Source organism: Physeter macrocephalus, chromosome 13 (assembly GCF_002837175.3).
Source record: "Physeter macrocephalus isolate SW-GA chromosome 13, ASM283717v5, whole genome shotgun sequence".
NCBI classification, from domain to species: Eukaryota; Metazoa; Chordata; class Mammalia; order Artiodactyla; family Physeteridae; genus Physeter; species Physeter macrocephalus.
In genome coordinates this window covers 14,774,025-14,846,113 of record NC_041226.1, presented here as the reverse complement: position 1 = coordinate 14,846,113, position 72,089 = coordinate 14,774,025, and the positions used below count along the sequence as shown (strand labels likewise).

At 39.6% G+C, this 72,089-nt stretch overlaps 2 protein-coding genes across 7 annotated transcripts; one reads left to right on the top strand and one right to left on the bottom strand.

The window, feature by feature from the left end:
- Positions 1–27,610: 27,610 nt before the first annotated feature.
- Positions 27,611–42,069, bottom strand: NHLRC3 (NHL repeat containing 3). 6 transcript variants are annotated; one of them, XM_007117017.3, is made up of 9 exons: positions 41,782–42,069; positions 41,410–41,568; positions 40,958–41,105; positions 38,403–38,603; positions 37,545–37,636; positions 34,955–35,067; positions 34,152–34,361; positions 28,398–28,438; positions 27,611–28,122 (listed from the first exon to the last, which is right to left on the bottom strand). In XM_007117017.3, exons 1-9 carry the CDS (start codon positions 41,863–41,865, stop codon positions 28,040–28,042), a joined length of 1,131 nt encoding a protein of 376 aa, XP_007117079.2. In that variant the 5' UTR covers positions 41,866–42,069; the 3' UTR covers positions 27,611–28,039. The 6 variants fall into 6 exon arrangements, with proteins under 6 accessions (XP_007117079.2, XP_028353366.1, XP_028353368.1 ...); XM_028497565.1 differs by lacking the exon at positions 40,958–41,105 and adding an exon at positions 40,228–40,399; XM_028497567.1 differs by lacking the exons at positions 28,398–28,438; positions 40,958–41,105 and adding an exon at positions 40,228–40,399.
- Positions 42,070–42,462: 393 nt separating this feature from the next.
- Positions 42,463–70,558, top strand: PROSER1 (proline and serine rich 1). Its single transcript, XM_028497687.2, has 14 exons — positions 42,463–42,703; positions 43,099–43,230; positions 46,274–46,339; positions 48,668–48,736; positions 50,754–50,848; positions 51,824–51,917; positions 53,755–53,865; positions 55,755–55,838; positions 57,219–57,297; positions 57,902–57,997; positions 62,127–62,171; positions 66,037–67,672; positions 68,448–68,598; positions 69,204–70,558. Exons 2-14 carry the CDS (start codon positions 43,186–43,188, stop codon positions 69,324–69,326), a joined length of 2,694 nt encoding a protein of 897 aa, XP_028353488.1. The 5' UTR covers positions 42,463–42,703; positions 43,099–43,185; the 3' UTR covers positions 69,327–70,558.
- Positions 70,559–72,089: the final 1,531 nt, after the last annotated feature.

Genomic DNA, 72,089 nt, shown 5'->3' with positions numbered 1-72,089 from the left:
GATATATCACTGTCTTTTTACTTGGTTAGGCAAACGTTTAATTAAACCTGCAGCTGCTGTGTCTGCTGTACCCACCAACACAGCTAAATCTCATTTACCTGAGAAAATCATTTCATATTAGTGTCTTTCAAGAGGTGAAACAATTTAAAACAGACTTTGCTGAAACATTTAATGCCTTTGTACATGATTCAATTAAATGCATCAGTAATTACATCAGGCAACTTGAACCTGACTTTCCTTGGGCTTCCTGTTGTGTCTCGTGATAGCTAATCAGATGTCTCCTCAATGGTACCCTTCTTTGGAGGAATATAATTACAGAGAGTCTAAGGAGAGCTATGGATGCTCAGCCTGTCTCTATTACATTTGATTTGGGTGTATGAGTTTTCATGCATTTAAAAGGCCTCCTTTGGAAGAAAATTAGAGAAATCCAAGAGGAGATGGCAACGAAATGCAGTGCCAGGGTTTTCTTGCTCTGGAACTCTTGCTAATGACTAACAGAGTCATCAGTCAGCACTGTGGACCTGTCCTGACTACTCTCTTCAAGGAAATTTACAGCCACTTTCTTTCACCAACAAAATAAAATTTTGTTTGAATTTTGGACTTATGCCTATTCTTCTCCTTTTTAATTGAGCATGATATTTTGATCATCAGTGGATTTTAGCTGGAAATCGTGCTACATGTCACAAAATTCAAAACAAATCTTAACCTTTAACGGACGCTAACTTCGGGTCAAGATAAAGACCATTGTCTGAACTGAGGATCCTGAAGACTGGATATAGTCTCTCTTGTTGATGGGTTTTTAGATTAATGTCGTAAGGATCGCATGCAGTGCAAAGTGGGAAGAAGAGGGTTTGAAGAGGTCTGCTGACAGCCAAACGTCCGCAGCAGTCGGCTTTGCCTCCTTGCTTGGTTGGTCCTACAGTGCTGGAACAGCAAAGTTGGTGAGATGATTTGCCTGAAAGAAGAAGTGGCAGGATATGAGAGCCAAAGAGAACCATCATCTGCCTGCCTTTGTGCTGCAAATTTAAGCCCACGAGTTTTGGAATCTATTGGCTCTCTCTTGGCAGTGTGCTTGGCCTCCTAGCAAGTACTTGCCAAAGCACAACCAAACCATCAGTTTCTTTCAGACTTTCCAACAGAGAGGCTGTTTTCCTCCCAGAAGAGCTGGGGCGAAATGCCCCAGTTACTATTTTGATGGGTCACATTCATGATGTACTACTGCTGGCGTGGCACATTGAACTTTGTGGTTTTCTTTCTTGCTGAGGAGCCTGAAGGGAACTTGCTTAGAGAAAACTTGTGACGTTGTCAGTTTGATGCAGTAAATATTTTATCACTCTGGTAATGAGACAGCTGATGCCTCACCAACTAACCCTAGACTAATACTCCCCATCCCCCAAATAAAAAATAGCTTCTAAAGGCAAGAGCTGAGAAGGTCCAGAAAAGCAGCAGAGGAAGCACAGAGGGGAGGTGTGAAACAGTGAGAGCTTAAAGGTAGAACACTGTTTTGTGAGCCTGCACCCTGGTATGAGTTTTGCTCTGTTTCATTGTAATAGTGTCAGATGGCATAACTCTGAAATCAGTGGAATTAACCTTTTCTATTTAGAGTTTGTTGTTGTTCGCTTTTTTTTTTTTTTTTTGGCCGCAGGAGTTCCCTGATCAGGGATCAAACCTGCACTCCCACCCCGCAATAGAAGCATAGTCTTAACCACTGGACCACCAGGGAAGTCCCTGCTTTTGTTTTTAAGAACAGTCACCATCCTATAACCATGCCACAGCTATGTTTTGACAGCATGGGCCACGACCATTAACATAGTGTTCTCTTCCTTATTCTTTATTTAGGAATAAACTAGTGCAGAAACTAAGAAGGCAAGACACACAGAATTGGTGTGCACTTCCCTTTAAGCAACTCAATGGGCAAGTGTTAGACAATCATTCCCTCCCTGGTCTAAGTCAGTCTTCAGTCTTCTCCTTTCTGAATATTAAATCGAGTCTCCAAATTAAAAGAATCAGACAATCAATTAGGGGGTTAGCACTTGACTTGGGCGTTTCTGGTTTCACATTTACAGTTTATCGCAACCTCTGCATTAGCAACAGTCCAAGAAAACTGGCGCTGTGAACGCAGCTGCCCGGTGTCTGTGCCACGGACGTATGCTGGACTTAACGATATTAACCCGAAGCTCTAAATACACCCGTTGTTCTTCCATGGGGATCAACTGATGCAGGTGAGTTCTCTCTGGAGAGAAATTGAAAAGTGGAGGAAGGAAATAGTCCTTCTAAAAACCCACAAAGTAAACAGATTCTTGAAAACCTAATTCAATATAAAAATTAAGTAACTGTGGTGACATAAATGAAGAGCTATTCGTTAACCTGTGAGTCAAGCAAAGAGGAAAAAAATTAGTGACCAATGGTAACAGTCAATTACAGGAAAGCAATTGAAAGTATATCGTAACAATATTCTGTTCTTAGTTTCTAAACATGGCATTTATAAACACCTGCTTAGGAGGAAATGGGCTTTGGATTGATTTCCTAGCCGTGGGGTTATTCAGTTTCACTTTTCCTCAGATGACAGGTTGTGGCTAAGAATGGAATTTGTGACTTTGATAGGCTTATTGATCTTGGCCTTATTTGTGCCATAGACTAACCAGTTGAAACGTACGGTCAAGACAAGGCAGTAATTTGTAGAGAAAGTGTTACGTGTATTTTCAGGGAGGTTCTCAGTCATTGTCGCCAACCATAGCCAGAAGTAGCTAATTTAGATGGAATGTGTATTCATCTGCTCAGGCTGCCGTAACAAAATACCATAGACTGGTTGACTCCAACAATAGAAATTTATTTTCTCATGTTTCTAGAGGCTGGGAAGTCCAAGATCAGGGTCCCAGGATGATCAAGTTCTGATGAGATCAGTCTTCCTGGTATTCAGACAGCTGATTCTAGCTGTGTTCTCACATAGGAAAGAGAGAGAGAGAGAGAATCTGGTGCCTCTTTGTATAAGGACAGTAATCCCATCATGACCGTCCCCCACCCCATGACCTCATCTAAACCTGATTAACTCCCAAAGGCCTCATCTCCTAATAGCATCAAATTGAAGGTTAGGGCTTCAACATATGAAGATTAGTGGAACACAATTCAGTTCATAGCAGTTAGCACAAGAGACTTATAAATACACTCCCAACTCATCTGTGTTCTTATCCTTTTAGCAATGATTCTTGAACACTACTAGGAGCATACAGAGAATGCGAAAATGATTAAGACACACGTTTCCTGACCTTGAATAGCTCATAACCTGGTGAGGAAGTTAGACAGGAAAATCAAAACTCGCAATGGGATGTGATAATTATTATGATAAACGTTTGCAAGAGACGATATGGCAGGGCTCTATTACAGTGTGGTAGGTTAGTTCATCATCAGCGTCTCGGAATTTATTGAGAACAAACTACATGCCAGGCAATGTCCTCAGCAGTCAGAATATAAAGATAAATAAAAACGTAGAGTGTTAGCTCAGCCTGAGAGTCCAGGGAAGATTTCCTAGAGAGACAGTGGTATATGTGCATCTTAGATGATGAGAAAGAATTTCCAGATTGTTAAGTGAGGGCTGGGCACCCCTAGCATGAGAAGATAGTGTGCATTCACGGTGGTGTAGTGTACTGGGGCACAGCTCACTGGACAGTGTGAGTGGAGCACGAGATACAGGTACGAGAGTGGCTTGTGCTGAATCAAGGTGGTAAGGATGGTTGAGAGGTGAGATAACAAATGACCAGTTTCTGGATATATTCTGAAGATAGAGTTACCCAATTGGATGTGTATGAGATGAGTCAAGGAAAACCAACCCAAAGATTTTTGTTCTGAGCAACTAGTAGAATAGACTTATTATCTCCACAAGCTTTTTTGAGTGGACTTGGGACTAAAAAAAGAATAAAGATTGAGGAGCCCTTTAGGGAGTAGAAGTGACAGAACCTGTGGACTAATTAGATGTGGGAGTGTGGAAGAAGGAAGAGAGTAGAGTCTAGGATGATGGTCAGACTGTGAATTGGACAGTGGGGTCTTTCACCAGGACGGGGAGTACGGGGGGGAAGGAGCCTTGGGTGGGGAGATACCAAGCTCCATTTGGCACATGTGACATTTAAAGGGCCTGTGAGACATCCAGGTGAAGATGCCATTAAAGTCTCCAGAGCTAAGGAGGAAAAGTGAGTCTTACTCATCAGTGGTGGAAACTGAAGCCATGGGGTGAATGAGAGAGCATGTAGAGATGGGAGAGAATGCAAAGAGAAGCGATAGAAGGACAGAACTGTGTAGAACAATATTAAGGAGAAGAAGAACCTAAAGAACATCAGTTCTGACTTAGCCCAAACTTTCATGTTGAAGAAAAATACATATTATCTGTACAAAAGAGTCATTAGAGATTTAGAGATCAAATCGGATTTTTATAATAATAATAAGACAAAGAACTAGGTTCCAAAGATCAAAAGCAAGGTCAATTAAGTTGATTATTCTAAGCTTCATATTTGAGAAATCTAGGCTATCTTAATTTGAGAAAATATTTTAAGACTTTTAATCAAAATATATTACAGAAAAGTGTACATATTATAAAAATAAAATTTGGTAATTTTTAATAAACTGAACATACTCACTTAACCAGAACCCAGAAAAAGAAATTGTAAATTTACCGACACCTCAGAAACCCCTCCTTGTGGTCCCATCCACTAACTACCCCTCAAGGTAACAATTACTCTGACTTCTAACAGCTCAGATTACTTTAGCCAGTTTATGTATTTTATATATCATAATCATACATTATCTACTCTCTTGTATCTGTCTTCTATGCTCAACTTTATGTCTAAGAGATTCATCCATATGTGCATAGATATGTATATTTCATTCATTTATCTCTGTATGGTATTCCGTTAAGTGAATATTCCATAATACAGTCATCAATTTTTAAAGTCAATGGACATTTGGTTAGCTTCCCGTTTGGGGCTACATAATGCTGCTGTTAATATTCTAGACGGTGCCTTTTGGTGACTAAATATAGGAGCGGACTTATTGGATCATAAGATATGCCTGTATTTAGTTTTACTTTTCCCAAATGGTAGTACCAGTTTACACTCAAGCAGCAATGTATGAGTTCCAGTTGGATTGAAAGTTTTCAAGCAGAGGAGAAAATGTTGCAAAGGAATTTCTTCATTGAGAAGAAACTCACTCAAATACACTCATATCCCCAAACTAGTTAATGTAATACTTTTTTCTCATTTTAATTTTCCGTGGGCTAAATGACTAGGGATAAAAATAGAAATTATTCTACTGCTACGTATATAATTTTTATTAATTCATTAGTAAACTACAACCCCCTTGTCTTATAACTGAACACCGACTTTCTTAAAGTCCAATTCAAATGCCACTGTTTCCATAAGGTTTATCCTCTCAATCAGCAATGATGTCTTTCATTTAAACTCTTTTTCACTTTATGCTGTTTATACTCCAGTTCATATTTTGATTACATTGTGTATCTTATCACCTCTGATTTATTACAGGCTTGAGGGCAGGGATTGTACTTTTTAAAAAAATATATTATTGTCTATTCCACATAGGCTTTTGCTCATAAAGGGAGATTTTCATATATTTGTTCAGTGAATAAATAATTTTCACATTTATTATGATGAGTCCCACTCATTTATTTCTAGCATCACCATGTGTCAGTGTCTCTTTGCCTTAGGGAACAAATGACTAAAGTCTCGATTTCATAAAATTTTAGTTTGAAGCTCATCTCCACCTAGCCCCAGGGAGCAGGGTGTGGGAGAGAATATAGAGGGAAGGCAGAAAGTCAAGCAATTTTTACTGTTCACAGGAATGCAGTGCAATATGCTCTCTTGGAGCTCTGAGGATTTCAGTATCAGAGGGATTGCTGGCAGCTTGGGTTTGCATATGCAGCACTGTTTTGGAATGCTCATATGGTGTGTGATTGTGCTGTGCCTGGAACTGACAGTGCCATCTGTTCCTTGCTTTACTGAGCAATGAGACTAAGCTTCACTCTCCAAATGAGCACACTTGCATGTACACACACACACACACACACACACACACACACACACACAGCCAACCTCCACCCCAGCCTAAACAGAAAACACTTGATGGACTTTCCATTTCAGGTTTTCATCTCAGCAGGAAATTCAGATGAGTTAGGTATCTGAATACAGCCAGACTGAGGTCCTCCTCTTTCATGGAGAACTGTGAGGTCCAAGTGGCTAGGAAACCAGTAATCACCACGTGAAAATCCACTCAGCACGGAAGATGAGTTATAATGACAGATGGTACCAGTCAAAAAAAAAAAGCTACATAGAAGGAAGCAGGCTGGAAGGGTATCAGTGGTATCAATATAGAAGTCAGACATGGACGACATAGTAAAATAGCAATGAGAGATGATCGAAACAATTTTTAAGAATTGTTAAGTATACTGTATATTTATCTGCTATTTAGAAACAATAGTCATTTGCTCGTATCATCATCTTCATCAAACACAGAAAAATAACGGAGCTCAGTGTTCCATAGATGCAGCTGTGTTGTAGGAGATCACGTGCCCAGAACAGAAACAGAGAAGTTGAGCAACATGGTTAGTGAGCTATAGGTGCAGAGAACATATGTCCAGTATTTTCTGCGATTTTCTACATTTTAGGTAATCTTATTTTTTCAAAAAAAGACTGAAAGATTGACTAAATGTATAAGATAATTTAATGTTTACACAATTGTAAGTCTTTTCACATAAAAAATTTCACAGATCAAGAAAAGTCCTTTTTTCAGAAGAGGAATCTTGATTTTGGACTGAGAAAATACAGCCATCGTAATGATGGCCTTGAGAATATCGGTGTCAATGCATGTGTGTGGGTGGAGCAATGATCAATTTCAGCAACATGTTGACATCATCTGAAAAACAAGTCTTTCATTACAAAACACAGAGAAATGTTGGATAAAATACAAGTATTCTTTCAAGTGTATAAACTGAGCTTGTTAGACAGTAAGAAGCAATTCCTTTGGGGCCAAAATGAAAAGGAAACTGCAAATCTGCAAGGTAAGCTTGTAAGCTGACCTGGTGAAAGACTCCTGTTTGAAGGAAGGAGGAAGTTTCAATAGCCTATGGGCTTCTATCTCATGCCCACAGAGGATTAGACCTTGGGTAGCCTGGCGCAAACAGTTCAAGTCCTAATAGGGTATTTGCATAGTCTCAAAGTGTCTCCCCCGCAATATGTAGTAATTTACAAAAGGAAAATAATAAATTTACAGAGGAGCTTCCTGGCAGTGATTACCTTAGCCAAGTGATCACGGTTAACATGGTGATACCTCTATACTGATGTCAGGTACCCACTGATAGGGTGCATTGAGGAAGGCACATTGCTTCTGTCGTGTCCTTCCCAATGATGCAGGACTTCAGCGTAATCATGAGAAAACATGGACCAAACCCAAAGTGAGGGATATTCCACAAAATAACCGAGCATAGAAAGTATCAAGCTCATGAAAGACAAGGGAAGAAAGAGGCACTGTCACAGATCGGAGGAGATGGAGGAGATGCAACCACTAAATGTAATGTGAGGGGCTTCCCTGGTGGTGCAGTGGTTGAGAATCTGCCTGCCAATGCAGGGGATAAGGGTTCGAGCCCTGGTCCGGGAAGATCCCACATGCCGCGGAGCAACTTAGCCCATGTGCCACAACTACTGAAGCCCGTGCGCCTAGAGTCTGTGCTCCGCAACAAGAGAAGCCACCGCAATAAGAAGCCTGCGCACCACAAAGAAGAGTAGCCCCCGCTCGCCGTAACTAGAGAAAGCCCGAGCGCAGCAACGAAGACCCAATGTAGCCAAAAATAAATAAATTAAATAAATAAATATGTTTAAAAAAAATGTAATGTGAGATCCTGCATCGGATCCTAGAACAGAAAAAAGACATTAATTGAAAACCTGGTGAAATCTGTGTTTATCTTATTTATTTTATTAATTTCAGTTAATAGTACTGTAACAAGCTTAATTTCTCTCTTTTGATAAATGTACTGTGTTCATGGAAGATGTTCATATAGGACAAAAGTGTATATGGTTATGGAAGATGTTCCCATAAGGATGAAGGGTGTGTAAGAACTCCATATTGTTTTTGCAATTCTTTAAAGCTAAAATTATCTCCAAAAAATTTACTGTTAAAAAAGAAAAAAAACAGATACCAGTGACCCAATGTCTTCCTTGTGGTTATAAAGGGGATCAAGAGAAAAAAACGAAACAAGGAAGATAAAATGGGAAAAGAAGGCCATTAAATCATGACTAGGAGAATTTATTAAATTCGACTCATATGATGGACTGGCAGGGCCTCTTTTTCTCCTTCTTCGATTATGACAGATTGTGTAAGAAGGTGTGCAGACATAGCACCCATTCACTCCACATAGCACCCATTCACTCCTTCCCACTTGCTGGAGTCACCAGCAAGTGACAAACCCCTACTAATGGAAATGCAAGCCTCCAAAGGAAGCCATGAGACAAGCAGGCGCCATCAGGTTGCAGGTGGCTTGAAATCTCCTGGAAGCAGCTCCTATCTCTTTTAACAAATCTCTGCCCTGCCCACGGTGACTGTAATGGAACCATGAAAGTAACAAGGCATTAAACGAGCCTCAGGCTAAAAAGCCTGGAAAAGTGAAAATGGGGGGAATATTCAAATTAATCAAATCCAACTAATGATGCATTTAATCAGTGGAAATCTATTACTCCAGGTTGTACGTCCTTTAATACTCCTGAGGGTTTTTTCTCTTATATTCCAGAAAGAATATAAGAAAATATAAAGCAAAATTTGATAAAAATCCAAAGAAAATGAGAGAATCCATATTTCTCCCACTAATTAATAGCTCAAGGAGATGAAAAATTTTTTAAGAAAATTCATATAGTACAATTAGCAAGCTTTATCTAATGACAACAGTTAGAGAATTCTCATTCTTTAGAAGCATAAATGGAGCTTAACAACATTGACCATATACGAAGTTAAAAATCATGTCTAAATATACCAGATAGTCTGTATCAAACATATTACTTTCTCTATCCATTATGCAATTAAGTTAGAAATCAGAAACACCAAGATAAATAAAGTTCCTCATAACTGTAAGCTTAAAAACAGACTTCAAAGAAGAATCATTATGGGAATAAAGTATTTGGAAATGAATTATAGATACTACCTATGAAAATTTGGATGGAAGTTCATGGCATTATGCAATAAAAGAAGAATTTTAAAAGAATGAGCTAAATGTACACTTAAGAAGTTAGAAAAAGAACAGAATAAACCCAAAGAGAACAGAAAGAAAGAATAAGGGCCAAAATAGGAAAACCAAGGTATTATAGAAAGAATGAACAGAGACTAACATTGGTTCTTTGGAGAGAAAAATATAGCTCTAGCCATATTGATTTTTTTAAGAAGGAAATTGCAAATAAGCAAGATTAGGAATGAAAAGAGAACATGAATATAGTGTAACAGATGTTACAGAAAGAATAATGGAACACATGTTGGAGGTTGCAAGGATATTAGGAAGCCCCTATTTAGCCTCTCTGGGCTTTGGCTTTTCTTCACTGGCTGCTTCTTTTTTGTTTTACTTTATTTGATATTTTGCTCTTCAAAGCTGAATATTCCATTTTTTCGGTATAAGCTCACCTTCTAGTCTATAGAGGCTCTTGCTTGTGGGATCTGTACACCTCTTTAGCCAACAGGGTTGCAGAAAAAGAAAGACAAGTATTCAACCACAGAAGCTCAGAGGAAAGAAAACTCACCCAAGCACAGTGCTCATGTATAACTAGGTAGGTGGTATTCCTTCCCCCTTTTCCACTCCTAAGCCTCCTCATACTTTTATAGTCAGTTAGAAGTTACTTTTTTCCAAGTCTATCTCTGTACTCATTTCTAGGGTACAAATAACAGATGACTTAATTTGGGCAGTTTGGGAGAAACTGGGGAAAATAGATTTTTCTTTCACTCCGTAGTTCTGATGAGAGCACAGGAGCTGTAGCTATAAAACTATAAAACGAAATAGTGGGAATTCCCTGGTGGCGCAGGGGTTAAGAATCTGCCTGCCAATGCAGGGGACACGAGTTCGAGCCCTGGTCTGGGAAAATCCCACATGCCGTGGAGCAAATAAGCCCGTGTGCCACAACTACTGAGCCCGTGTGCCACAACTACTGAAGCCCACGCACCTAGAGCCCGTGCTCTGCAACAAGAGAAGCCACCGCAATGAGAAGCCCGCACACCGCAACGAAGACCGAACGGAACCAAAAATTTTTTTAAAAAAGCAAACCGAAATAGTTTCTGCAGAAATTCCTATCCAAATGAAGGGGCCTACCATATTTTACAGGGGGGTTTACAGAGATAAGGGACACAGTTAGTAGACATCACAGTTGCAATCTCAGTCTAGGTCTGTTGGGTTCAAATACTGTCTCTTTTTCTGTTACTTCCTTTGAGATTAAAATATTGATTTCCTGTGATGCATCGTTTCTATTTTTATGCTCTATTTCTGTTTTCCATGCTTTGTATGACTGCCATTACAACTTCCAAAATGATACCAACAGAGGTGTCTCTGAATAATTTTACACTAAGGGAGGGGGTTTATTTTTCTTATGAAACCCTAAATGCACAGTGCCTTCATCAGGCTCTGCAGAAACAGAGAGTAAACTGCACAGTGAGAGCACATTTTCTCCATAGTGATCTGTCTCTTCAACTTGAAAAATGAGATGGAGAATTGGACCAAGTATTAACCCTTTCAGCCTGAAATCGTACAGAGACAGACTTTACCCCCTTCGGAAGTACCTCAATTAATATTCTCCAGGATAACATGAAAAAGTATGTTTGGGAACAATGACTGGCAATTTCTGTAATGCAGCAAAAAGTATAAAGGTGCACTTTAAGTTCATTGAATTAACAGTAACTGCAATTCTACCCTGTTTTTCAAGTCAAGTCAATGCAGTTTAGTGTGGTTTGAATGAGAAATTTATACTAAGCATCACCATATTTTTATTTATGATATTTTCATCAAACTACCGCATAAAATACCACAAAATCTCTGTGCCCAAAAATGTATTTGGCTTCAAAGTCTTAAGGTAGTGCAAGTGGGATGAAGTTGTTGTAGAGAATACAGTGGGAAGGTACAGGTGGGGAGACAGGAAGAAAAAAATATTTCCCTTTCCTCTATGGTACGTTCTCTTACTTTCCCAAATCAGTGGAAGGAGCTTAAAGCATAAGGAAAACTAGGGCAAGCCCCACTCCCCATTCTGTAGACTCCCATCTCTTCCTGTATCAACTATCCTTTCACTGAAAATTTTAAACTCTATCTTCCTCTCAGCAAATATTTACAGTTCTCACCAGTCTTAAACAGACACAGACATGCATTCAACACTGTATCCTTTCTAGCTAGCTACCAATTTATTCCTCTTCTCTTCTTAAGCAAGCTTCTTAAAAAATTAAGCACTCTTTCCTTATCTATCCTTCCTTTCCTCCAGTGGATTTCTCAACCCACAGCAAATTGGCTCCAGTTTTTCCTAATTGTTTAACTGAAATCGTTGTTACCGAAGTTGCCAAGAACCTTCTCTTGTCTCAACCAAATGGTCATTTCATTTGACTTGTCTTAAACACGTTTAAGTGCTGAGCACATCCTCTTCTTGAAATTATTCTTCTGGCTGCTGTAACTTCGGTCATGTTATTCTCTCCTGGATTTCCTCCAATCTGTCTGTCTGATCTTTTTCAGTGTCCTTTGCTAACTCTTCTCTTACTTTCCTCTTGAAACTTGTTGTTCTTAGACTTTTGTTCTCAGTCTTCTGTTACTCTTTCCACTCTGAGTGATTTCACCTACTGGATCTGCTTCCACTTCTACCTAAGCAAAGATATCCCCCAAATCCCCTTTCTCAGCCCAGACCTCTCTCTGGAACTCCAGCCTGGGATATCCAACTGCCTGTAAGACATCTGGTGTTAAATATACCACAAGCATCTCAAGTTGGAACAATGTCCCAAATTAAGTACATTGCCTTCTTCTCCAAACCTGTTAAGAATCTTCCATTTCCTTTTCCATAAAACTCAAGCTGGAAATCTGGAGTCATTCTTAACCCCTTACTGTCTCTCTCTTTCCTCATCCAGGTCTACGGAATCCAAGTGCCATAGATTCTAAAGTTATAAGATTACTTATTTCTACTTTCCCTTATACCTGACTGCCTTAGTTCAGATCCTCTTTGTATCTGGCCTAAACTCCAATGATTTGGAGAATTCCTGCCATTGGTCATTTGTGCCCTTTATCTTCCTTCCCAAATATCCTCCCTACAGTGACAATGTGACCTTCCCCAAATAGTAAATATTACCTTGATATTACACCTCTGTTTCACTCTTGTCAATGTCTCCCCACTATGGTAGCCCCCAAACACGAGTTCAGGAATTGCTATTGGGCTGTGTTCAGTAAGTTGATTTGAGGGATGGCATGGAAGAGAAAGAGAAATATGTATTTTTTAAAAGCTACTACTAGAGGATTTTAATGCACAGCCAAGTTTGAAATTCTTAGAGGGAGGAGCCAAACCAAAATCTGTGGGTGAAAGGAGATTAATCACTCTGTAGGAGCCACTCATACTAATGGGAACGTGACCCCAGTGGTACCCTGTATCTCTCAGGACTGTGAGGAGTGTCTGATTAAGAGGATCCAGTCAACACTCAGCAGATACAGAGTTCCCTATAACCTGGCCCCTGACAATTCCTGTGCAATCCTCCACCCTCTCCAAAAATCCTTCGTTCCAGCCATACTAAGCTATTTATAACTCCCTAAGTTTGTTATGCTATGTTGTACCTATATATTTTTGCAGATTCTTTTCCCTGGTTCTGGAATGTCTTTCTCTTCTTTTTCTACCTGGAAAACTCCTACTCATTCTTTAGACTACTTTCAAGCTCCTTCTTTGCTAAATATTCCTAGACTCGGGAAATCAGAGCCAAACATTTCCAATTTATGCCCATATTCTGCCTTGGATATGCTCCTACTATTGCATTTAACTGCATTTAACTCTTTCCTTGCATGTCTCTATTACCCATTAGCCTGTGATATCCTTAAAGAGAGAGAGAATATCTTCAACACTTTTGAGTCCCTGGTATATGGGAAACAATATATTTGTTGAATGAACCAATTCCTCCAAAGAAGACCTTCCCAAAAGATTAAATGCTTAAATATTAGAAAATGGAGCTAAATGGTAAGGATTGGTCTTTGATCTAAATTTGTTCCAATAAGGCAAAACTTGATTAGGATCAACCACCAGTTTTTCTAGTTCCTAATCTTTCCTCTTCAATCTGATGCTCTATTTCAAGCATCATTTGCCAAAAGGTATAGATATTCATCTGGGTGAGACTCTTGTGATCCTAATGTTTACAGTGTTTATTTTTCCAAGGATAAAACAAAACAAACAAAAACAACTACATAAGCGATATCCATCAAGGGTCAACTCTTGTCTACAGAGGAACTTACTATCGTCCAGGCATAGTTCCTGGCTTTGGCATACAAAGGTGAAAGAAATTCAATGGAATTGTGCCCCATCTCTTAAGGCACAAAAAGTTATTTGATTAATTCTGCCTGAAAGACTATGTCCAGTCTGATTCATTAGAATGTTAGTTTTTGGAAACAAAAAGGTAATTTCTTAAATAATAAATGGTTATCGTTCGCAAGAGAACTTGTACAAACAAGATGACAACAATGCATTTATTCATAGCTGTCCTCTATTTATGGACAGGAGCCCAAGCCGTGATAGATCCCACAGTGGCTACCGCAGAAAGCAATGACGAAGTAATCACTGGAGTCAGACCTATACATAGTCATTTATCTATAGGTTTAGTCATTTTTTAGATCAAGAAGGGCCATATGCCTTATTTACATTTGGGAATTGGTAGAAGTATTGACTGAGCCTGGATTCCTGATGTGAAAGTTGAAATCACAATGTACTTTCTTCATCAGTGGGTCATGTGGACTTAAAAGAAGGCAGGATTTCATACAATCATATTTTCATGAAAAAAAGAAAAATTATTTTATACAAAAGGAAACTGAAACCCTAGAGAAATTAACAAATGATTCAAAGTCATATATTGGCAGTCAACTTAATTTCTGACTCCAAACCCACCATCTTTTCACTACACCCAATATGGAATTACCATAAGTAATTGACTGGATTTATAACACAAGTGTAAATTGTCACTGAATTCACTTAACTGACTGATTTTTTCTGTTCCAAATATGCTGTGGCCCAGCAAATGGTGCACCGATATAAAAATGGTGCATTCCATCAACACTCATTGTTGGAAGCTTCTGACTTGACATAACATATGAGTAACTCAGGAAGAATAGTAATTTTTTCAAGAGTGTCAGGAAAGGAAAGTTAGGGTTTAAAACTGCAGGCAACTTCAAGTGAAATTTCTCACTGTGATTTCTGTCTTCATGTGGTAGAGCTTCTGACCTGAAAGATGGAGAAAATGTCAAGAATTCTGCTTATTAACTATTAGGCACGTACCAGCCAGTAGTGGGAATAGCCAGGCTCTAGAGGCAGATAGACCTTGGCAGAAACCAGGCTCGGTTGCTTTCTACTCTTTTACACTGGCACTCATTTCCTCCTCTCCTTAGATAAACGATTGTGTTGATAGCTGCCTTGAGGAGTAGCTGTCAAGAGCAGCGGAAATAATGTATGAAAAGGAGCCTGGTCTGGGATGTTCTTAGTGAGGCTTCCTGCCCCTCTCTGTTCTTTTGTGAGGCCCCAGGACTATTCCTCAGGCTCCGATTGGCCTCCTGGTCTCTTTCTTCCCAAAATCCAGATTAGGGTGAGGTGAGTGAAGCCCTCTGCTTGGGCACAAAACTTAAGGGGGTGCCCAAGACACAGTAATCAAGGTAAATAGTATTTTAATACACTATTTATAAAATTTAAAATTAATGCAAAAAATGATGAAGACAATATCAACATTTTCAATTAAAGTAGGATCTAGAGATTTCCCTGGAGGTCCAGTGGTCGGGACTCTGTGCTTTCACTGCTGAGGGCGCGGGTTTGATCCCTGGTTGGAGAACTGGGATCCCGCAGCCAGCATGGAGCAGCCAAAAATAAAAAATAAAAATAAAGTAGGATCTAACCTTCCACTTGTACCACGTGGCCTCCATTGCCTCAACCTCATACAGACCTTGTCAGAGCCTGTCTTTATTTAAAAGTTTGATATTTTCTTCATCAGAGATTTTTTGGCATTAATTTTGATTTTTAAAACTATTGCATTAAAGTATCATTTATCTCGATTGCTGAGTATTTTGGTGAACGTTAAATTTTACACCCAAGCCAAGCAGCTCATTCACCTCCTCCTAACCCTGACCCTCTTCTTCTTTCTTCCTGGCCCCAGGTCTGAGCAGCCTTTCAGGTCCTCCTGGAAGCAGAGTTTCTAGCCTTAGGGTTCCTCACCCGTAGACGGGTGGTGCCATGAGGGGCAGGCGCTCAAGGGCTCCCCTTCCCTGATGCTCCCAAAGGCAAAAGTAAAGGCTCTTCTTGTCTAATGAACCGCTTGGAAGAAATGAGCAATAACACGAACGAAGAAGGCCACGTAATCTGTTGGGAGCTCCTGCACAGACCCCAGCAGGTACTAGAGGAGAGAGTAAGAGCTGGTGCTGGACCACCTACCAGCTCCAGCCTGCACGGGCTGAGTGACCTAGGGAAGGTACTTAAGCCCTGCCCGCCTTATTGCTTGTGCCATCCTGGGCCAGTTACATCTGCTCGCCCTTTACTAGCTTTGTCATTTTAGGCAACTTATTTAAACTCTACCCCTTACTAGCTGTGGCATCTTGGGAAGTGGCTTGAGATCTGCCACTTACCAGTTATGCCATATTAAACCTGTGCCCTTTGTGCTGCTCCTTACTGGTTTGTCATCTCTGTCAAGTAATTTGAGCTTTGCCCCGACTAGCTGTGCCATCTTGGGAAGTTACCTAAACTCTCTGTGCTTTCTCACCTGTAAAATGGGGACTATAAAAGTTATTGTGAGGATTAAATAAGTTCATGCATATGGTGCACCTAGGATGGTGTCTGATGGATATTAAGTACTCAATGCACAGTAGCAATTATATCATTTGAAAAATATTTCAGACCTAAAAAAAAATTTCAAAATGAGAAAAGATGTTAGAAATAAAATTATACATATTTTCAAAAATGTTATAACAACAATACTATTTGTTTGAGGATAGGACTGTATTTTATTTTGTTTGAAATGATGTGTGGCAGGTCTTCCACATAAGAGACCCATGTTCCATGAAGGTCTTAAAATGGCCCTGAATTCGAGAAGTTAGGAAGTTTGTGAGTCCTACAAAGTTCCCGCTGTCCTGATTGCTGTACCTGCTTAACTCTTTTCAATAACAATAATAATAGCTAATGTTTATGGAGCTGTCTCTATGTGCCTCACGCTGTTCCAAGCTCTTTAAGAGCAGTATTTCTCTGAATCTGCACAGCAATCTGATGGACTAGGCACCTGTGTCATGATCACATTTTACAGAGGAGAAAGCAAGTCCGGCGAACTTAGGTGACTTGCCCGAGATCACACTGCCAGTAGAGGTGGAGAGAGGGCCACCACTCACTGCTGCTCCAAATTCTTTCCTTTTCAAGTGAAGGACTCCCTGAGGCCATGTGGCTAATCCCTACACAGAGATCTTTTGACTATTCTGTGGATGGACACAGTTGAAATGAAAGTGCCTTTGGGCCATTTCCTGCTCTCTACCTGCCTGTAGGCTGGCAATTTATTTCACAGGTATTGACATTATGAGGTCAAAATGTACAGAGGAAGTGCAACTCTGAGGGAGGCAGATGACAGACCCAGTGGGATACTCCACCTGGGGAGACTTTCCACCAGTTCTTCACCTGATGCCTGCATCCCCTGTCTGGTCATGCTACTCGACGGTGGCCTTCCAGGTTCTGGAAGTCCACTGATGGGGGAGGAGAGAAGACAGGTGGCCTGGGTAGCTCATGCTATTATCAGACCTCTGTGTCCCCTTGTAATCTTCTGATGAGAGAGGTTAAGTCTATTTATCCTTGTATGTTAACTTGGGGAAAAATGAACCTGTTAAGGCTTTGTCTCTGACTTAGCAACAGAGGGCTCCCTTGGGTCTGAACAAGTGGCTACTTGGGTTCCTTCTTCCTGTGCTTGCACCAGCCACTTGTGAGAGGCTCCCCCTTGATACATCATTGCTGCTCGTGACTCAGCTCTGAAAAGATGAGAAATCCTGCCCTATGGCTCTCCTATTCTCCACCATTGAAGGATCTTGGAATCCAGGTGTGATTGTACTTATTGAGCACTTATTATGTGCCTCATGCTGGGTGAGGCATTTGGAAGATATCGACATTTTAGCCTCTATTATTTTGCAAGCTGATAGAGAATAAGACCTATAATTATGTGCATATCTGAGAAATAAACAATAAATAAGAATTGAGAAAAGGGAGATGTCAGTACAAGAGGGGAGTCTTCAAGAAAGATTTCAAAAGCTATTAAAAAATAAGTCATGGTCTTGATAGTTGATGTCATATCAAATGTCCCAGTAACACTTTTGTTTAAAACTTGCCCTTCACATGCTCCTAAACAGGAAAAGTAGTGATCTTTTTCTTTTATATTAATTATAAACTTGTTTCTACATAGATGGTTGTTGGTCTAACATATCCAATTAGTGCAGGTAATAACCTTTATGTGTATTTAAAAGATTAATTTGAGATTGACTTTAAATTTAATCTCCGGCCATTTCTTGAGGAGTCAGACACTTTATGGATGAGGTGAAATCTCTGTCCTCTTTTTCTCAGGTAGAATCATCCATCATCAGCCCTAGTGAGGGCTGAGAGGCTGAAGATATTTTAGTCCATTTTTTGTCTGCATTGAACTTGTCTTCTCCCTCTAGGGTTGTGCCCTAGAGTATTCCCTGCATTACAGACTGTAAGGCCCAAATGAATTGGGAGACTGGGCACAAAGTGACTCTTGAAAAAGTTATGTCATTGAGAGCCATAAATTAAGGAGGATGTGACATACTTTACTGTCAGAGCTACAAGTTGATAAGGTTGATGTCTATTGGGAGCATCCCCTACAGCAGGGGTGCCCAACTCCTGGGCCACAGACTGGTACCAGTCCGTGGCCTGTTCGGAACGGGGCCGCACAGCAGGAAGTGAGCGGCGGGTGAGCAAGCGAAGCTTCATCGGTATTTACAGCCGCTCCACATCGCTCGCATTACTGCCTGAACTCCGCCTCCTGTCAGCACTATGGTGAGTTGTATAACTATTTCATTATATATTACAATGTAATAATAATAGAAATAGGACTTCCCTGGTGGCGCAGCGGTTAAGAATCCGCCTGCCAATGCAGGGGACACGGGTTCGAGCCCTGGTCCGGGAGGATCCCACATGCCACGGAGCAACTAAGCCCCTGTGCCACAGCTACTGAGCCTGCGCTCTAGAGCCCACGAGCCACAACTACTGAAGCCCGCGCGCCAGAACTGCTGAAGCCCGTGCGCCTAGGCCCGTGCTCTGCAACAAGAGAAGCCACCGCAATGAGAAGCCCGCGCACCACAGCGAAGAGTAGCCCCCGCTCGCCGCAACTAGAGAAAGCCCGCCCGCAGCAACGAAGACCCAACGCAGCAAAAAATAAATAAATAAATAAATAAATTTTTACAAAATAGAAATAAAGTGCACAATAAACGTAATGTGCCTCAATCATCCCCAAACCACACCCCCCCACATCCGTGGAAAAAAATTGTCTTCCACGAAACTGGTCCCTGGTGCCAAAAACGCTGGGAACCGCTGCCCTACAGAAAGGAGAGGGACTTTTTCTAAGTCTGTGCCTGATAGAAGTGTTTTATATTTTCGGCCTTATCTACCTGCCATTACTATACTAATTTGGTAAATTCATGCTGTGTAACATGTCAACTGATCATAGAAAGTAATTTTTCTTAGTCCAAATCATTCTTCCTCGTCACCTTTCCTCTTTCATACATGCTCAAATCTTCTTCACTCTAACCAAGGTTTACCACTTCTACCCCTTCCCACCCACTAACTTTTCTGTTCAAACTGTTCAGCCATATCTGCATTGCTTTTCACAACACTATGCATTTCTCACCAGCCATATGTGCTCTCTAGTCCCTAATCCTTAGTCATGCTTACTCACTGCTTTCTCTGGGCTACAAATCATGGCTAAGGAAGGTAAAGGAAATGCGAACACTTGACACGTTCAATATTCTTGCTCCCTGATTTCAGTTGGCAAGGAATTCATTCATTTTGTGTTTCCTAGCATCTGCACTACAACAGCTGTCCAAACTGTCTTGACTTCCTTTTCACACTCAACCACCTTCTCTCACTCACCAGATGTATGTGCAGGTCGAGATGATCAAGAAAGTGTTCTCCACCTGAAAATCTTTTTTGTTGTTGTTTTCATTCTCCATTTTCCAATCTTCTGTTTTGTCCGTTCTCCAATCTTCTGTGTCATTTTAAAATAAAATCTATCGAGGTTAATTTGCATACAACAAAACACACCCCAATTTATGTGTACAGTTTGATGAGCTTTGACAGATGTATATACGCAGGAAACTACCACGCAAAAGAAGATATAGAGTTTTTCCATAACGTGAAAAAAGTTGCCCTATTAGTATTCACAGTTAGTCACCCCCACCCCTCATGGCTCGGAACAGTGATGTGCTTTCTGTCACTATAGATTTCTTTTGCCTTTTCTGGGATTTCATGTACATGAAGCCATACAGCCTGTATTCTTTTATTTCTGGCTTCTTGAGCTCAGCATCATATGTTTGAGATTCATCCACATCCATGGATGTGTCAGTAATATTTCTAAGTAAACTTTTGTTTGATCACACCCACACCCCTTCATTTACACATTGTGTATGGTTGCTTTCACGCTCCGGCGGCAGAGCTGAGTGATAGGGACAGATCACATGGCCCAAAAAGCCTAAGATATTTACTATCTGGCCCTTCACAGAAAAAGTTTGCCAACTTCTGACCTAAGAGGTCAAATTTTATGGTATAAAGTTTTTGTATTTCTTTATTCTTTTGATGTCTGTAGTAACTGTAGTCATAAAACTACTTTCATTCCCGATATTGGTAATTTTGCTTTTTTCTTGATTGGTTCAGCTAAGAGGTTTATAAATTTCATTGATCTTTTCTAACACCTAGCTTTTTTTTCATTCATTTGTCTGTTTTCTACTTGATCCCCATTTGTTTCTTATTTTCTTCATAATCTTTGGTTGAATTTGCTCCTCTGTGTCTTTTTAAGGTGAAATCACAGACCGTTGATTTTAGATTTTCTTCTTTCCTACATATTTACAGCTATAAATATCCTTCTAAGCACTGCTTTAAATGCATTTCCCATATTTTGACTTGTATTTTCATTTACTTCACAATATTTTCCTAATCCTGCTGTGATTTTTTTCTGTGACTCATGTTATTTACAAATGTAATATTTAATTTCTAAATATTTGGGGATTTTTCAGATATTATATGGCTTTTTATTTCTAATTTAATTCTAATGTGGTCAGAAAGAAGATATTCTGTACAAGTTCAAACCTTCAAAATTTACTGACTGATCTATGGCATAACATATGGTTTAACTTAGTGACTGTTCCTTGTGCACTTGGAAAGAATGTGTATCCAACAGCTGTACATAGTGTTCTATTGGGTTGGCCAAAATTTCATTTGGGTTTTTCCATAACATCTTATCCATGTGGTCAAAGTTGAGAGCGTTATTCAGATAACCTACAACTTTACTGATTTTTTTTGTGTGTGTGCTATTAATTGCTGAGAGATGTGTTAAAATTTCCAACTCTGTGGATTTATTTTTCTTTTATTGTCAATTTTTCCTTTGATATATTTCTAAGCTGTTATTAATCATATATTCATTTTGATTTTTAGCTCTTTCTGATGTATTGATCCTTTTATCATTATAAGCTTTCTCTCTTTATCCCTTGTAATATTTCTTGCTCTGAAGTATACTTTGATTGACAGTATAGCTACTTCAGCTTTCTTATAATTACTGTTTGTAATGGAATATCTTTTTTCATCCCTTCACTTTAAACTGTCCTGTCTTTATATACAAAGTTCATCTCTTGTATATCTTTTTTATCCAGTCTGATGCTCACTGAATTTTAACTGGGCTATTTGAATCATTTACATATAATGTAATATTTAATATGACTGGGTTTAAGTGTACGGTCATGCCATTTTCTATTTGTCCTTTTCTTTGTTCTTTTTCCCTCTTTTCCAGGATTCTTTTGGAACTATTTGTACAGCATTTTACCTTCTTCTATTGGTTTATTACCTATACATTTTGTTTCATTTTTGGTTACACTAGAATTTACAATATTCCTTTTTAAGTTATCAGAGTCTACTTTCAAATGATATTATATCACTTCTATGTTCTTACAACAGTATATTTTCATTTCTCCTATATCAGCCTTGGTGATATTTCTGTCATACTTACTTCTGCATGTTATATAAACACATCAATATATTATTACTAGTTTTGCTTTAAACAGTCACGTATTTTTTATTTTTATTTAAAAAAATTTTTAACATCTGTATTGGAGTATAATTGCTTTACAATGGTGTGTTAGTTTCTGCTTTATAACAAAGTGAATCAGCTATACGTATACATATATCCCCATATATCCTCCCTCTTGCGTCTCCGTCCCATCCTCCCTAACCCACCCCTCTAGGTGGTCACAAAGCACGGAGCTGATCTCCCTGTGCTATGCGGCTGCTTCCCACTAGCTATCTATTTTACATTTGGTAGTGAACATATGTCCATGTCACTCTCTCTCTTCGTCCCAGCTTACCCTTCTCCCTCCCCATGTCCTAAAGTGCATTCTCTACATCTGAGTCTTTATTCCTGTCCTGCCCCTAGGTTCTTCAGAACCTTTTTTTTCTTTGTAGATTCCATACATATATGTGTTAGCATACAGTATTTGTTTTTCTCTTTCTGACTTACTTCACTCTGTATGACAGACTCGAGGTCCATCCACCTCACTACAAATAACTCAATTTCATTTCTTTCTATGGCTGAGTAATATTCCATTGTATATATGTGTTGCTGGGTCATATGGTAGTTCTATTTTTAGTTTTTTAAGGAACCTCCATACTGTTCTCCATAGTGGCTGTATCAATTTACATTCCCACCAACAGTGCAAGAGGGTTCCCTTTTCTCCACACCCTCTCCAGCATTTATTGTTTCTAGATTTTTGATGATGGCCATTCTGACTGGTGTGAGGTGATACCTCATTGTAATTGATTTGCATTTCTTTAATGATTAATGATGTTGAGCATCCTTTCATGTGTTTGTTGGCAATCTGTATATCTTCTTTGGAGAAATGTCTGTTTATGTCTTCTGCCCATTTTTGGATTGGGTTGTTTGTTTTTTTGATATTGAGCTGCATGATATGCTTGTATGTTTTGGAGATTAATCCTTTGTCATTTGCTTATTTGCAAATATTTTCTCCCATTCTGAGGGTTGTCTTTTTGTCTTGTTTATGGTTTCCTTTGCTGTGCAAAAGCTTTTAAGTTTTATTAGGTCCCATTTGTTTTTATTTTCATTCTTTTACATGTAGCTGTCCGGTTTTCCCAGCACCACTTATTGAAGGGGCTGTCTTTTCTCCATTGTATATTCTTGCCTCCTTTATCAAAGATAAGGTGACCATATGTGTGTGGGTTTATCTCTGGGCTTTCTATCCTGTTCCATTGATCTATATTTCTAAACAGTCCTTTATCTTTTAATAGAAAATTCTTTTAAATGTCTTTTATGTTTAGCCACAGATTTGCCATTTCAGGCCCCTTTTATTTGTTTGTGTAGATCCAAGTTTCCAGCTGGTATTCTTTTCTTTCAGACTATAGATCTTCATTTAACATTTCTTATAGTACAGATTTGATGGCAATGAGCATTTTCACCTCTTACTAGCTTGATATGTCTTTATTTTTCCTCACTTTTCAAAGAAACATTCGTTGGATATAGAATTCTAAAGTGACCTTTTTTTTCAGCAATTTAAAGACATTCCATTGTCTGATGATTTGTAATCCTTCTTATATTTGTTCCCACTATATAATAACTATCCCATTTCCTCCAGTTTTCAAAAACACTTTCCTCTTTTCCTTCTGAGCTCTTACTAGCGTCACCTTTAAAATTCAAATTTTTACTAACAATCTGTTTCTAATGATACATATATTCTCTAAGATGATATAGGCGTTCGCACTGTGCTCACTTACTTCTGGGCCCTCACCATTTGTGCCTGTAATGTCATACTTCTACCAACAGTCTGTTTAAGACAATCTAAGGGTTTTAAAAAATTATTATTATCATGCTCTTCAAAAATTTTCCAGTCTCTGCCTATCATCCAATTCCAAAGATCCTTACACATTTTTAGGTATATGTTACAGCAGTATTGCACTTCCAGGTAGCAAATCTGTCTTAGTTTCCTGCAGCAACTGTAACAAATTATCACAAACTTAGAGGCTTATACAACAGAAATTTATTCTTTCACAATACTCAGGGCCAAAAAATCCAAAATCGGTAGCACTGGGCCACAGTTGAGGCCCAGACAGGGCCACATCCCCTCTGGATGTGCTAGAAAAGAATCCATTTGCCTCTCCCAGCTTCTGGTGGCTGTTGGCATTCCTTGGCTCGTGGTTGCATCACTCCAAGCTCTGCCTTTATGGTCACACTGACATACTTTCTTCTGTGCATCAAATCTCCTCCTGCCTCCCTCTTACAAGGACACGTGAAATTGTATTAGGGTCCACCCAGATAATGCAGGATAATCTCCCCTCAAAATCCTTACTGTAATCACATCTGCAACATCTTTTTTCATATAAGGTAACATTCACGGGTTTTGGAAACCAGAACCCAAATATATTTGGACAAAGACATTATTCAAACTACCACAACCACCTACTTATTTTCTTCAAATGAAATGGTTGCTGTCATCCTGGCCTCACTGAATGTCAGCTGGACACACAAAATTCAGCCTTTGTGAAAAAATTGTATTTATGGAGAGAAACAATAGGAAAGCAAGTCGGAGATATCTGTGTAAAATGTGATGTAGGTTACAGAATATTTTTTAAGTTTCTTTGACAATTCAAACAAACAAAAGTACATACCACCACCTAGAGTAATTTTGCCAAAAATAAAAAAATAAAATCTTCATCTGATGAAGCCTCAGCAATACCTACCGATTTACAGGAACTATAGGAGACAATGTAACATGTTAAACAAGTCCAGATAAAATCTACAAAATCCAGACTCTAGAAAACTATGGAACAGAGGCTCACTTTTTTCAAACAAATACATCTAAGGTAAAACAAAGTGAGATTCAGAGCTGGAACTGGACAGAGCAAGAAAAAGAGGAGGAAGAGGAAGAACCTACAAATTAAATTTAAGAAACAAATCAATATATAGAATTTATTTCAACCCTGGCAAACAGTTTTAAAAATCTATAAGATGAGGCAAAATTAGAACACTGACAATATTTACTAATATTAAGGAACTAAATTTTGAAGTCAGTAGTGTTGTTTCAAAAAAAATTACTGTTACACTTTAGAAAACATGCTCAAATTTATTTATTTATTTATTTTTTTTGTGGTACGCTGGCCTCTAACTGTTGTGGCCTCTCCCGTTGCGGAGCACAGACTCCGGATGCGCAGGCTCACTGGCCATTGCTCACGGGCCCAGCAGCTCTGCGGCATGTGGGATCTTCCCGGACCGGGGCACGAACCCGTGTCCCCTGCATCGGCAGGCGGACTCTCAACCACTGCACCACCAGGGAAGCCCCATGCTCAAATATTTAAAGATGAAATAATATGATGTTGGAGACAATGCAAAGTAGCCAATGGGCAGGGGTAAATATGCAGGGGTATCAATAGAATGACACTGTTTATTGGTTGACAATTGTTGAAATATTTCACAGCATAGAAGAAAATTGGAAGTAGTATTATTTGGAATAAGTTTTATGATCTAGGCTTTAAAATACGAATAAAGATGAAAACCAATGTAATCATCAGCAAAGATGTAATAATTAAACATTAACAGTATGAAGCTTGGATTGCATTTTATTGCCTTCCACCTTGATTTCTAGGATGTTTGAAACAATTACTGTAAGTACCTCTGTGGGCTGCATAAGCTATGAGAAATAAGTTTGCATTGAAACCTGAGTTGTTTCATGTGAAAAATGATTTCTTCTCCCAGGAAAGAAAATGATAGAACAGGTATGTCCCCAGAGGTGAGCTGATAAAATAAATACACATAGAAATAAATACTTAAAAGCTTCTTGGGGGGGCTTCCCTGGTGGCAGGCAAGTGGTTAAGAATCCGCCTGCCAATGCAGGGGACACGGGTTCAAGCCCTGGTCTGGGAAGATCCCACATGCCGCGGAGCAACTAAGCCCGTGCGCCACAACTACTGACCTTGCGCTCTAGAACCTGCGTGCCACAACTACTGAGCCTGCGTGCCACAACCACTGAGCCCGCGTGCCTAGAGCCCGTGCTCCGCAACAGGAGAAGCCACTGCAATGAGAAGTCCGCGCACCCCAGCGAAGAGTAGCTCCCGCTCGCCGTAACTAGAGAAAGCCTGCACGCAGCAATGAAGACCCAGCGCAGCCAAAAATAAACAAATTTTAGAAAGAAAAAACAAAAACAAAAACAAAGCTTCTTGGGAACTATTTTCCTTAGTTTTTCACAGACTGGCTTCATGTTCATTTGGAAAATATTTAACAGAAGTTTCAACAATGAAATAGTTCAATGTGAATGTTAATTTTTCATTTTTGAGGTTGGTTTGAAACATTACCAACATTGCCAAAATGTCATGCTGGATAACCCATGAATTTAAGGGGTTAGCAGAAAATGCAAATTATACAAATGAACAAGGAAACTGAGCGAAAGCAAATTATTTGTCATTATTATGAGAATCCAGAATCACCTGATGTGCTGATCAATACAGTAGCCAATAGCCATTTGTGACAATTGAAATTTAACTTACTTAAAAATAAAGTTGAAAATTCAGTTCCTCAGACACACAAGCTACAAGTGCTCAACGGCCATAGTGCCAAAGGCTACCACGTTGGACAGCAGAAATACAGAACACTTTCACCATCATTTCTATTGGACAGCGCCATACTGCATCCAATCAGTAGTGTGTACACCAAGTACCAGTGCTTATTATTTACTGAGTTACTGGCTTAAAGACCCTGTCCCCTTCTCACACCTTCCCTGATTTTTCATCAAATAAAAAAGTATGAAGTTTTATGTTACATTAAATTTTTGTTGAAGTATGTTGTTTTTTCCACCTATAAAAATCCATGCATGTACTTCCCTGGTGGTGCAGTGGTTAAGAATCCGCCTGCCATTGCAGGGGACATGGGTTCGAGCCCTGGTCCAGGAAGATCCCACATGCCACGGAGCAACTAAGCCCGTGCGCCACAACTACTGAGTCCGTGCACCTAGAGCCCATGCTCCACAACAAGAGAAGCCACAGCAGTGAGAAGTCCGTGCACTGCAACGAAGAGTGGCCCCCACTCACCGCAACTAGAGAAAGCCTGGGCAGCAACGAAGACCCAGTGAAGCCAAAAATAAATAAATAAATTTATTAGAAAAAAATCCATGCAATAAAAAATGGGAAAAAAGTTTTTGTTTCCTAAAAACAAATCTATTTCCTTTTATCAGATGAAAATTACATATCCATATTTCCTTCTCTGCTATGGCTAAAAGAAAACTCAGAATTAACTTAATGCTTAATTGCTGTACCTGTTATTAATCCAGGTTTTGAATAAATGTACTTTTCTCCCCTCGTACAATTTTTTGACATTATTTTAATGTATTTAAAATATTTTATTATGAAGAAACTCAAAATTCCTTTTGGAGATGGGCAGAACATAATGAAGTGTAGATAAATGGAACTCTTCTGCCCTCTTTGTTTCAAGAATAAAATTCCCAAGCAAGAAATTATGAACAAGTAAGGTTTTTTCCTAATAATAAACATTAAAAAACTATAATTTTCATTAATCAACATATTGTATACATCAATGCCAAAAGCCATTTTATATAACTAAGTAATTATTTTAAATAAAATTCCAAGATGGAAATTCCTTGGTGGTCTAGTGGCTGAGACTTAGCACTTTCACTGCAGTGGCCCGGGATCAGTCCCTGATTGGGGAGTTAAGATACTGCAAGCCATGTGGCGTGGCCCAAAAAAAAGAAGAAAAAAAAAAAATCCCAGAGATTGAAAAAACTACTTAAATATTAAAATTGCCAAAACTAATAGCAAACATCATATTAATTAGTGAAGTACTAACATTTCCATTAAAATCAGAAATAAGGATATTCCATATCATGACTAGCATTCAACATTGTTTTGCACAGTGTATCTAATGCAATAAAATTTTAAAAATCAAACAAGCAATAAAAATATTGAAGATGTATACTTATCTTTATTTTCAGAGTGGTATACCTAGCATATGTGAGTATCTATAATAGCTAATTAAAATTAGTAAGAGTTTATAAAGGTGAGTAGATATATGTAAAAAGAGTTGATACTTTTTCTCTATACCATCAAAAACTAATTAGAAATGGGGGAATAAAATCCTACTATAGTAGCTACAATTAACAAATACATAGGATAAATCTGACATAGGAATCAAAATGTGTGTCAAAATGTACAGGATGTATATTTTTTTTAAAAAACGCCAATACAATCTTATTAAAGGACATAAGACATAAAAGCAGAGTGAATTATTTTCTTGGATACAGACTCTTAAAACCATAAAAAATATCCATCCATCCCAAATTAATACAGGTTAATTCAATATTGAATTTCTTAGGAATAATTTAATCTGCAAGAAAATATCCAACTAACAGTGGCTTAAGTAACTCAAACATTTAATTATCTCACATAAAAAGAAGTGTGCAGAAAGGAACTACAAGGCCAGTTCAGTGATTCTTGAATCATAAAAACCCAGGCTCCTTCTAGCTTTCTGTCTTCCTTAAGAATGTTGGTTTGTTGCTTCATAGTTCCAAGAAGGCTGCTGCAACTCCGGGCATCACATTCAAGTTCAATTCAAGGGAGAAGATGGTGGTGCCAAATATACCTTTTTTAAAAATCAAAAAACCAAATGATTTTCCACAAGTGCCAGGACCGCATTGGCCAGACCGTATCACATCACATGGCTAACTCTAGATGCTGTTTAGCTGAGAAAGCAAGCACCAGTCTCTAAGGTGGTGGAAGGTAAGGGAGGAGGTTGGGAATGGGTGTTTATTTAGCCAATCAAGTGTTCATATGTACTGCATATTCTAATCAGAATCTCTTTTTTCCATTCAAACTGTTCTGTCTCCCCATGTAGAATGTAAATTCCAGAAAATTTACCTTGCTCATCACTGTATTCCTGGTACCTGGAATGTAGGTACCTGTTGGATGGATAAATAGCTTCAATGCAAAGCGAAAAACCTGTCTTTAAAAAATGACCATTTCTAAATGACAGATAACTTAGGTTTTTACAACTATACCTTCAGTTTTCAATACCGCGACTAAATACAGAATCATACGATAGGGAAGGTCATCTGGCCTCACCATGTTCCCAGTGTAAGAATCTGCCCAAAGGTGGCACGGCTGCCCATCTGTGGCTTAAATACTGCAAGTGAATCTCTTAAGGTTTGGTGAGTGCTTCCTGTGTGTCAGAGAATGGGTGTAATGCTCTACATGCATGATCTTATTTGTATTCACAAGAATCCTATGAGGAAAATACTATTATTTCCATTTCACGAACGAGAAAAATGAAGCAGAGAATCTCAAAACAATACAGAAAGTTAAGTGGCAGGGCCTGGATCAGAACCCAGGTCGACCTAACTCCAGGTTTCAAGTTCTGAACCACTGAGCTTTACCACTCCCAGCATTAACACAATCCATTCCACTGGAAGGTTTTTTTACTGGGCTGGGCCAACTGGCCACTCTGTTATTTCTGCTCATTGTCTTAATTCTAGAGGAAAGCTCACTCTACTACTACATGATCACCCTGTCAGGGTCTCAGAATTATTTCCAAACACCGTGTTATTTTGGTCACCTGCTTTGGGATTAGTCTATTTGTGGCATTCTCCCTTAAAATGCTGCATCCCAAAGGAAACTTCAAGATCTCAGCTCTGCTTACCAGGATCACAGACCATCCTACCTATAAACTTGCCATTATATTTACATCGATGTTACCTGAGATTGCAACAAGTTTTTCTTAACATGGCTGTAATATTTTTGGTCAACAAACTTTCTAAATCTTTTTCAGACAATTTGTTGCCAAATCAGCTTTTTTCCATGACTCTTTCAATGTATATAATTTACATTTAGCCATGGTTAAGTTGCAGTTAATTCTTTTGATACAGTTGTTCTGAACTATTTGGGCATAATGCCCTTTACACACATACTTAAACACACACACACACACACACACACACACACACACACACACACACACCCCCCACAAAGAAAATAACTGGATAAATTTTTTAAATTAGTGTTGATTAAAAACAAATGTATACATAATTAGTTCCTAAATCCCTTTAGTTAAGTAAAAATTAGTATTTAAACACAGTAAACATGAAAACATTAAAATATTCCTGTACATATACTATGAAGAAAAATGTTATAAAAATTTGGTGATTGTGACCATTGTAATACATAAAAGTCCTATGGGAAAAAAGTTTGCATAACACATTATAGTAATCAATTCTGGTAAAGAATAAATCTGAGATATGCACCATGCTACTAACATTTTCTTTCTTGAGAATGAAGTGGCTGAAAACTGAGGCAAGTTTAGGATATGAACCTGTTGTGACACAGACAATTTGATCTACCTTTTAAAAGATTTTATTCAAAAGACTCAACCTACCTAAAACATGCTCGTTTCAAAGCATGCTTGTTTCATGAATGACATGGTGTCTTTTCTTTACAAATTGCATTGAAGCAGAATTAAATCATGACAATGTCATTTCATTGTTTACAATGGAAGAAACAAAAGTTTCAAAGAGTGCTGTTTTTCATTGTTCAAATTCCACTCAGTTCTTATATACAAAGAGTATCTACATGTCATTAAATGTTCAGAGGATTAATTTACTTAATAAACTCAGGGATTCTATGGGTAAGTGTGTGGTAGAGAAATGACTTGGTCTCTTTGTAAATAATCCATTTTGCTCATCTGTAAAAGAGTCAGCAGCCACAGAGCAAAATTGTTAAAACAACAACAAAAAGCTAGTAGGGAGAAAAGGAATAATTCCCTGCTAACACAAATACATTCTCTATTGCACTAAATACACCTTTCAGGTTACAGTTTTAAATGTTTAAAAAGGGTTATTCACTTCTGGCTGTCAGTTTGAACTACTGAAAAGAGTCCACCTTTTTTCTTAAACATGGCAATGTCCAATGAAAACAGTAGAAAGTTCCAACAACCCTTGGAAAATATGTCACCTATAAACCAATTTCCTCAAGATGTAAGCAAACTGAAGAAAAAGAGGAAAAATTAAGTGTGGTTAACACTATAGCCTCAGATTTTAAGCGAAGTATAAAGAAAGTCAACAGATGTCCACATTTGAGTCCAAGAAACACTTATCATAAGCTGGACTCTGCTGCCCTCTTTTGTATCATGAATGTAACACAAGTACCAAAGGGCACTTCCAGAAAGAGCCTGAAAAGTAAGGGGGGTTTGTGTGGCTTGTTTTCCCAACTAGATAGTGAACTGCTAGGGCAGGAGATGCTTGCCTAATTGTCTTCATACATTTGTTGTTTTGTACATTTTTGTTGTATAAATACATGTGATTTATTCCGACTTTTTAAAAGACTTCATTGATTCTGATTTACTTTGGTGCGTCTGAGGAGCAAAAATCTGAGTTTCCAGTTTTATTTACTTATTTTTACATCTTTACGGAGTATAATCGCTTTACAGTGGTGTGTTAGTTTCTGCTGTAAAACAGTGAGTCAGTTATACATATACATATAACCCCATATCTCTTCCCCCTTGCGTCTCCCTTCCTCCCAACCCTCTAGGTGGTCACAAAGCACCAAGCTGATCTCCCTGTGCTATGCGGCTGCTTCCCACTAGCTAGCTATTTTACTTTTCGTAGTGTATGTATGTCCATGCCACTCTCTTTGTCCCACCTTACCCTTCCCCCTCCCCGTGTCCTCAAGGCCATTCTCTACGTCTGCATCTTTATTCTGTCCTTGGATGGTCCTTGAGTCTGTCATAGAGTGAACTAAGTCACAAAGAGTTCTGTTCCAATGTTGGCTATCCAATCTATCCTGCTTTAAAATCCAATGTTTTAAAACCAACGAAGGCAAAACAAAAGTTAGGCCTTGATTGCTTTTAGCTTAACAACAGCCACATTGCTTGAAGTTGTCTTTTAATCTGTTACATGACCTGAGCACAAAGTATAGAGGTCTCCTACGCTTATCGTCACACTGCATACATGGTTTCTTTGATGGGCAAATATTCCATTTTAAAAACCCAATGTTGTAGTGGAGGTTAAGAAAGATACCTATAGCCTTTGGTTTTCTAACTTAGAACACCCTACCCCTTTCCCCCCAGAATAAATCTAGAAAGTAGAGGTGTAAAGAGATTCCATTTCGAATGCAAAAATATAGAGTTAGCTAGTTATCACTATCATTTGTACCCACCCACCATCTTAAACACCTTAAGGGGGCTTCCCTGGTGGCACAGTGGTAGGGAATCCGCCTACCAAAACAGGGGACACGGGTTCGAGCCCTGGTCCGGGAAGATCCCACAAGCCGCGGAGCAACTAAGCACGTGCGCCACAACTGCTGAGCCTGCGCTCTAGAGCCCGCGTGCCACAGCTGCTGAGGCCTGTGCGCCTACAGCCCATGCTCCGCAACGAGAGGCCACCGCAGAAAGGGGTCCGAGTAGCCCCCGCTTGCCGCAACTAGAGAAAGTCCACGCACAGCAACGAAGACCCAATGGAGCGCCCCCCCGCAAAAAAGCCACATTAAGTCTTCTAAGCAACCTCTGGGAATATTTACACACTTCAGCCCTCACTTCAACTGTGAATGAAGAGAATATACTCTCAACCTGTGATTGATTTCATGATTGTTGAAATCCTTCAGTGGAATAAGAAATTATAGACTGCTTTTATAACAATAAAATCAAACTTTAATTGGAAAATCAGACAATATTGCATTCTTTCCAAAACTTTTATTTTTTAATAGAAAATACAACACACTTCTCATTCAATTAATTCAACCAATTAATCCAAAGGAAAAAAGTGAGATACCATGATTACAAGTATGCTAATAAAATAAACACTTTTAGCAGGACACATGGAAACAATACTTTCAGCAAGTTGTATAAAAATCTGGTATAAAATAAAGTAAAATACAACATTTTTGAAATGACAAAATCTAACCTATATTCTTTCAAAGAGACATTTGCACTTCTTGTCCTGGCTTGGAAACAAAACCAATAAAAACTCAAATTACTTCCTTTCATCCAAGTCGATTTGGCTAAACTGCATAACGTTTGTGAGGATACGTTGTGGAAAAAAAGCAATAAATGCAAAATTAAGGCAAAACTGATAGCTGGTATCAGGTAAATAGCACATTTAGTAGGACCCTTGCTAATAAGATGACTTTAATGCACTTGGAGCTACAGATTTCAAAGGGCACATTTGTACCTATTGCACATCTGATCCTCACAGCCTTCCTGAGGGAGGAAAGGCAATGATGTTCCCATTTCACTGAAGAGAAAACTAAGGCAACTCACTTAGATCACACAGCTTGACCAGTGGCCCAAACACACATCAATGGCCTTGGAACACAGGAGAGAGTTTCCTGTTGGTAGATTTACCTTCCTAACTGCATCAAGATATGACAAAAGTGTAAGTTCCTCGAGGTCTGGAAAACAGACGCCAGTCCTAACAGGTAATGAGGACAGTCAGCTCAAGATTTCTCACTTGCCGTACAATTTACAGTAAAACACTGAGATAAAGACGGAGGCTGATACGAGAAAAGGCAAAGAATGATCTGAAAGGTTGTAATATGGCAAGGTTCCTTCCAAACCTAGAATGAACTAGAACAAACTGAACAAATGGTCTTAATTGGGAGGCCAATATTCAAAGGGGTAAAAAAGAGACATAGAAATAGAAAGGTAGGAAATTCTTCATCTTAATAGCTCCAAGTGTTTGGCTCCCATAAATAATTCTAAAACTTCCTTGAGGTAGACAAATGTTAGAAATGGACAGAGTTCATGTAAAAAAAAAGACGGAAGGAAGGAAGGAAGGAAGGAAGGAAGGAAGGAAGGAAGGAAGGAAGGAAGGTGCCGGCACTGAGAGGAACTATTTTTAAAGCTACCTTGAAAAACCAATCCAGTTATTTGTAAAAACCCCTTTCAATAAAGTGCTTAGACGCTAGCCAGTTTATTCCTACACTTAAAGGATGAAACTACGTATCCTACAGCTAAAGGACCAAAGCCAGTTGGGCCTGTAAAATAAAGTCTACCAAAGTTCACAGCAAGCTTGCACTTTTCTTAACATCTGTACCTGGACGTCGTTCTCTCCTCCTCAGTTTTTCAAGTCAGAGCTCAAACGGACTCCCCTGCAAAGTCTCCATGATTCAGACATAACACCCCTCCTTCTGAAAGTCCTACTTCCCTGGTGCGTTGCTGTTGCCGTGTTTTGTGGACTACAAGCTCCTCAAAGGCACACAGACAACCCTGCCTCCTCATTCCTGAATCTTCAGGACCTGGCACTCTGCGCGTTCTCGTTAATCAAGACCCCATCTGACCCCATCTCTCAAGCAGTTCATTTTTTACTAAGTGAATAAAGTGAAGGTTTGTGTTGTTTATGTGAAATTCAATAAATTATCCTGCAAACCCATTTTTATTCCTGTGTTTTCCCCCGCCAGGGAGAATGAGTCTATAGGGCAAATTACTGGGTTACCACCTTAGTCCCGCTTTCCCATCCCATTTTTCATTAGAGTTACGTTTCTTTCATTAAAGTATCCTTATGCACTCATGTGTGAAACGAAGTCACAAGAATGGCCCAGAGAATCTGAACTTCCACTTGAAAGACCTTCAGGGAAAGAAACAGTTACGAACCGAATGAAGAGAAATAGCTATTCACAGGGACGTACTTTTGTACTTGTTTTGCTCCAATTTCTGCTACATAGATGGCTCCAGTCTTCCCACTGATGTCTAAGAGATGAGGCAAGACCTGATCCGCCAGCTGGACCGTGCTGATCACCGAACAGTCGCCAATGCTTCCTACCGGGGGCGCGGCCACGACTAAGAGCCGGCTCAGATTCAGCTGGGCTACGATCAAGTACTTCCCGTCGGGAGTCAATCTAAGGAGGAAGACATGTCACATAATCAACCAGGGCAAAGTTAACATAAATGTTTATTTTTTCAAGATGTGTAGTCCCTACAGTGCTACACAACAGTAAGGACCTGCTTGCTGAAGGGTTCTTCTAAGGGGGCTTGAAAATTGATCTGATTCTGCTTCGCAGGGAACAAGAGATTTGTGATGACAGACTTAACCAGAGATTAGTTTACGTTTTTAAAATTAACAATATTGGAATATTACACAGAGATGAAACTAATGGAGAATCGGTGTCAGGCTGGGTCTGAAACTATAGACTCAAGATTTTTATTTTCATTCTCTGTTTAAAAATAAACTGCATCTCAAGGGCAGAGGATGTAGGAAGGTCCAGCCTTTATTATCTCTGATACTTGGATCCCCCAGCGTGCTGAGAGTTTAACCATATTCACACTGCCTGGGATTTGAAATATGATTACATGTTCTCTGAAAACTTCTTTCCTTCTCCTTTTTCCCTGATTAAAATTAACAGTAAATGTTTTAAACTTTCAGCTAGCTCTTCAGAGAAACTTAACGTAAACCAAATCAAACAAGCATTTTAAAACAAAAAGAAACGATTACCTGACTGCAGAAGGTCCCTCTTCGGAGAAACAATTATTCCAAGCTCCTAGCCACTCCCCCGTGTCTTTATCAAACACCTGAATTCTTTTATTGCCTCGGTCCGCCACCCACACCTGGGAACCCAAAGAAAGAAAACAGAAGAGGGGGAGAGAATGAATGTTTATTTTCATTAGTTTCATAAACACTCCCATTGAGGACTTAGAGGATCTCAAAGAAGATAATATTAAAAACCCCATTTTCAGATAAGAAACTCAAATGCAGAAAGGTTAAATACTTTGTTTTAAGCAGAGCTAACAATAAGCGAGAGAGCCATGCATGGCCATCCGTCTTAACCCGAAGCCGAGAATGCTCTACTATACGAAACATCTGGCTAACTAAAAAGCTGGAGTACTCCACAATAATGCAGAGGATCAGGAGACACCGAGAAGCGACAGCATTCATTCATTCCCTCCTCTAACCGCTGTCACTGAGTCCTGTTGACTTGTTGGCTCCTGGGCCAGCTAACAAGACAAAGACATAGAAAAGCAGCCCTGCTCTTTAGGACCCCAGGCCAGCGGGAAGCCAGCTGTTCACTCGTATCGCATCATTAAACCTCTACTTGCTATTTACCAGGGTATGTCCAAAGTGCCAAACCGAAGTGCCAAACTAAAGAGGAAGCTTGGGAGATTTTAGTGACATATAAAGCATGATAATGGGCTAACAGTAGGTTTAACTTAGGTTTGCTATAGGCTGCCATGAGTTCTTAAGGAAACTGTCGTTATAGACAGGAAGGCAGGTTGGGCCTACATGACATTTCGCACACCGTATGTGATGTATACAACCTGCAGCGTATGTACAGGATGGGCCAAACATGCTGAGCTCTACTTCCCCCTTTCGAGGATCCCCAGAGTTCTTGGATTCGTGGATTCAGGACTACTTATTCAGGGTAACCCTGACTAAATCTTTGTCAATGTGTGTGAGTTTTGGTAGCCACTGAATTCATCTCTAGTCAGAAACAAATAAAGACTCAGTGTATCACTTTAGAAAGGCTGTTGATCCCTAAGTAAGGTTATTTCTTAGATCTTTCCCTGATCTATGATTCTTTACTAAAGAGGAGTTTCCTTAAGGATTTTGGAATTACTGTCTGAGATAAATGACCAAGGAGGAAATACAGTTTAGAGCCTTGGACTGAATGACGCTATAGGTTGTTAGCATTATCTTTCCTACTCAACAGATTTTTATTATGAGAAACCTGGTTTAAGAAACAACAAGCCTAACTCTGGAATTAATAAACTTTTCACACAGGGTTGAGACGATGATTAAATGAGTTAATCATGTTAAATGCCACAATAGTAGTGCTGCTGTTGTTACAAAAACACAAGGGTCCAGAAACGAACACGCCCGGTTTTCATCACTTGGTGATGCTAGAGGATCCCCATCCAGTGACCTCCAAGGACATTCCTCACCATGGTGAACTGACCTGGGTCTAGGTCTTGCCGACTCAGAAACCTGACCTTGTTCTTATCCCATGAGGGGAGTGGCTAATCAGGTTCAGGAGGGTAACGTGCAAAACCAGAATTCCAATTTTCCAGTTCCCAATTTACAGACAAAGTTCCTATGTTCAGTTATCTTCCTATCTACAATGGGAAATACTCGAAGATGTTATCATCAAAACGTTCTCTCTCTGTTAATATAGGAAGCCAAGTCATAATCAGAAGGTTGCTTGCTGAGCACAGAATCAGAAGTGGAAATGAACGAAATTTCTAATGGCGTGAAGCCAAGATAGTCTGATGCATCCACTGCGCACCAAGGCATTCAGTCATTTAACAAATATGTGAGCTGACTGCTACGTCATCTTACTTAGTAGGTCAGTGCCTGCTGCTAGGCACCAACACAGAAAGCAGAAGGGATGCAGTCCCAGCCCTCGTACTGCCTACACTCTCATTAGGGGAGGCGATTTAACCGTCATCTTACAGTGATAGTTACTATAATGGGGAAGTAAGGGCTACTACAGGAAAACAGGCGGAGAAACTAATATAAAACATTTTGGGTGGGTTTGGTTACAGGAAGGTGACTCCCCAGAAGAGACACGTATGCTTAAAGGTGTGTAAAAGCAAAAGAGGTGGTAGTGGACAGACAGAGGTGGGAAAAAAAGAAATTGAAATGTGTTAGTTAAAGCTCTCTGTTCCTCAGACAGAGGGGAGCTGGGTCATCTGGAGAACCAGAGCCTGCCTGGTCACTCCTTTTTTCAAGCTTCCAAGATTAACCTCTTCCATCTCCCTTTTGACCAACACGTTCTCAACACAACTCTTTTTTTTTCAGGTAACTTCCCTTATATCCTGTTCCATTATTTGCTTCTTCTATCCTTTCAGTGACAGAGGTGATCTATTTTGTTCATTTCTAAATATTTGGGGAACTTCATTATAGGACCCAAACATTTATAAGAGAGTATGTGGATATACCCAGAGGAACTGCCCAGACATACCCAGATACACACATCCACTAACATACACACGTATCCAAATGTCTAGACAGCCCCGTGTGCCCGCATATCCATGCTCTGCACCACTCCCGTATATGCAGACAGTCCACAGCGACGCTGTATATTTACCCGACCATCAGAATCAACTGTAACACTGTGAGGAATGCTGAACTTAGCAGGCCCTGTCCCATTTTCTCCATGTAGCCAAAGGATCATGAAACCTATAAATGGTACACATATATGGTCAGAACAACATACAGAATACCTTATGCATTTACATTAGTTACATTTTATGTCATAAGTTACAAACTATTCAGTTATACCCCCAGCTGATTATGTTTTCCTGGCTTTCTGTTTATACATCCATTTGACTATAATCTGTATGCTTAAAAAAAGTCTTTCCCTGTTTCAAGCAATTAATCTGCTTCTTTAATGACTGTTTCCACCTGAATTTTTCATAACTCAAAACCACTGTTTAGGGTTCATGTCAACCTCATCCTGAAACTGCTTCCTCTTATAAGCAACCTGTTATTTGGTATTACCATTCCTCTGAGCTTAAAAATTATGTTTCTACAGGCCGTCTTATTTAATTCCCCTGTACTGAGTTGAAGGTGTCCCTCTCCCCAGCCCCACCAGAAAAAGACATGTCCAAGTCTCAATCTCCAGAGCTGTGAATGTGACCTTAATTGTATCTGCAAAGGCCCTATTTCCAATAAGTTAGGAATACTGAGATGAGGTGATTCTGGAATCAGAGCAGACCCCGAATCCAATGGCTAGTGCCCTTATAAGGGAAAGGAGGGGAGATTTGAGACAAAGAGACACACAGAGAAGAAGGAAATGTGAAGACAGAGGCAAAGACTGAAGTTATACTGAGTATCAGACAAATTAAATCCAACTTATTAAGTAACATTCTTATACTGGGTTGGCCAAAAAGTTCCTTCAGTTTTAAAGTATTGCAATAATACCATACAAAACTAAGCCACGTACCTTGGGACAATTTGATCAACCTGTTATTCAATCCTCCATCTCCATCCACAATGTAAATATCCCCTGTGTCTTCCACATATAATTCTGCAGGGTTATCAAACTGCAGGGGATTTAAACCAGTGCCTTTTTTGCCTGGGGTACCCAAAACTTGAACAAGATCACCAAAGGAACTGTATTTTTTAATAGTATGACCGTAGAGTCCTATAAAGATAAACATGCACATTTCAAAAATATAACCATTGTACAAACATTCACATTTTTCAAGTAAGCTGAGAGCAAAAATTTAACAGAATTAAATAGCAGTAAAAAGTTAAAAGGCTCATATAATTAAATGTTATATTTGACAAGCAATAGCGCTTCATTAGTTACAGCCAAATCTGTTCATGAATTAAAACCTCAGGTACTCCAAATAAGATTCTAAATCCAAATAAAGAAAACTGGAAAAAAAAAAAAAATTGACTCCTTAAACAGAAGGCTCATGATGTAAAAGTACTGGTAGACCATTTTCTTTTTTTAATCTTATGACCTTGAATAAGCATTACTTGTATAAGAAAATTAAGAAGGATCTGGAAAACGAACAACTCATATTTGAAAACTGTTATTCCAGTCATTCACGGGCAGATCTCCAATTTCAGTGGGTGACTGAAAAAGTTCTTTATAATACAAACTTCTGTTTATTTGTTTATAAAAGTCATTTATATCTATTCCTGTGTTAATTTTTTTAAGTTTTTTTTTTGGCGGTACCGTTGGTTTATAACAATACTGACTTTTTTAAGCTACATTTTCTCCTAGTGGAAACAAATACAAAATTCAACCCATTAGCTCTTCTTTCCTAAGAAAGGACTAGATCTTTCCAAATCACCAGTATCTTATCTTCTCACACTGAAACTTCTTTGCGTTAAAATTATCTTACAAGCGGAAGTATAAAGTGGAATATTAACAAATAGGGAAAAACTATAAAGCAGTTAACAGCGCCCAACTTGAAAGCATACCAAGACCAACTAACTGGTAGGCATTCAAATGATAAATCGGAAACAATGGGCTCTCTGGAAATAAAGTGACTCAGCTTGCATTACAATCGACCTTGACAACTGTGTTTATTATTATACTTGTTTTGGAGACTTGAGCGAAAGTCTGTAGCAATAATAAGAGAACAAAACATTAAAGAAGGCAAACTACAAAGTCTCTAAGGAATTGGAAAAGAAACAGAATACCAGTAAATAATTTTTTTTTAATGGCTATGATATGCAGCCATGTTTTTACTGAAGAGAATTTATTCTTCGAAATATAGGAAGGAATAGAAAAACCGTCTTCAGATCTGTGTGTGGAAAAACAACCTATAATGGAAAGAATGAAGAGATCACGTGTGATCTTTTTATTTCTGGGAACCAGTGAAGTATTTTATAAAAAAGGATCACATGAATGGAACGAATTAATGAACTCAGAGATAACTTAGATTCTGGGGGGTTAACCAAAATCTTACCATCCAAAATACAGCTTTAAATAAATGGGTCACGGGGCTGAGGCTCAGAAATCTTTTGGGTTCTGAGAACAGATGTGGTAAAGGCACTTCTTACAAAAACTGAGACCTCTTTAATTCCAAAACGGTATCTGAATTAGCCAGAAGTGGGGAAACAGAAGGACCTTCAAGCCATGAACATAACTGGAACAAGTAAGACTAGAAATATTTTAAGATCTCTTTCCTTCCTGAGATCCTAAGATAATACCAGGTTATCTCTTATACCATCTTGTCTTAAGCCACAAGCACAAGCAAACAGTTATCTCTGAAAACTTATCTCACAGTTTTAAGTTCAACTGTGCTTACTTTGTTTTGCAGCACATTCTACTAAAAATATTCGACAGAAGGCAGGTTTCAGACGTGCTGAAGTCAGGGGGATTTCAGAAACATTAACACCAGCAGTTTCTGCAGATCTTCTACTCTGGGCAAGAAAGCAGTTCTGGTCTCTCAGCATCTCACTCTCTCTCTTTTGTTTCACCTGGAATAATTGTTTTTTTCGCTTTTTAAAGCATGTGGTTCAATAGCAAGAATTGAAGTCAAAGATTTTTCATTGTATCGTCACATGAGATCTGTTTAAAACTATTAGGCATTTAGCCTATTATAACTTCTGCTATCAGCATAATTTCCTTTGAAAGAGAAGTGGTCAAGGAAAACTAAAGGCAAGAACTCCATTCATTAGCTTTTAGAGATCGCCATTCTATCTTGCTTCACAGAAGAAATTTAGAATTATCTGATCTAGGAAGAGCAACTGATATTTTAAAAGGCAAAAGCCCTGTGACAACTTGAAGGAAAGATCATATAATTATAGCCTCCTTGTTAAATGTCTTGATTCTACAGAAGTATAATATAAAGATTTAGAAACAAGCGATTTCACGAATCATTAAAGGAATTACAATACAAATTTAAAATAAAAAAAATAAATAAATAAAGGAATTACAATTAGATTCGGCCACTCTGATTTTAAAATGCACAAGCAAGAACATGGGCAAAGATGTTATTTCTAGCAAGATAATTTAATAGGTATTACTACACATACCACTTCCTACATCCGTGATCCAGACGGATTGTTCATGTGGTGTACTGGCTGCAAATATACCATGAGGTGTGTCAACTGTATAATTCCAGGCTCGTAGGAAATATCCATCCTCTGTGAACACTAATACCTTTGGGATGTTATCCCCTCTCTGAAGGTATACAAAAATAACTGCTTATTAGATAGGATCACTTTTTAGGAAGCAATCTTTATTTTGGCAGAGAGAAACAAAAATTGTAGGTTAACCGAGGAATTTAGTAACGTTTAAAAAACCATCTACAAAACCTTACAGTATTAACCTCTACCGCGTTCAAAACCAAAGTATTAACTTTAACTCAAAAAACGAATTCCACAATTGGCGTAATACAAACGTATACAGTTACTGAGTTCGGTGAGACAGGAAAACTGTTTTCTTTGTATTCATAACTTAAAAAAAAAATCCCAATTTTACTTACTTGGGCTACGTAAACCAATCCGTTGAGGGAGTCAACTGCAACACAAAATGTTGCTCCAGTAAAGTATTCTGAATACTTAGGCCAATCCACATCCAGCTGGTAAAGGGCTTCCTCAGCTCTCCAGGAAGTTTTAAAAGCAAAGTGAAGAGGTAACGGGAGCTGGGAAAGAAGAGAAAACAAGAAAAATGGCGATGTACCATATTACACACGTTTTAACGCTAAGAAACAGGCAACGCGTCGGCGGTTCGGCCCCCGGTGCAGGTTCTGAGATGAACTAGTGAGAGAACCAGCGCCACCTCCATCCCAACCAAGACCGTCTCCCCACAGTGCTATCCACACACCCGACAGCCATTTCCTCACCATCCAACTCACCCGAGAGGCACAAAATCGAGAATGCAAAACCAGAAACGCAAGAAAGAAGCCAGCGCCGGCTACGCAGACCCAGAATCTCGTCATGACTAGACAGGAATCCTGGCGAGGGAGAAAGATAGGCAGGCGGTTGGGGGCCGCCCGGACAGCCTCAGGTCCACGCGGTTCGTCGCTGCACTGAGCTCCTAGCTCCAATGCGCCTGGGAGAGAGCCAGAAGGCGGCAAAGACTAGGGCGAAAGAAAATCAGAACTGGGGTTCCGGATTCCCAGCGCGTTCCCGCCGCCTGCCTCCCCCCTGCCCCCATCCCCATGTCACGTGCCCCGGGTTTACCCCGTGACCACACTTCGGACGGTCCACGCTGTGGACCGCTCCAGTCCGCCAACATCGGGGCGCCCGTAGATATGCCTTAACCACTCGACGTTCATTCTTTTAAATTCAGACTTAACAACCAATAATTAGCACAATCAAACCTTAGAATTAAGGTTTGATTAATAACTTTCAGGCTCTGGGAAAGACTTCAACTTCATCCAATTCCGAGACATCCAGGCATCCGCTATGGACACCTACATTCCCACACCAGGACCCCTCCATAGGCTCTCCGCGAAGAGTGGCTTCAGCTGGCGGCGCAGAGTTGAGTTTACGCTGGCGCGACGGGCTCAGTTGAAGGCCCCCACGAGCCGGGGGAAGCTCTGGGGGAAACCAGGAAGGGCTCTTGGCGCCGTTGGCGCTGCGGTCCTCGGGAGTCCCCCTACCTGAGACCGTGCCCCCTTCGCCCGGCTCCCGGTGCTCGCCGGCGGCCGGTCAGCTCCCGGAAGCGGTGGCAGCTGGTAACAAAGAGCTGCCAGGCCCCTGCTGCCCGGGCTACGGGACCCAGGAGTCCGGCGGAGCTGCTGGGAGTGAGCGCGAGGCGGGCCATGAGGCCAGGTTCGCGGCGGTGAGGGGCGGCCGGCGGCGGCCGAGGTGCAAGTGCGGGCCGGGAAGCCGGTGCTTCCCTCCTCGCCGCCCGTGGGATTCGGGGCGCGGGTGCCTCTGCTCTCCGGGCCGCTCCACTCGGGAAGGCGGCTTCCGGACCTTCCCCCGGCGGCGCCTGCCTTTGAGCTGCGGGGACCGACGCTCTGCCTCCGGCTACCGAACCTCGGGTTTCTCTTCCCCGAGGGGGTCCTGAAGCTTTGTGTAAAGAAGCTGGGGAAGCCTGACGGGTTTTGTTTTTAATAAAAAGTTTTTATAAGTCTCCATTTTTAGAAATTTTTGCAGAGCTTGAAGTACTCTACCTCTTCGCATCCTTTCTCCTGCTCCTTGAGTCTTTTTTTTCTTCTCAGCTGTAAACGTTTTTGCTGTCGGAGCGGACCAGGGATGAACGTTTTGTAATTGAAACTGTAACTCTTCTTGTCGAGATAGTAGTCAAGATGGACAAAAAGTCCTTTGAAACGGTGCTGGATGAAATTAGAAAGGTAATTGCACTTAATTCCTTAAATCTGTGAGCTACGAATTCTCGTGATTTATTCTCTTTGAGGGACTGCGTGCAGATTGTGTAAAATACGGGTTTAAGGATTGCAAAACTGGTTGGAATTTTAACGTATAGAGTAGGAGTTTATATTTTGATATACTTCACGATACAAATAGAAATTATGTTAACGCTAAACTTCTTGAGAATCTGTGCGGTGTTGCGGATATTATATAAAGAGCCCCTGGTTCCGAAACCCGCTACAAATCTTTAATAGCTCTGTAGTTTCGGATAAGTGATTTTAATATTTCTGAACCGATTTCCTCATTTTCAGTAACGTAAGAGTGAGTGAAAACTAGAGATAATAGCGTAGGGAGTTAGTTTCTTTAACCGTAGTTATTATTACAGTTTTTTTAAATCTGAGTATAAGCGGACTATATTTGTTGCCTGTGCCGGACAAAATTAGTGTCCTAGTAAGTGTGGCATTAAGTTTAAAGTCATTCTTAGGAATGGGCTTCAAACACTCGCATTTCAAAACTTTTTTCTCCTGCTTTCAAGTTTTTGCTTCATTTTGAGGCTATTGTGCATAGCCTACCTCCCAGAATGAAACTGACAGCAAAAAATTTGGCATGTACCCTTGAGCCTAACACTATTTCAAGCGCAAAAAGTAAAGAGTTTACAAAGTTAAACCTGGAAGGACTGATTAACCATTCTTATGCTAATACAGGGTCCTTTGCTTAGAATTTCCGGGCAATTATCTTCCATTTGCATATCTTTAAGACCCTTGATTGACGCGAAAAGATTTGTTACCTTGTGCTCTGGTGATTAATATTTATTTCAGCTTACGAAGTTATTAATAAAATTGCTTGTGGACATGCTGTTTTTCTTCATTCTCTGTAAAGCAAAATGTTGTTTTCCTTCATCCTTTTTAAAGCTCTTTTTTCTTCGTCAGATTTGCGTGTTAGGTTCAATTTACATTTGTAAGGATATTGAGTGTTCTTTTTTGAATGAAATTTATGCTTTTGCAAACCCAATTTGTCCAATGAAAATTTGCAATAAAACATTAGCTTGCTAATTATATACTTAGAATTTGCCACAATTTGTCCATGAGCTGATGTTAAACTACGGTTTATGAGAAAATAATTTGTTCGGGTAGACCAGTTGATTTCTACTTTTGGAAGCTATAGAGTGTCGGTTTGCATATTCTCTCCCTTCTGAACTCTGGGACGATGACATAGTAATTACTAATGAGGGGAATAGGAAATTTTCCAGAGATTAAAATCAAATACATAGCAACTTAAGTCCTTTATTTCTGGTCTGAAATCAAAATACATCTTTTGCTGTCTATGCCAAATAATTAGATACATCACCGTAGTATTAGGCTATTAAAATGGGATGAATATATAAGCATATCTAAGTGTGTGAGTTACTGTTGGCTTTTTAAAAATTGCTCTCAGACTTTGTAAATGTAAGTCAGGTTAAACCAGGTAGTATCTTCCTGAATGTCACCGTTACATCTGTAGGTAATCCTGTCTGTCGCTACTGTCATTTAAAACAAAGCCATGTAAGAAGACACTAGAAAGAGAAATAGGAGGGGAGAAGAAAGGAGGGGAAAAGCAGTATTTAATTTGCTTTTTAAGAAGGGGGTAATAATAATAATAGTCTTTTATTATTGAGCACTTAACTGAGTGTGTCTATTCTGAGCACTTTCTCCATGCGTTATTTGATTAGATCCTGCTAACAATGCTCATTTCACAGAGGGCAAATCTAGTATCTGTGAGGTTAACTAGCCAGCTCAAAGTGACCCACCTGGTGAGGGAGGAGGCCACTGCTCAAAGTTGGGTAGTCTGACTCCTGGGTGCCGTGGTGGTGGTGTTGTGCCTGGGGATACAGCTGGGCCTCTCCGGTGCTGATCAAAGAATTAAGACATGACTTGGCATCAACACAATCCAGGATTTGGGCCAGAAACTCGCTTTTGATTGTGTCCAATAATGGCAATAATACTCTAAAACTCCCGAGAGTACATTATCCAGAGTACCATTCCCTCCCCTTCTTCAGTGAAAATTCAGCTACTGAGCTCCCTGGATGTGTTTCTCTGTTGACTGGTCATAGTATTTTCTCCTAGCAGAACGATGCGTGTGAAAAGTACAAATATGATTGTTTTGCAGTGAATGCAAAGGGATTAGTTGATTTTTCTTTTTATGGAGTGTAACTGACCTACAACACTGACCCGCGTTTCTGTATACTAGAAAATGACCACTACAATATGTCTGGTTACCATCTGTCACCATATAAAGGAGATTAGTGGATTTTTCATGAGTAGTTGTTACCAAATTTTGATAGTCTGGTGTTTCCATCTGTAAGCTTAGCATATAGTTGCAAGGAGATCATACATGATTTCTTTCGGCTCTAGATAGTACTGGGTCAAGGCCATCGACGTCCCTCTGAACTTCCCTATTATGTGTCACATCTACTCTTGACTGTTTTAATCCTCACAGTAACTGAGGTGGGTAGTGATTGGTGAGGAGGCTCTCAGGGCAATTAAAATACCTTTCAGAGGCCGCACTGCCAGTTAGTGTCAGGCGCACAGATTGGCTCCTGGGTTCACATCCCTGTAGAAATACTGAGAGCCTGGACTAGGCCGTGTCTTATCCATGTTTCTCTATCACTTAGCACATATAGGTGTGCGATAAATAATTATCTGATGAATGAGTAATGGGTAGTACGTTTAACCTTAAAAATGACGGCTTGTTGAATTTTGGATGCTTTAAAACTGCAGTTACTTTTCCAGGAATACTTAATTTCTATTAATGTCGAATCATATCTCTTACAATTCTGTTCCCTTCCTTTGTAGGAGTGAGTAGGGAGGCCCAGGGGCTTTTCCGGCTGTCTCAGTGTATCCCTTACAGCATGGAACTTGGGAAGGTAGAATGTCACATCACCATGGTGACGTTATCAGCCTCCTGTGCCAGGGCTGTTTGAGTTGCTTAGGCAGTTTTGATATATGCATATGATTACATATATTCATTCTGTTTTTCTATGTTTTTTAGGCTGTTTTGACAGAGTACAAATTAAAAGCAATTGAATATGTGCATGGATATTTCTCCAGTGAACAGGTATTCCTTTATTTGTTTAAGCAATAGCATTTTTTTTTCTTTTTTTTTTTTTTTTCACACTGACGTTCTGATTAGTGTCTTTATTTACCTGCTGGTCAAGTTCAGAATTGCTTTTACTTTGTTGCTGTGTTTATTCAGGAACTTCAGAAGCTTTCAGTTTTAGCAGAAAACTTTACATGATTTAGAGTTGGGGTATTTTATGAACATACCCACTTTCACCACGATATCATATGCTAACATGATTTTAAAATGCAGTGTCTGAAGAAAGCAGTTCAAAGTGTTTATATTCTGGGCACAGTATCATATGTTGTAAACTTCTAATGGTAAACATACCCAAAATTGTACAGTATTTATAAGTCCATAATTGCAAAATTCACTACATTTTATAAAACGAACAAATGGTGATATATGTTCTTACGTGAAGCCACTAAGTAAAAATTTTAGAAGATAAGAAAAAAATAGTGTCTAATAAGTAGTTTCTGTAACTGCCAGAAGACTAATATTTTCAGTGTGGTAGTTTGGTTGGGACTTTCACCCAACTTTAGGGGGAGTTTGCCGATTTTGAAAAACAGGTTTGCATGTATATACACACACATGTGCAGAGAAATCTGGATTTCCAAGAGATACTTGGAAAATACTTGATAGAGAAATAGACCAGAAATGGAAATGTACATCTGGAGAACAGAAAAGGTTGGGAACGTGAATAGGGTAAACAGTGGATGAATCTATAGATTGAGTTAGTAAATGCTCCAACTTTTCATCTGTTTCTCAAGACTTTCAAAACTTGAATAATTTTAAGGCTGTAGTTCGGCCTGCTAAATTCCTCAAAGCTACTTTGTGACTTGCACGTGTTGCTGTCTATTTAATGAGGGTTTTTCAGCCATCCCATTACTCTTCAAAATCGCCTTATGCTTTTTTTAAAATTTAAATGTTTCGGAGAAAGATTTATAATTTCACAGAGCTGATAGCTTTTCTTTCCTTCTCTTGTGTTTCTGTGTATATATGTGAAATTTTGTAGAAAACTTCCTATTGTGGAAATTTAATGACTTTGCTAAAAATTTAATTACTTTGCTAAAGTCATTAAAAATTTTATCAAGCTACTTTCTAAGTGTGACCTTCTAAGCTTATTATATTATTATATTATAATATAATCATGCATGATAATTTATAACGTTTTATGGTTGGTAAAGTCCCAGGTAGCATTTACTGTATATAGTAAAAAACATTATTCTCATAAAAGTAAGGGCATACATACACTCTTAGAAGACTGTATAGGAAGTACCCACAATACTTGTTTGCTCTTTATGTATCTCTCATTAAGGAGTGAAAAGTATTTTTACTCTTCTTCACAGAGCACACCAGTTCCTAACATTAACCTCGCTTTGTGGGATAATTGAAGCCTTAACACGTTTTTAGGAGCTCACAGTAAAATAATTCATTAACCCAGATTTTATTACCCTCTCATCTTGAGTCTTTTTTTCCCCTTTTGGGGTATCCTTGGAGGCAGTGAACCCAGGTGGTGGTGACCACGCAGAGACTTCGGTGTTGTGATCGTGGTGTCTGCTCACCTCTTCCTGGCTGTTGCACAGTATCTCCCTCATTCACTTGAACTTCGCTGGTGGTAGTGGGAGAGAGCCTGGCTGGCTGCGCTCTCAAAATGACTTACCATTTAGAAGCTGCTGGCGTGATTCAGGATGATTCTTACATTTTTAGGGACTAGATCTGTGGTCTGAGTAAGAGTAGTATGCCCTCCAGATGTGAGTTAAAGAGTAGAAGTTAGTGGACCTACACTAAACCGCACCACTGAACACCCTTTTGTGATTGATTAAAACTGTTATTCTCCGCTAAATGTTTTGAAACTTTCCATTCATACTATATCTTTATATTCCTACGTGACTTTTTATCTCCATCTAGTACTTTTCCAGCTTTCCTTTTCTTCAGGTACCTTCTTCTTCCTGTACCTTATACTTTCCTTTATTCTAGACCAATGCTGTCCAAGACTTTCTGTGATGGTGGAAATGCTCTCTCTCTCTCTGCAGTAACCATCATGGTAGCTACCAGCTTCATATGGCTGTTGAGCCCTTAAAATGTGGCTTGTGCCAGTAAGGAACTGAGTTTTTGATTTGATTTGATTTCAGTTGATTTAAATTTCAGTAGCCGCACTTGGCTAGTCCATCAGCGCAATCTGAACTCTGATGTCATTCTTGTGCCTCATCGCCGGGGCCCAGGCGGCACACTTTGAATAGTAATTCAAAGTACTAAAGTACGTCTTGGAGAAATGTTTGCAAACACGTTGTCGTTAGAGCTAAATTAGTTCTTTGCTTTCAGGTGGTTGATTTACTGAGATATTTCTCCTGGGCTGAGCCTCAGTTAAAGGCAATGAAAGCATTACAGCATGTAAGTAATTTATTTTTCCTTAGAATGTAGAATTTAAGTATTTTGAATTCTCCCCTAGTTTTCTCTAATTCATCTCAAGTTGTAATTTGTTTGCATTAGATACACTAAATTTTGTTATACTTTGATTATTCAAAATAACTATGTTAAAAAATTAAAACTTGTAAGTTTAAATCGTATGTACTGTACTATTAAATTGTACAGGGTCCTGATTGGCAGATTGGAGTAGAAAATATTTATAGGCAAGCAAAACATAGGATTTGAATTCTTAAGTATTTTTATTTACTTTTATTTTTGTATATCTTCACCCTCTTGTATTTAGTCTTAGAAGAATAGTCAGACTGGTTTATACTTACATTTTTTAGACCAACACTGTCCAAATTAACTTTCAGCGATGATGGAAATGTTTTATATCGGCTCTATCCACTATGGTAACCACTGGCTACATGTGGCTTTTGTGCACTTAAAACATGTCATCTGTCTGAGGAAGGGTATTTTTAAGGTATTTTTAAATTTCAGTTTAAACAGGCACACGTGTCTAGTGGTGACTTACTATATGGATAGCACAGCTCTAGAGCCTAGATAAACAGAGGCACCAAAGTCGAACAGGATCTGGCGGTATAGGAAGATTTTCCTGGGAGGATCAGGCATTGATAGCTTTAAGGAAATCTACAATCCTTAGCTTCCTAAACTAATTTGCCTTAGAAAGTGCTGGGTCTGTTGGTGCTTCTTCTCTTTAACAATTGCTTTTTTTCTGCTTTACCCGGAAAAAAAAAAAAAAAAAAAAAAGGTCTCACCCATCAGCTGGGGGTGAAAATCTTTCTCTAAGGTTCAAAGAGACAATGCACTATCCTGAGAGGGAGAGCAAAACAGAGCTTCTGTAAGAAATACTGATGGGGACCTTGCCTTATTTTATCAGGACAACAAACAGAAAACAAACTGATAACAAACCTTGCCTTATTTTATCAGAACAGCAGACTCATGACAAAGCTCTTAGGCTGGCTTGCCTATCCACCTACTTTAGAATTAAAAATCAGAGGTGAGAAGGCTGCACAGGCACGCCATAGTGTACTTATAGACAAAGTAAGTCTGATTTGACTGTTTTCCTACTGAAGACTGACTGACAGGTTCTGTTATGGACATTTTCATAAAGTAAATGAACTAGATCAGTAGTTCCAAGGTTTCCAGAAATTTGTAATAAACTTACCTATAAGGAAATCTATCTTTTGCAGATACGTAAAACTTCCGGTAAAATTTTTAGATGTCAATTTAAAAACATGCAGTGGGGTATATGGTTTTACCAGTTATTTTGGTGGTACAGGAGTTAAAGTCTTTGAAAACCACTTTTGTTGATCAGTTGATTCTAAATGGTCTCCTTATCTTGACTTTGCTTTTGAATTTCCTGCACTGTTAACATACATTTATAAATTGACCTGCTTTTCAAAGATATAGGTATCCCAGGCAAATAAATTATGTAACAGTCCACACAACCTTGGATTGTCACAGTGCACGTTAACAAGGCCCTTAAGAAAGTTCAGTAAAGAAACCTGTTTAACCCATCTTTCCTCTAATGTGATTGGAGTACCTTTCTTTAATAACACTATTCGGTGCCATGGACTTCACTAGGAAGTTCTGATTGTGGCGTACCTAGCACTCTAACTGAGGAATAGAATTTTTTTGTAACTTCTCGAGCAGTGTATCTCCCATGTTTGTAAATATCCATTTTTATATAGCCTTTCTGAGGAAAGTAGAACATGTAAATTTTTTTTCCATAGATGAACATATTGAGAAATGTGGATAAGAAGGAGCACATAGGAGAACTTAGCTCTTCAATTAAAGTAGTTACATTGAAAAGCCTAATTTTAATTCACACAGTTGTTAGGACTTACTTTTGATTAAGCAGTTTTCATCTCAAATATTTATATTAAGAACATTTAATTATATCCCCCCCCAAAAGGCAATTTCTTGCATGAAAATTTCTCACGTTGAAAAAATTTCTCATTATTTTTTATATTAATAGAAAATGGTGGCTGTTCACCCAGCAGAAGTGGTCAATATACTCAACTGTTTCACCTTCAGTAAAGACAAACTAGTTGCTCTTGAACTGTTAGCTTCGTAAGTACTTCTTTTTACTTCATTGGAGAAAAATTTGGGAGACACTTTTTAACTCATTAGGGTATGTTAATGTGTCAGAATTATATTAGTAAATGGGACTCTAATAAAATCTATGCAAGCATAGAGCTGAATTCTTATATCTAACTATCTAGTGTGCTTATTACACATGGTTATAACTTATAAAATAGTGGGGCTTATCGGGTTTAATTATTTCAGTTTGTCTGCGTTTCGGTGACTTGCTTTGCATTCCCACTCTGAATAACGTGAAAGGCTTGGTGATAAAGCCAGAGGACTTATAGTTAGATGGGTTCTTCCACGTTCTGACAGCGTGTATTTTTTTGACTTAATATATACTTACTCTTTCTGGATCTTATTTTCCTCAATTGTGAAAATAAGGATCTCATCTACTTAGTAGGGATGTGAACTTTAAATACTGTAAGATGTGTGAAAGCACCCAGCATGACATTTGAGAAAAGACTGTGATGAATGTAAGAGAAAAGGAACCTACTCTCCTATAATGTAAGAGTCTAGAAGTTGCTGTTTATTTACAGCATATGCATTTTTAAGTCCCTTATATATTTGTAAATGACCACAAAAAGCACAAAATTAAAATGAAGCATAAGGTTAAACTTCATTTTTAGATCAACCATGATTTTTAAGCATTTAGCACATGGGTTTGTTTTATTGCCAGTAGCTCTCCTGACACTTATTGAGAGGGTATATTTGCAAGAATCTCAAAATAGTGATTTTTATTTGAAGTATTACTTTGTTACTTTCAGGTAGCCAGATAAATGTCAGTTCAGTTATTATATTTACCATCTTCACATAAACATGTTATTTACATTCACCAATTAAAACTAAGTAATCATACTTTCCTCATTATGTCATGGGGAAAAGCTTACTCAGATATATCTATGTATTAAATATGTGTGTCCAGCTTCTTAAATGAAAAGCCAAATTGTATTTGCTTGGTAGAAACATTGTTGATGCACAGAATTCTCGTCCCATTGAAGATCTGTTCAGGATAAATATGTCTGAGAAGAAACGGTGCAAGAGAGTGCTTGAGCAGGTAATTTCCTCAAGATTGCTATATAAATGGTATGTTGGTTTTTCTGAATGCTGATGAAGAAAACAGTACAGTCTTATTCCTATGTTAACTTTGTTGAATAACCTGACTGCTGTTATGTGATGGGGTAAGAATGACACCCCAGCAGTCTTTGAGGGGGGACACTGGTGAATGAAGAGACAGCTTGAGAGTGAGAAGCCAGCCCTCAGCGTGAGCCTCATGGGGTGTTTATTCTCGGTCCCTTGGTAGCTCTGCCATGGCTCCAAGCTTTTGTCTTTCATTTTATGTATTTAGGAACTTGACTGTTTAAATTTGCTTTGTCATCGGGCTTATTTTCATCAAATTCATAAAAGATGAGTAATAAAGCAAGATTGCAGTTTTTTAATTTAAAATCTGTAAGAGTGGGGGAAGTAGTACTTGTCCAAGCCTAGAAAACTTGATTCGTCGTCTGAGGTAGTTATTTCTTAGGATTGTGATGGTTGGAAACTGAATTAGTGATTAGAAACCTGCTTGAGGAAGGCATGGACTGCTCCCCTAGGAGCTGCAGCTCAATCGTATTTAATCCTCACGCCCTCCGCCAAGCTCAGGAGAGTGGAGAACTTGCCTTAGTCATAAGTTATTGTAGCAAAAGCAAGATCTGAGTCCACGTTTCTTTACTTTAATAACTTCATTGAGTTTTTTGACTAAATTCTTTAAGGCATTAGGCATTTACTACTGTAGTTTTCTTCCTTACGAAGCATTCTGATCATGTGACTTTCCCATCTCAGAAATAATCTGGGCCTGAGTCTTCTGTGGAATAGGTCCTTTAATCAATGTAAATTAGTACAACTTTTCTGAAAGGCAAATTGAAGAGCCTTTAAAGTGTTCATACCTTTTGACCCAAAAATTCTATTTCTAGGAATTATACTAAGGAAATAAATAGAAGCATACACATTCATCTATAAGGGCACTCACCCTGGTACTATTTATAATAGCCAAAAATTGAGATGATTTTTAGGGTTGGCATGTTTAGTACGGGGCTGGATTATATAGATAATAATATCATATATACCTATAAAATACAGCATATAGATATTTAACTTGATATTCTTATACAGTATAGATCCATTAGAATATATGTCACCTATTACAGTGCTTTTCATTCCTTTAATAAATATTTATTGAGCACTAATTCAGTATGTGTTAGGCACCATTTCAGAAGCTGGGGACACAATAATAAATAAGCTAGACCAAGATCTCATCCTTCAGTATATCTCATAATTACATAACATTATGTTGAACACTAGTACCCAGAGAACTCTTACTTTTTCATCATTATAGCTCTTTGGACACCCAGTGTCCCATGTGGTTGTTTGTGTTTTATCCACTAAGTTATGTAAACTTCTTCAGAGTGGAGACCATGTCTCTTTCATGGCTGTGCTCTCTTTGCCTTACCTGTAATGTGAGCTTGGTGTTTATTGAGTTGGACAGTGTTATTTCTTGGTCATTGGAGAAATGAGACATATCAAATAGTAAATGGACTTCTTTGCACACAATTTACAAAATCCATTGTGAAGATATCTTTGTATAGGAGTCTATTATCTGTGACATTAAAAACATTATTACTGTTTAAATAATTCCATTAAATGAAGTGATTTTACTGATTAATTTTGGTCATGTTCACCAGTGGAAGTGCTGATTGATGTATGAACAGATTGAATGTGATGCTGTTCCTTAATTCATGTTATTTAGCAGGGCTTCCCAACATCCAGAATACTTAATTTGTGAGTTTATTTGATTTTTTTTTTTTTTTTTTTTTTTTTTTTTTTTTATAACTACCCTCTTCTTTGTTATTTTACAGGCTTTTAAGGCGGGCTGCAAAGCTCCTCATGCTATGATATCTTCTTGTGGAACAATCCCAGGAAATCCATATCCCAAAGGGAAACCTAGTCGCATAAATGGAATTTTCCCAGTAAGTATACTTTCGTGGCTATATATGAAACTTCTTCATATGAAATTGAGCATAGTTAATGATATTTAAAGAAAATGCCAGTTGATGATGTGTCTACAAAGGAAAGGGATTTTGCTATGTCAGCAACGTAATTCATAGATTCACTACTGAATGAAAGTTCATACATAAGCTGTATTAAACTATTTGCGTAAAATGTAGAGAAGAACAAGCCAAATGGAAAAGAGGATGATTTGGTTTTATTTTTCCAAGTATTTTAGAAGCACTGATTTACATGTAGTAAAGGAGTATTTCTCAAATTCTCGGTATTCTGCAGACAGTTTCACAGTTAAGTCTGTTTGGGAAACTCACTTCCTGGAGAATCATGTTGCATAATAAAGAGTCTGAGAAGTCCCGTAAGAAATACACTTGTTTTTATATCACCCAGTGTTCCTCAGACTTCTTTGTGAAATAATTTTTTCATAGAATGGTATATTTTTATTGCAGTGTGACAAATAACCTTAAAACTTAGTGGACTGAAACAGTAAACATTTAGTATCTCATGCAGTTTCTATGTATCAGGAACCTAGGAAGGGCTTAGCTTGGTTCTGGCTCAGGGTTTCTCATAAGGCTGTAGTCATCTGACGGCTTGATTGAAACACAAGCCTAGCTTCCGAGGTGGCTCACTTACATGCCTGGTAAATTAGTGTTGTTGTTGGCAGGGGGTCTTTGTTCCTTGCCGTAAGGACTTTTCCTTAGTGCTGCTTGAGTACCTCCTGACATGGCAGCTGACTTCCACCAGAGCAGATAGTCCTGGAGAAGGCCAGCGGAAGCTGTGTTTTCTCTTGTCACTCAGACTTGGGAGTCAACAGCCATCATTTCTGGAATATCCTATTTGTTATACAGGTCAGTTCTATTCATTTGGAGGGCTGCACAAGGGCAGTAGGCACTGAGGGTCACTGGGGGCCACCTTGGAAGCTGGCTTCCATACTAGTATGTACCATTTAGAACACATGCTATCAGGGGGACGTGTTGTAATAGGGTGTCAGCTTATTTTGATCTGTTAATTATAGCAGTCTTGAATGAGGTCAGTATAAGCTATCACACTTACTGCTTATAGAAAACACCATGTTTTATTACCTATTTTCAACTGTAATACAAGAACTCTCTTTGATTCTTTGAGCGTTATACACTGTAACACTGGAGGTCTGTCTCTGGCTGTTCCTGTTGCGCAGAGAAAAAATTAGAACGTACTTTTTTTTTTTTTTTTAAATAAAATTATTTATTTATTTATTTTTGGCTGTGTTGGGTCTTCATTGCTGCACGCAGGCTTTCTCTAGTTGCGGCGAGCGGGGGCTACCCTTCGTTGCGTTGCACAGACGTCTCATTGTGGTAGCTTCTCTTTGCTGCGGAGCACGGGCTCTAGGCACGCAGGCTTCAGTAGTTGTGGCATGCTAGCTCAGTAGTTGTGGCTCGCGGGCTCTAGAGCGCAGGCTCAGTAGTTGTGGCTCATGGGCTTAGTTGCTCCGCGGTATGTGGGATCTTCCCGGACCAGGGCTCGAACCCGTGTCCCCTGCATTGGCAGGCAGATTCTTAACCACTGCACCACCAGGGAAGCCCCAAAAAATTAGAACATACTTTATCCTCTTCTGTCATCTCCATGTGTATTGTGTGTTTCCTTCCACCTCTGTACATGTTATGAGGGTTCTGTGGCAGAGGAGGGTCGAGGACTTTGTCAGCATCAGGCAGCCAGGACAGGACTGGATTTGCAATCCAAGTCCTTAATGTCCTACCAAGTTACATCCTTTTCTGTGTAATACAGTGGATGTCTTGTTTTGTTCTGTTTTAGCTTTTTGGGTTTGTTTGGGTTTTTTTAAGTCTCAATTATCTTTCCTTTTTCTTTTTTTTAATAGGGAACCCCTTTGAAGAAAGATGGTGACGAGTGTACCAACGAAGGCAAAGGAATAGCTGCACGGATTCTCGGACCGTCCAAACCAGTATGTTTAGAAAATAAATGATGGAACAAGTCTTAACTCTTACATTTAGTTTTCTGTCTATTCAAGGCATAAGTTTCATTTTTGTGTTGTGAAGCTTAAAGTATACTAGAAACTCTAGGAAAGTGAATGGCCTAGGGAAATAATAGTATAATTAGTTAACAGTGTTAAGGGCCCTATTGAGGTTTAATATCTTATTTTAAAGGTAGACCAGATGAACTGTTTTTACTTTTTTCTGCAGCCACATTCAGCTGTTTTCTTGGAGATGTGGAGTGCGGAGAGTTCACTTTAATGAAGGTTGTGGTTTGGTGGCTGAATTAGCATTAGTGTTAGTGAAGTAAGAATGGAGCTAGGAGGTGGAGAGTATTTTCAAGGGAGTGATTAGAATGATTGATTGGAATATGAACTGGACAGGAGAAGACAAGCCCGTGGGTTGAAGGATTGTTGGAGCTGACCTACTGGAGGCCTCCACACAGCCACTTTGCAGTCCTGCCTGCCCACCTGACAAGAACTCCAGTGGCAGTTATTTATAGCAAGGTAGTCACAGATCATAGTCCTTGTGCAGGACTAGTACATCATCCAGGGCTGCCGTTATGCGCACTAGAGAGAGTCTGGGTCCCTTACCACCAGTGGATCCCCTGTGCTGCAGGGGCGTGAGTGCCAGCCCCCTCGAGTGGGTGTGCGTGCTCTAGCATCCTCTCTCTCTGTCTCTGTCTTTCTCTCTCTCTCTCTCTGTAGTTAAAAGTACAGCATGTGGCCTATCTTTGGATACCTCCGGTTCTCTGGAGATCAACCCTTTGAATGTTCCTTGTTACTTACATAAGTTCTATCAACTCTAAAATGAAAGATTTGTGGATTTCAAAAGGCAAAAAGACTAAGTTACTGAATTCATAATTCCAGTCTACGTTCTACTAGAGTTGTCAGAACGCCAGATGCTAAAGGAAATAGTGCTTTTTTCTTCCAAAAGGAGAAAAGAGGGTAAGAATGATAAGATGAATTCTCAGGAGGATGCTGGAAGTTCTTGAGTAGCTGTTCCATAGGAGGAGATAGGAATTCTTGGATTAATTTAGACTGGGTCAGAGAAGAATCTGCTGTTTAGGATAAGGTTTGGCCCTTCGTTGGAGATGATTTACAACTGAAATAAAAGAATAAACACCTCCACAGCAGTCTTTGGCAGGATCTATCTTTGGAATTTAATAGGAACCACATTTAGTAAAGCCATTTTCCTCATTTGTACCATGTATTAGTGCAGTGGCATTTGATATGCTGGGGCAGTTTTGGCCTCTTAGGCCTAAATGTTTTGAAAGACAAGTTGTAGTTTGTTTTGCCAGGAGACGGCTTACTTGATTTTCTCCTAACTGCTGTACTTTCCCCCTCATTTAGCCTCCTTCAACATACAATCCACATAAACCCGTTCCTTATCCGATACCTCCATGCCGGCCACATGCAACTATTGCACCAAGTAAGGCGCTCTTTCAGATTTTACTTTTTGTTCTTTTTGCTCTTTATTTATTAAGTTGATAGTAAATGTTGATATATGTACTTTGGAAATCTGGAGCACTTATGAAATATGCTGTCATGAGCTTTATTTTGCCATGTGTCTTGGGCTATAACAATGGAGAAGACAGAGTTTATTTAGGATATTTTCCTTTTGATAAATTAATTGCATATTCTCATCCTTATTTTTATGGGTTTTTGCTTATGGGTAAATCCTCTTGAATCCCTTTTTGATAGTTGGTATTCAAAGGCATCAGTAATGCATTTAACTTAAAAAGGCCGAGTGTGTGTGCTTGACAGAAAAGGTGGACCAGTTAAATCTGGTCGGTTCTGCCCACCACGCCCGTCCGTGAGCTGTGTCTGGAGTGAGCCTGCAGTGGGAAATAGAAGTCTCTGGTTGTCTGATTTGATCTCACTTTTCACTCAACCGTAGACCCAAACCTCTGTGTAAAATGCAACTGTACTATATAACAGTTTTAGAAATAAATTAGATAGCTGCGTCAACACAGTTTGAACTCAGAATGATGCTAAATTTTATATTATTTTTTTCTATTATATTTTTATTTTAGGTGCTTATAACAATGCAGGTCTGGTACCATTAGCCAATGTCATAGCTCCAGGTGTGCCCCCTCCACCTCCATATACGCCTAATCCAGTAGCAGCAGGTAAAATCATGTTGTTATGGGGTATTAAAAGTCAATAACTTGTACATGGTACACTTGGAGGGGCCGGTTGTGGGATGTGGTGGTGTCCTAACAGGGAGCACAGCCCTGGAGCATGATGATGGATCTGAGTGCGACATACAGGTTCCACTAGAGCAGCCTCGGCCCACGTGTGTGAACACGAGCAGGTTGTAGAAACAAGAACCATTCTTCATGAGCAGGAAACTGACAGGCCGTGGAAAAGCATCACCGACTTAATGCGTGTCTCCATTTGGGCACATCCTGTCTGCCGTGGGGAGGAAAGGCTTGTAAGAAGGTGCTCAGAAGGGCTGAACCTCCCCAGCATATTCCAGTTCAGCCTTTTTCTTTGGGCCCATTGGGAATACGGGATATGAAGTGTAAATATTTTTCTCTATCTTGTCAAATTGTTTTCCAAAAAGACTGTACCTGTTTATACCTGCCAGTGAGGATATGTGAGCATAGGGTTTCTTCACACCCTTTCAAAATGGGATATTATCAGTTTGGGGCTTTTTTTTTTCTTTTTTACTTTTGCCAATCTGATTTAGCCAAGGCTGATTTAGCTGCTTTCTCCTTTTGTCTGTCTTTTACAAAAGTTTAATTTTTATTTCGATCAGTTATTTATTTGACTCTCCTGCATTTTATGTCTTGTTTAGGAAACCCTTTCCCATTTCAACATTGTGACATCTACATTCTCTAATTACTATTGTAGTGATTCTTTTTAAATGTAGAGCTTTTCATTCACTTGCCATTTATTTCTGTATATGTGTAGGGTAGGGATAGAACTTAAAGTAAGTTCTGTCTTAATTTAATTCTGCCCTTCCCAGAGACTCAAAGTTACTTTCTAGTGTTTAATAAATTCTTTTTTTCTAGCCAGAGTGGCTCCGTTGTTTGCAGCTGAGTACTCTGACTAAAGTTGCAAAACATTTTTTCCAAAATTTGTCATTTTATTTCTTGCCCTTGTTTATGGTACCTCTTGCCCTTAGAGTTTTACATTTTTACATAGACAGATAGAGGCTGTGAAAGAAAAGCTGGAACCAAGTTACCTTAGTTTAGAAATTCTTAACCCTAGGTAGTCCAGGTAATTTAGGCCTTGTAAGATTCCTACTCCCTCTGGAATTTATTTTCACATAGGGGTGAAATAGAGGTTCATCTTAATTTTTTTTGCAGATGGTAGTCAGTCCATTCATGCCAGCAGTCTTTATTAACTAATCTGTTTTCCCTGGTGATTTGAAGTAATATATTTATCTTAAGTTTTCATTTACACACATGGCTCTATTCTGGGTTCTTTATTCTGTTCCAATCTAGTGACTTTATGTTGTGATGATACCATATTGGTTTGATTAGCAGATTTATAGTATATTCTGACATATGATAAGTCTAGCTTTCTCTCACTATATTTTCATACTTTTCTTATCCATTTTTGGAAATTGATTCTTCCATCTGAACTTTAAGGTCATTTTATGCAGTTAAAAAGAGTTGAACTTATGTATTTATAGTTACATAGTAATCTGGGGATACTTGACATTTTTACGATATTAAGTTTTACCATTCAATCATATGTATGTCTTTAAACCCTGTCAAATGGTAGTGTTTTTCCCCAGGCCTTGTAAGAAGTTTTTTTTGTTTTTGCATTTTAATTGAGTTATAGTTGATTTACAATGTTGTGTTAATTTCTGCTTCTTTCAAGAAGATTTTGTAATTTTCTTCATACAGGTTCTTTGCCTCAGGTTTTTGTCTCGGGATTTTAGAGGGTTTGTTTTTGTTTTTTGTTACAATTATAAATGGATATTTCATTTCTAGGTACTTACTGCTGATTCCCTATTGTAGTTTTTTTTTTCTTGAAAGTCTCTTGAATTTTCTGGATATAAAATGTCAGCTGACTTACACTTTACTATAACTTTTTTCCCTCTGGCCTTATTGGGTATTGACCCTTATTGGGTCCTCACTCCTTTTTGTTTTCATTTTTCAAAAGTGTTTTGCCTGTATATTTTCAAATTTCTTTTTTTTAGGGCTTTGTTTATTTGGTTTTGTTTGTTTAGTTGTTTTGTCAATTATATATAGCTGGAATCTGAGTTTTTAAACCAGTGGGGAGGAGACTTAATAGGAATTTCTGATAATCATAAAAATTACATATTTGTTCTTAGTCCTTCCATTTTGTTTTTGGAATAAATTATTCTTTTATCCTAGTTTTTTGTTTGTTTGTTTGTTTTGCGGTACGCGGGCCTCTCACTGTTGTGGCCTCTCCCGTTGCGGAGCACAGGCTCCGGACGCGCAGGCTCAGCGGCCATGGCTCACGGGCCCAGCCGCTCCGCGGCATGTGGGATCTTCCTGGACCGGGGCAGACAACTTTTGTTTCCTTGTCCCTACCCAAGCTTAGAATTTCTGTCTTTAATATCACTGGTGACTGCCTTCATATTCTTAATGGTTGTCTGTGCAGAAATTAAAAACAGCTGTCCTACGTTCCACTGTTGACTTCCTTACTCCCTCTCCTTTTTCATCAATTTGTGTGTTTTGATGGACTACTATATATTTTTCTTTCTGTGCCTCTGAACTCATGGCTTCTTAACTGTTTCTTCTATGATGGCCTATCCTCATATACTCATTTTAATTTTCATCTAGTAGAAAATTTCTCTAAGTAGCTTTTTCAAAAAGGGTGCATGTGTAGTGTTGTAGATGAGAAACCCAATTCCCGTTTTCTTTTCTTTATTAGAACCGTAGTCTCTTTCTGTAAGCTTACAAAGAAAATATTCCTTATCTTCAGAGTTCATAAATGTCTTTAATCTTGGAGTTCAGATACTTCGCCAGGATGTCTAGGTGTGGATCTTATCGTTGATCTTTCCTGGAACTCTTTAAGCCCTGTGGATATGAAAACTCAAGTCTTTAAAGCTTAGGACAATTTTGTTCTTATATTTCTTTAATTAATGCTTTTTCATCTGTTTTTTTTTCTCCTAATACTCTTCTTTTGCACTGTATTTATTTTAAGTCTCAGCTATTCATTTATGATACCCTTTTTTTTTGTATTTTTGCCATTTTAAATGGAATTTTTGTTTATTTTCAACTAAGTAATTTAGCTTTCAGCAATGTTATTTCTAATCTTCATCATAATTTGCATTTATTAATTTGGAGTTAGATTTTTATATCTAAAGTCTTCACCTTCTCTGCTTGCAGTATTTTCTTGCAGTAGTTTGTGTATATATGTTCTTAATCTGCATTACAGGATTTTAAAGTTCTTTTTTTCTTTCTTTCATGGACTCTCCATTGATAGACACCATCTGTTCAGTCGTATACTAAGTCCCTTAAACAAGCTGTGATCATTTTTGCTCACCATGTCAGGGCTTGGGGGTTCCCTTTGCACCTTGTGCCTGTCACACTGTTGGTTTCTTGGGCAGTTATTGGCAAGCCATGCAAGGTCATTTTTTTCCATTGGTATCTTTGACCCGTTCGGTTAGACAGGTCCTTTCCCGTGGGGGTGGGGAGGAGTGTGCTTTAGGTTGTCGGTCTCACAGGATTCAAGTCAGACTCAACTAGGGTAGTTCTGCCTCACACCTCCTAGCGTAGGGTCTTTTCTAGAACTGAGCACAGCAAGTAGGCAGAGCCACTTCCTTTCAGTTTGCTTTGTGATCCACATGGCTCGTGAGCCTGGCTCCTCAGACGGCAGTAGCTTCTGCCCTCAGCATCCACCTTCACTTGCAGGCCTCCTCCCTGTTGTAGGCACTGGCGCCCAGCAGTGACTGTCGGCCTAACTAGTGACAGTGGTTCCTCACTGCCCTCCTGCTGCACTTTCTCCTAGATGGCACACTCAGGCCATCATCTTTCCCAAGAGCTTTCTTAAATATATCTATAAAATAACAAGGTTTGCTTAAAGCCTGCTCAGTTAAGGAGAAATGGTGGGAATCCGTTGCTCATCATCCTAGCAATCTTCATATAGTTACTACTATGGTTTTTGTTTATTTCCTTTCTTTTTCTATAGGCATATGTTGTTTTCCTAACACAGTATACATACATATCCTGGATTTTTCTTTTTTTGACCCCAGTCTCTGATTATTATGATGGTGAATAATTTGTTTAAAGCTTGAAATCAACTTTTATTTATTTATTTATTTTCACATAGAGCATGAAGACCTTTCCAATCAGTCAAAACCTACACAGAATCCAGGTAAGTACCACATTTGATCCAGAGATAAGTGATGTCTGTCCTGGCTGCCTGCTCTGTTATTCACTGAGATCAGTTTGAGTTGAATGTACTTGTAATCGTTATGCTTTAGGGAAAGTACCTGGTTAAAAATGTAACTAATCAGTACTTGCTGAAAGTGGCTTAATAGTGGTACATTTTATACATACAACATGAAATGCACATACTAACTGGATTTTAAAATAACCATATGCCTTTGTATCCTGTTTGTAAAACTTTCAAGCAGTCAAAGTGCTAGGTGGCATTATATCTGCATTCACTTTATATTATGTGATATTTGAAGCCTCATTTTTTAAAATATATAAACAATTTCTTTTCGATAAAAACCCTTTTTGACAACTGCTATGTCAGATATATCTTTTAGACTTGATTATTTCAATAAGTATTTGGGGTAGTGTAATTTAATATAAGAAAAGAAGAAAGAATTTAATTTAAGAAAAGAAGACAGGGCACCAGAGCAGAAAGTGGAATTGGAAGAGGAAGGTGAGACGTGGTCCGTGGTGCCTGCAGGTGGCAGCAGCACTGTAACAGTTTATTCTCCCCCTAGTTGAAGATATGCGTGATCAGGAAAGAGATGCTTTCTGGTGTGAGACAAAACCTGGACCAGTTCTTGTGTAGCAAAGTAGCACATGAATCTAATCGTTAGGGTGCATGGTTAGGAGTCTCGGTGGGAGAATTCCGTTCCCTCAGAATGTGCCGAAACGGTTCTTTTTAGCTGGTAGATTCTAAGGAGGTAGCATAGCAGGGTGGCAAGGACACTGAGATGTCAGGACATATAGTTTTTGATCCTGGCTCTGGCACCACCCAGCTGTGTAACCTTGAGCAGCTTATGTAGCTTCTATGAAAAAGAGATTAAGGAAACTTCAGCCTTTCTGCTCAGCTTCAGTAAAAGATTTGTTTCTGAGGAGAAGCAGCAGATTAAGTGTCATAAGTTATTCCTTTGTCATTCCTTTGTTAGGAATAGCACACTTTGTTTTCCTTTGCTATGTTACGTTAGCATGATTAAGATTTATTTTTTCCTTTTTGAGCCATATTAAGAAACAAATAAATACAAACTAGTATAATGCTTAAGAGCGTGGGTCTCCTAGACCTGGGTTCAAATCTTGGTTCTGCCACTTCATAGCTGCATGACCTTTTTATCATCATCATCATCATCATTACTGTGACAAGGTCTCACTTAATGAGATCTACCCTCTTAACAAATTGTTGAGTACATAATATGGTATTGTTAACTGTAGGCACAGTTTTGTATAGCTGATCTCTAGAACTTTTTCATCTTGCATAACTGAAACTTTATATCCTTTGAACACCACTTATAGCTGCGTGATCTTTTAACAGGTTGCTTAATCACATCAAGGCTGAGATTGCCCATCTATAAAATGGGGGTGTTAGTGCCTATCTCGGGGTTATGTGAGGACAAATGAAATGATGGGTGTAAAGTACTTAGCACAGGACCTAACACTTAGTGTTTTATGGTTAACGACCAAATTAGATGACAGGAAAGTGATATTTCTCCTGGTATGGTTTTCAGGAATTCATTTTTGTTGTATTCCATTGTAACTGCAGGCACTGTGATTACTAGTACATTGCTTTTGTGTTATTATATGAAAAGATCTCCAACAGAGGCTGCTATAAAGAACACTGTGGGACAGCTTGGTTTTACCTTGCCATCTGTCATTAACTGCATGGTCCTCAGCATGAAGTAAATAAGACAGTGAATTCTCAAATGTTTCCCAAGCAATGCTAACCTAAATAATTTTTTATTATTATTTATTTATTTTTGGCTGTGTTGGGTCTTCGTTTCTGTGCGTGGGCTTTTCTCTAGTTGCAGCGGCTAGCGGGGGCCACTCTTCATCGCGGTGCGCGAGCCTCTCACTGTTGCGGCCTCTCTTGTTGCGGAGCACAAGCTCCAGATGCGCAGGCTCAGTAGTTGTGGCTCACGGGCCCAGTTGCTCTGCGGCATGTGGGATCCTCCCAGACCAGGGCTCGAACCCGTGTCCCCTGCACTGGCAGGCAGACTCTCAACCACTGCGTCACCAGGGAAGCCCCTAAATAATTTTTTGATACATTATTTACACACACAAAACTGGGTATATATTCCTTGTGCTTCTAATTCTTGTAAAATAAATTGAATACAAACAAAGATACAAGTCCATTTTCATATATACTCTAAATTTAAATTGATAGCTTTCTTGATACTAAATTAACTGCTTATGACAAGACTGTGGTATGAACTACAGATCTTTTGAGTTTGACGTTTATATATTTATGTATTACTATTTGTCAATTCTCCTATCATATTTATTTTCTAAAACAGCTATAAAATTTGTTGAGCCCAAGGCGGCACCCTTTGGCCATCACTTAGTACAAATGAATTATGTAGATGCGGGTTTCCTCTGTTCTTTTCCTATGGTCCCTTCTCCACCCACGATTAACACAGTGCACTACTTCATTGACCATGTCAGCTTCCTTATGTCCACAGTCTTTATTTTGCATAGATTTAAAAATATAAGTCTTAGTCCATGAAAATGTCTTTCAGTTGATTATCTCTGCAAAAGGAATATTCTCTATTTACAGCTGAACAGACTTCGATGTGAGTATAGCAGTATAGCATTCCATTTGGCACCAACAAGATCATCAGAGGCCAACGCTTTCATTAAACTGATTCAGGGAGGAAACCCAGATCATCCCCAAAATGCTTGTATGATTTGTAGAGTTTATCAGAATGAAAGTATTGTAGCAAACTCTAGAAGTTTTGAGAGTAAGTCTTTGGGTGGGTTTTTTTTTTTTTTTTTTTTTTTTTTTTTTGGGTGTTATAAGTCTTAGTCCATGAAAATGTCTTTCAGTTGATTATCTCTGCAAAAGGAATATTCTCTATTTACAGCTGAACAGACTTCGATGTGAGTATAGCAGTATAGCATTCCATTTGGCACCAACAAGATCATCAGAGGCCAACGCTTTCATTAAACTGATTCAGGGAGGAAACCCAGATCATCCCCAAAATGCTTGTATGATTTGTAGAGTTTATCAGAATGAAAGTATTGTAGCAAACTCTAGAAGTTTTGAGAGTAAGTCTTTGGGTGGGTTTGAGGACTGTAGTTGAGGTAATCATGATATATCTAGTGCAGCAAACACTTATTAAACACACAGATGCCATGCACTGGGCTAGGCGTGAAGACTCTAAAGATGAATTAGACAAGGCCTTTGCTGCTAAAGGAGCTCCTAGGACCAGCCAAGTAAAGTTAGAAGTTAAGATATGTAGAGGAGTCAATATGAGAGAATGTTTGGGGGAAAAACTGGATAGATTGATAATCTGGAATATTAAGTTCAACTCACAGAGTGGCAACCAAGCATACTGGAGAGATGGCCTGAATCCTAGATGGACTTGTATGCCTCTAAAAATGATGAAATGATGTCCTGAAAGCTCTTAAGAGGGGAAATGACTTGTATTATTATTCTAGACAAGTGGTTTGAGAGAATTAAAAGTACACCAATGCTAATCACAATTAAATTCTTTGAATTTTTTAAAGAAAAAATGGGAAACTATGAAAGGAAAGTTTATTTGCTCCCTTGTCAAGGCTTCCTCACTGTGAATTGGAAGGCTATTCTGAGCAGAGTCTAGAACTCAGCTGGATCTAACTGAGGCTCCCTGGTGAAAATCAGGGTGATGGAATCCAGCAATGTCGACGTTGCAATAGCCTATTATACCTGCCATTGATTTTCTTTGACATTTGTTTAATATTACAAAAATTTTCATTCATTTCTTTTGAGTTAAAAGTTGACATTTCAGCGTGATGGTAAATTCTTGCCTCTCTTTCTCCCGTCACAGCATTTTCTACCCCAGCGAGTCAGCTCTTTTCTCCTCATGGCTCTAACCCTTCAACACCTGCGGCAACTCCTGTTCCTGCTGCTTCGCCGGTCAAGGCAGTAAATCATCCATCGGCATCGGCCACTGCCGCCCTCTCTGGGATGAACCTGTTGAACACTGTCCTTCCTGTGCTCCCGGGGCAGGTCTCAGCTGTTCATGCACCTCAGCCAACGACGCCCAATCCAACAGTTATCAGAACCCTTTCCTTGCTGGCTGCACCGGTGACTTCTGTTCACAGCACCACATCTGCTCCCGTTCCTTCCGTTTTTTCTGGCCACGTTCCACTGCCAGGTCCTTCTCCCGCCCCTGCCCCAGCCCCTCAGGCCACATCTACACTTCGGGCCACCGCTGCCTCCAGCGAAACGTTTGCTTCTGCTTCTGCCCCCTTCACTAGCCTCCCCTTTGCCGCCACCTCTACTGCCGCTTCTACCAGCAACCTCGATTCCTCCTCGCTGCCGTCGGTTTTTGCCGGGCTCCCCTTGACCTTAGCACCGACCTCCCAGGGTGTGTCCAACCCGACTCCTTCTGTAATCGCCTGCGGCTCTGCTCCCACCGTTGCCTGTCCCCTGGGTGTAAATCACCCCCTTCTGTCTGCTCTAAAAGGCTTTCTGACATCAAATGATACCAGCCTGATCAACTCTTCCACGTTACCCTGCGCCGTTACTAGTGGGCTGGCTTCCCTCGCCTCCCTCACTAACCAGAGCAACGACTCTGCGGCGGCCGCCCCTAACAAGGGCTACGGCCCGCAGCGGGCCCCCACGCCGGGACTGGCCCTGTTCCCGGGCCTGCCGTCTCCGGCGGCCAACGCGGCTTCCACGCCCCCGGCTCTGCCTGCGCCTGCTGCCGCCACCTCGGGGGCCGCCGGCTGCGGCTCCTCGGCCGCCCTGCTGCACGGCCCGCTCGCGAGTCACGCAGACGCACCCGGTTCGTCGACGCCCGCCGCCACCAGCCTGCCCGTGGTGATCAAGACCGAGCCCGCGAGCCCCACTCCCTCCGCCTTCAGGGGCCCGCCGCCCCCCGCCCCCGCTCCAGGCGCGCTGGGCCTGTCGGGGGCACTGGGGCGGGCGTACACGGCAGCCCCGGTGCCCGTCAGTTTACCGTCCTGCCTCGCCCCCGCGCTGCCCGGCCTCCCGGGCCTGAGCGCGCCCCCGAGCGGCTCGAGCCCCCTGCCCGCCCTCCCGCTGCCCGCGCACGGCTCCTCCGCGCCCATCGCCCCCGTCTTCAGCGCCCTGCCCCCTTTCACTTCGCTGAGCAGCGGCTTCGCCCAGGCTGCCCACCCGCCCCTCGGCGCCCCCGCCTCGTCCGCCCCCGCCTGCGCCCCCGGCCCCTCGACGCCCGCCTCGGCGGCGGCCTTCCCGCTCACCCTGCCCGCCGCCGTGCCCTCGCTCTTCTCCGTGGCGCAGGGACCTCTGCCGGCCTCGGCTCCCTCCTACCCCGGCTTCTCCGTCTCCGGCGCGCCCCCCGCGCTGCCTTCGTTCCCGGGGCTGCAGCCGCCTGCCACCGGCGCCGCCACCGCCCCGTCGCCGGCTCCGGTTCTTCCCGGGTTCGCCTCCGCCTTTAGTTCCAGTTTCAACTCCGCTCTGGTTGCGCAAGCCGGGTAGGTGGATGGTCTGGAGGGGAAAGCATCCTTCACCTAACTCGTTCATGCTCTTGTTTTGAAGTCGTTCAAATGAAAATCGGCATCCAGTTGTTTGGTGGCGCGAAATTCTGTTTTTCTGGGTCGGCACTTAGGTGCTCGAAAAATGTTTTATGTTAAGATAAATATATAAAATAACAATGCCTGCTCAGATAATTTTAGGATTTGTATTTGGTACTTTATCTTGATTTTAAAACAGCAAACAAACTCACTGAATTCAGAATAATACACTTTATAATGGAAAGTTTTATATCAGTGAGTGGGTGACTTTTATGGTTCCAACAGGGAACAGATTTTTTTTTTTTTAACATCTTAAGATAGTATTTGACAAATATAGAAGCACTAGCTTTTATGTCTTATCTGCATTTTTTCTTTTTTCTTAAATTTATTTATTTATTTGACTGTATTGGGTCTTTGTTGCCGCACGCGGGCTTTCTCTAGTTGTGGCGAGCGGGGGCTACTCTTCGTTGCGGTGCACGGGCTTCTCATCGCAGTGAATTCTCTTGTTGCGGAGCACGGGCTCTAGGCGCGCGGGCTTCAGGAGTTGTGGCACGCGGGCTCTAGAGTGCAGGCTCAGTAGTTGTGGCTCACGGGCTTAGTTGCTCTGCGGCGTGTGGGATCGTCCTGGACCAGGGCTCGAACCCTTGTCCCCTGCATTGGCAGGTGGATTCTTAACCACTGCGCCACCAGGGAAGTCCCATTATTTGCATTTTGACCTGTTCTTCTATCGTTTTAGCTTATCATCTGGACTTCAAGCTGCAGGCAGTTCTGTTTTTCCAGGCCTCTTGTCCCTCCCCGGTATCCCCGGGTTTTCCCAGAATCCTTCACAATCATCCTTGCAGGAATTACAGCATAATGCAGCCGCACAGTCAGCATTGTTACAGCAGGTAAGTAGGCAATGCCTGGTGGAAATAGAACGGTAACGTGTAACATAGCTTCTGTAGTGATAACCTTGCAATACAGATAAATAGTGATATTTCGGCACTGGCCAAAAAAATGGCTCTTAGCAGAACATCTGGAGATTTGATGATTAATTCTCCCAGAATCTACAAATTATTCTTGTTTTCCTTCAGAAGGGTAACAAAGGTGGTAGAATATCTTCATCTGTAAGAACTGTTTTTGCTGCTTACAGACTTTTAAATCTCAGTTTGGGGATCTTACAGATGGAATCTTTAGATGTGACAGTGAAATTTTAGCTGGTCTTCTACAGTTTAAGCTAAAATAATGGACAATTAAGGCGAATTTTCTCTAGAAAACCTGCTGATTTTTTTTAAAGGATATTAAACATTTTAAAGACATTTCTACGCACCTCTGCATCTGAAGAAGTTTGAACGTTTCTTACAAATTTCAGGAGACTGAACAGACTTCCCTTGCCCCAACATTTTTTCTTTCTTTGCTGGTTTAAATATCTGTCGTGTGGGACAGGCCAAAGCAAGTACAGGCCTGGTTGAATTTGGCACTCTGCTAACCTGTGTGTTCATCTCTCCGTCAGGTCCACTCAGCTTCAGCTCTGGAAAGCTACCCAGCTCAGCCAGATGGCTTTCCTAGTTATCCTTCAACACCAGGAACACCGTTTTCTTTGCAACCAGGCCTGTCCCAGAGTGGGTGGCAGTGAATGCATTTAAATTCATATTCTCCTCCAGAGCAACATGAGAATTGCCTGAGGGCTGCCGTGAACAATCTGACAGATGTGCAGTTGGCCAAAAGTCAGGAAATGAGGATGAGGATAATCCTGGGGAAATTGGGATAAGAGCTTACAAAACATGGTTGCATTTTTAAAGAATGGTTTTAAGTAGGAACATTCCCCTATGTAAATATGCTGACAGTAAATTGTATGAAGAATAGTATTTTCAAAAGTATTTGGGGACTTTTCACCTCCCACCCTATGAAATTTTGAATCGTGTATATGATCTATGTAAGAAGATTACTAAAGAGGAGGTTGAACTCTTTATAGCCGAATACAGCCTTAAATCTGCTTGTACAGCATCCACTGACAGAAGTAATAGTCGTGCCTCAGACTTACGGGTTGCATGTGACCTTGGGGGAGTTACTACCCTTGGTATGCAAGAGCGGTTCCTATTAGCATCACTGGAACTCAGTATCCGTACTCCATATGTATCCACAAAAGGGAACTTGAGACCCACCGTTATTTTTAACTTCTGACATTAATGATCACACATGTACTGCTGAATTTAACTCAGTGTATTTCAGGTAAGTGAAAATGGTGCTTAATATAGTCTTTAGAATGACTTTCAGGTGTTTTCAACTAAAAACATATATATCCAGAACTACTTTCTTACAGAAATACAATTAAGGCTTGTGATGATTTGCCTTCAAAACTTATTTCTTAATCTCAGCAGTATCCAAATGAGTGAGGAACATTTGACTGACCCCTGGGCCACCTCTATTACTCACTGTACTCCGGAAGCTCTTGGTGAATGTTTACAATCATGGGATGTAGTATTTCTATTTGTACTTAGAATCACATGCTTACCTAGAATAATTATGTGACAACAGATAGAAAGACTTGCTCTGTTAGTAAATATGCAGTGCGTACTCTATTTAAGGTTCTGTGCTAGTATAACACGATTGAATGTCATTAAGTATAATAACTGCCACATTTGGAGGACAGGGCAGTAGGGAGAATGATTTCCAATCCTGTGATTAAAAGTATAAACCATAGAATCTACTGTAGTACGTTTCATCATCTAGAAGTTTTACTTTTATAAAGATGGTGTCTAGAAGATGTTGCTAATGTATTTTCCTTCAACCTGGGGAAAAAACTTTTTAAGTATATTGATACTCCTGTATGGTTAGTTTTTGACAATTTTTTAAAATAAACCTTATGGCTATGACATATTTTATGTGTTTTATTCAATGCTTGGATACGTGTTTTAAGTTTTTGTGCTGGAGCTAATATATACAACATTTTTGTCTGAATTTAGTTGAAAGTCAGTATCTACTACTGATGCTCATTCCTTTAAATAATATCTCATGTGAAAGTTATATTTTAACCAACACTTGACACGGACTATTTATGCCTTCAATTATCTTCGAACACAGAATATAACCTCATAGTTAATCTTATTCTACATTCATAAAACATTTTAAAGATTATATTGTATATTGTACATATATTGCTTATATATGTTGACCGTTCACTTAGAAAAACGTTATTCAATGAGTAATCTTTCTATAGTGCTGCTACTACAAGGTTTATTTCTACTGTTCTATAAGCCCCTTCTCATCATAGCAAAGGAATGACATCCTGCTCTTCTTGTAGACCTATTCCTGGCATCTTCCGCGTATTCAGCACTTAAAAATGAAGAGAGCATTTTTGGAGCGCTTGCAGTCATTACTGGGGCCTGGTTTTATGTGTCTCACAACCCTATGAGATAAGTACTAGCAACCTAACTAACCAGATAAAGAAGCCAAGATGTAAGTCACAGTGAGTAAAGGGTAAATTTGAGCCAAGCATTTACTACCAATACCAGGCTACTTGTACTACCAAGTGCTGTGAACATACATAGGAGGGAGGGGGGTGACCTCACTGCCTGAGGGAATCTAGAAAGATTTCTCAGTGACATTCAAGTCTTAAAGGGTGAATAAGAATGAACGTACTTTATAAAGGCACAAAGTGTGACAGACTACTGAAGTAAGATAATCATACAACTGGATAGAGTTGAATGAGGTTTGTAGTTTGAATGAATCTAAAAAGCAAGGGAGGGACCTGATGGTGAATGACCTTGTAAGCCATGCTGCGGAGCAGGGCGTTTGCTCTGTGGTCAACAGCTTGGAAATTGATTAGAAAGCACTTTGCAAAAATCAGGCTGCAGCGTGCAGGTTGGGTCAGAGATAGTAAACTGTATTGCTACTGCAGAGATTCCAGTATGCAGACAGTGAGGATTGGCATTAAGAAAAGGCAATAGCAATGTACCTCTCTGGTCTCTTTCCGTAAAGGCCTGTAGTCTACATAGAATTTGGAAACACAGTCAATTCATATAATTGCTTAACCTTAATTTTAAGCTTCACTTAATTTTAAGCTTGCTAGATGGGTCTAGTCTGTGCATTTATAAAATATAGTTAGTGTCACCGAATTTTAGAAAAGACTTTACACCAAATCAGATTTAATGAGCCTTTGTTGTTTTTAAAGGTGACACAATAGTAGTAAACAATGTCTAATTTGGTTCAGCTAAAAGATGAAATATTGGACAATATCCGCAGGTAAGTTGGGGAGAATGATCAAAATTAACATCTCCCCAACGTCCTACTACTCAGGAGGGGCATTATGATAATGATAAGTTTTTAATTTAAATTAAAAATTTAATTTATGCCCAATAAAAGTTTATGGTAAGAGTTAAAAGTCATCAGTGTTTTT

Excerpts from the sequence above, each read along its gene's own strand:
- PROSER1 (XM_028497687.2), top strand. The coding sequence starts at position 43,186 with ATGGACAAAAAGTCCTTTGAAACGGTGCTGGATGAAATTAGAAAG. Across the intron at positions 48,737-50,753 it reads CAATGAAAGCATTACAGCAT|AAAATGGTGGCTGTTCACCC; the intron begins GTAAGTAATTTA and ends TTATATTAATAG. Across the intron at positions 55,839-57,218 it reads TTCTCGGACCGTCCAAACCA|CCTCCTTCAACATACAATCC; the intron begins GTATGTTTAGAA and ends CCCCTCATTTAG.
- NHLRC3 (XM_028497565.1), bottom strand. The coding sequence starts at position 41,865 with ATGACGAGATTCTGGGTCTGCGTAGCCGGCGCTGGCTTCTTTCTTGCG. Across the intron at positions 37,637-38,402 it reads GTTGATCAAATTGTCCCAAG|GTTTCATGATCCTTTGGCTA; the intron begins GTACGTGGCTTA and ends TACCATTTATAG. Across the intron at positions 28,439-34,151 it reads GGAGCAAAACAAGTACAAAA|GTACCTACATTCCAGGTACC; the intron begins GTACGTCCCTGT and ends TCCATCCAACAG.